Consider the following 72,089-nt stretch of genomic DNA (forward strand, 5'->3'; position numbering starts at 1 on the left):
TTAGCCCTTGTACACACGGTCGGACATTCCGACGGAAAATGTCCGATCGGACTGTGTTGTCGGATAATCCGACTGTGTGTGGGCTCCATCGGACTGTTTCCGTTGGAATATCCGACGGACAAAGTTTTAGAGCTGGGCTATAAAACTTTCCGACAACATGATCCGATCGGACTTCGTCCGATCATGTGTAGAGAATTCCGATCGGACAAAGTGCCACGCATGCTCAGATCAAATTCCTAGACCAAAGCTATTAGCTACTAGCCTGAACGTAGTCCCGTCCTAACTAAATAACGTCATCACATTACGTACAATCAGATTTTCCGGCAACTTTGTCCGACTGTGTGTATGCAACACAAGTTGCAGACAAAATCCGTCAGACAAAATCCGACGGATTTTGTTGTCGGAATGTCCGACCGTGTGTACAAGGGCTTACATCTTATTTATTATTATTATAATACAGTACTTATTTATTGCCAACAATTTGCACGGTGCTTTTTTAAAATTAAGCGCGACAGCACAGTTCCAACCCAATCCAATCCAGGAGGGTTCATAGGGCCCTGCTTGTGAGAGCTTACAATCTAAATGGAAAGTCAAGTGATACAAAAGGTAATGACTCGGGGGGCATAAGTTGATGGATAAAATAAATACCCAGTTGTTAGGTAGAGGTGAGGTAGGCTTTCATTAAAGGGACAAGTTTTCTGGGCTCACCTGAAGGTGGACATGATAGATAGAAGATAGTCAGATGGATTGAGGTAGGGTGTTCCAGTGGAATGAAGATGTTCGGGAAAAATCCCAGAGGATGGGAGAAGGCGACAAGGGAGCTAAAGAGCAAGAGGTTTTGGGAGAGCATGGAGAACAGTTATTTTGAGATGAGGCTGGTAATGTAACTTAGGGCAGAGTTTTGGATTTCAAAAGCAAATTGGAATGTCCCCTCTGCCCAGCCACAGCATGTGATACCCAAGATCCCTGAACTAGTTGCAGATCAACGTCTGATGGATATGCCAACCTCTGACCTTACTGGCCAATATTTTAGTGTTTCCCAATAAAGAACATTCATAGAATGTTTGTCACTTTCACAGTAACCCATTCTAATCTCTGCAGTAGGAAGCCATAAGCTTTCTCAATGCTTCACTGCAGCTGTAACACTACAAGGCCACAAAGAATGTGCCTTAGTTACAGCATTTATTCAACCTCTGCCCCAGACAGTATAATTGCTATTAGGTGCAGATTGGCAATCATTTCCTGGAATGTAGAGACATGAGGACAATGCAGAAATGATGACCTACTCTGGAATGCTACGAGTGTTTAAATGGCAGCTGTGACCATTCTCCCAGCCAGAAGTGGTGGATGCCACTCTCAAGCTTTTAACTCAGCTACTACTGTATGATAAGTAGTCATTATACATTAGTAGATGATTATGCACTACTTGTTATGAGCTCGATGTGAGTTAGGACTATCTGCGATTAATATAAATCCTACATAGTTTGTATTTGTAATGGCCACATTTGTTCTCTCAGGTGGAAGACATATTTTTGTAATTGTTGGATGCCCCTGATATAATTAAATCGTTCTCTTTTGTGCTGCTTGAAAACTAAAAAAACTTTATTAAACCATGTGAAATATAAAGAGCTCAGCTATTTTCTAGATTAGAAAAATATTATTCTGTTTTTTACTTGACTAATGTATTCCAGATATCCTTCCTTCCAACCTTTTAAAACACCTCCCCCTTCTACGACCTTTTCCCCTTATTTTTCCATTATATTAACCTTTACATTAAATAGATAGGCAACACAGGAGTTTGGAGTGTAACTGGCCAAAAGCAGCCTTTTATTAACCAATATCTTAAAACCAATATAAAATTAACCTCATTAACATATGTACAATCTTTTCCACAACTATTTTTCTCCCAGTCTTTGACGGCACCCGAATTTCACCTTTTCCACTGGTACACTGCGGGACCAACTTTACCATAACAGGCCTCCGGCCATTTATCAGCCTGAAGACAACCCCCTTTCCCCCACTGAAACCATTCCCGTATTCCTGCCTACCCTTCTGCTGGGATACACCAAAAAGGGGGGCACATGCCACCTATGAGCCCCCCCCCCCACCATTCCATCACATCCATTTTCTTGCCACCATCAAAGACCAAAGACCCCTCTGCTATCACTGCTAAGACGACCCGATCTCCCGAAACCTGAATAGAGAAGAACACAACACAGCACAGAAAAACAACACTGACCCCCTAATAATGGGAGGGTGGGCGGGAAACTTTCCTTTCTCCCCACGTTCTCCTGCTCTCTGCTTCCTGCCCGAAGCCCCGCCTCCTTTTTATACTGCTCCTCCCACCATCCCAGAAACCGCCCTTGTCTGTCTCTCAAACCTTAACCCCTTCCCACTCACTGTCCCCATTCGTCAAGCCTAGCCCTCCATTAGTCCCTGCTCTCCTTATTCCGGGCCTCTCTAACATTAAGTTTTTGATAAACATAAACAATATTCAGTAGCTGTAGAAGAACAATTACAGTGCCTTAAAAAAGTATTCATACCCCTTGAAATTTTCCACATTTTGTCATGTTACAACCAAAAACATAAATGTACAGTGGTGTGAAAAAGTGTTTGCCCCTTCTTCATTTCCTGTTCCTTTGCATGTTTGTCACACTTAAGTGTTTCGGAACATCCAACCAATTTAAACAATAGTCAAGGACAACACAAGTAAACACAAAATGCAATTTGTAAATGAAGGTGTTTATTATTAAAGGTGAAAAAAAATCCAAACCATCATGGCCCTGTGTGAAAAAGTGATTGCCCCCCTTGTTAAAACATACTATAACTGTGGTTGTCCACACCTGAGTTCAATTTCTCTAGCCACACCCAGGCCTGATTATTGCCACACCTGTTCACAATCAAGGCATCACTTAAATAGGAGCTGCTTGACACAGTAAGGTCCACCAGAAGATCCTTAAAAGCTACACATCATGCCGAGACCCAAAGAAATTCAGGAACAATTGAGAAAGAAAGTAATTGAGATCTATCAGTCTGGAAAGGGTTATAAAGCCATTTCCAAAGCTTTGGGAATCCAGCGAACCACAGTGAGAGCCATTATCCACAAATGGCGAAGACATGGAACAGTGGTGAACCTTCCCAGGAGTGGCCGGCCGCCCAAAATTACCCCAAGAGCGCAGTGACGACTCATCCAAGAGGTCACAAAAGACCCCACAACAACTTCCAAGGAACTGCAGGCCTCACTTGCCTCAGTGGTGTAGTGGTTAGCACTCTCACCTAGCAGTAAGAAGGGTCGCTGGTTCAAATCCCAACCACGACACTACCTGCCTGGAGTTTGCATGTTCTCCCTGTGCCTGCGTGGGTTTCCTCCGGGTACTCCGGTTTCCTCCCACGCTCCAAAGACATGCAGGTAGGTTAATTGGCTTCTGTCCAAAATTGACCCTAGTATATGAATGGGGACCTTGGATCCTGGGCTCTTTGAGGGTAGGGATTGATGTGAGTGTGCAATGTACTGGGATAGGGACAATTGTAGACACTCGGGTTGAACTGGATGGACTGGTGTCTTTATTCAACCTTACTAACTATGTAACTATGTAACTATGTAAGTTAAGGTCAGTGTTCATGCCTCCACCATCAGGAAAAGACTGGGCAAAAATGGCCTGCATGGCAGAGTTCCAAGGAGAAAACCACTGCTGAGCAAAAAGAACATCAAAGTTCGTCTCAATTTCTCCACAACACATCTTGATGATCCCCAAGACTTTTGGGACAACATTCTGTGGACCGATGAGACAAAAGTGGAACTCTTTGGAAGGTGTGTGTCCAAGTATATCTGGCATAGAAGGAACACTGCATTTCATAAAAAGAACATTATACCAACAGTAAAATATGGTGGTGGTAGTGTGATGGTCTGGGGCTGTTTTGCTGCTTCAGGACCTGGAAGACTTGCCGTGATAAAAGGAACTATGAATTCTGCTGTCTACCAAGAGATCCTGAAGGAGAATGTCCGACCATCTGTTCGTGTACTCAAGCTGAAACGAACTTGGGTTCTGCAGCAGAACAATGATCCTAAACACACCAGCAAGTCCACCACCGAATGGCTGAAGAAAAACAAAATGAAGACTTTGGAGTGGCCTAGCCAAAGTCCTGACCTGAATCCTATTGAGATGTTGTGGTATGACCTTAAAAAGGCTGTTCATGCTCGAAAACCCTCTAATGTAACTGAATTAGGACAATTCTGCAAAGATGAGTGGGCCAAAATTCCTCCAGGACGCTGTAAAAGCCTCATTGCACGTTATCGCAAACGCTTGGTTGCAGTTGTTGCTGCTAAGGGTGGCCCAACCAGTTATTAGGTTTAGGGGGCAATCGCTTTTTCACACAGGGCCATGATGGTTTGGATTTTTTTTCACCTTTAATAATTAACACCTTCATTTACAAATTGCATTTTGTGTTTACTTGTGTTGTCCTTGACTATTGTTTAAATTGGTTTGATGTTCCGAAACACTTAAGTGTGACAAACATGCAAAGGAACAGGAAATGAGGAAGGGGGCAAACACTTTTTCACACCACTGTATTTTATTGGGAATTTATGTGATAGACCAACACAAAGTGGCACATAATTGTGAAGCGGAAGGAAAATGATAAATGGTTTTCAACATTTTTTACCAATATGTGAAAAGTGCGGCATGCATTTGTATTCTTTGGTCTCTCTGACCAGAGAACCTTTTCCCTCATGTTTGCTGTGTCCCCCACATGGCTTCTCAAACTGCAAATGGGACTCCTTTTGGTTTTCTTTCAACAATGGCTTTCTTCTTGCCACTTATTCTCCCACCTGAGCTGTGGATCTCGGCAGCTCCTCCAGAGTTACCATGGGCCTCCTGGCTGCCATTTTCAGATGATGGATTGAGCAGAGCTCCGTGAGATGTTCAAAGCTTGGGAATTTATTTTATAACCTAACCCTGCTTTAAACTTCTCCACAACTTTATTCCTGACTTATCTGGTGTGTTAAATGGCCTTCATGATGCAGTTTGTTCACTAAGGTTCTCTAACAAACCTCTGAGGGCTTCACAGAATAGCTGTATTTATACTGGCCGTGCCACTAGGGGGCCCCATCAGGGTTGTCAGCCTCAGTAAAACCAGGGACAGTATGTAAAAATCTGTGTTTTTTTCTTTTTACATCTGTCTCTGAAATGTCCCTTACCGCCATCCTTTTGGTCTAAAAATCCCAAGATTATAGCTGCCCTGCCTCTCCAGTACCTTCTCAGCCAATAGAAACATGTCTGTGTATACATGTATGTGTATACTGTGTGATTGTGTACTGTGTGTGTGAGTGTATACTGTGTGGCCCCATAAACTCGGATTGCCTGGGGGCCCCATATTCTCCTATTGTCCGGGGGTCCCATGAGTTGTCAGTCCACCCCTGATACTGGGATTAAATTACACACAGGTAGACTCTATTTAATAATTAGGTGACTTCTGAAGGCAATTGGTTCCACTAGATTTCAGTTAGGGGGTATCAGAGTAAAGGGGGCCGAATACAAATGAACGCCACACTTTTCACATATTTATTTGTAAAAAATGTTGAAAACCTATTATCATTTTCCTTCCACTTCACAATTATGTGCCACTTTGTGTTGGTCGATCACATAAAGTCCCAATACAATACATTTAAGTTTTTGGTTGTAACATGACAAAATGTAGAAAATTTGAAGGGGTATGAATACTTTTCCAAGACACTGTAGGTCCCTTTGGCGCTATATATTCCATATACCTACTGTAGACTTGTATATCCCTATCCTTCCCCTAGTCAGATATACACTCACTGGCCACTTTATTAGGTACACCTTGTTAGTACCGGGTTGGACCCCCCTTTGCCTTCTGAACTGCCTTCATTCTTTGTGGCATAGATTTAACAAGGTGTTGGAAACATTCTTCAGAGATTCTGGTCCATATTGACATGATAACATCACCCAGTTGCTGCAGATTTGTCGGCTGCACATCCATGATGTGCCCTTTATAACACATCCCAAAGGTGCTCTAGTTGAAGACATGTGCTCATTGTTGTGAGAAGTTTGAGTAATCAGAGGTGACCTCCTTATTAAGACCCCTTTCACACGAGGGCGTTTTGCAGGCGCTATTGCGTTAGAAATAGCGCCTGCAATCCGCCCTAAAAAAGCGGCACCATTGTCTGTAGTGTGAAAGCCCGAGGGCTTTCACACTACAGCGGTGCGCTGGCAGGACGTCAGGGAGAAGTCCTGCCAGCAGCTTCTTTGGAGCGCTGTCTTTACCACTCCTCCACCGCTGCTCCCCATTGAAATCAATGGGGCAGTGCTGTAATACCGCCAGCAAAACGCTGCTATTGCGGCGTATTGCTGACGATTTTAACCCTTTCTCGGCTGCTAGCGGGGCTAAAAGCTCCCCGCTAGTGGCCGAAATGCACCGCAAATCCGGCGGTAAAAATAGCGCCGTTTTACCGCCGACGCTATGGGCGGTGTGGTGTTAAAGGGGTCTAAATGTTATAAATACTGTTGAAAAACTATTTTATTTTACATTTTCCAGCCCCTCTTGGACCCATGGACACCAAAGTCATGAACTCCCCCCTTGTTTCCTACAATTGTCAGGCATGCAATTTACTAATATGATCAACTTTTTGTTTCTATGTCTTACAAAAGGATTATTGACAGCAGTGAATATTCCTCAGGACTTTTATGTAAAAACAACAAAATGTTGTCCACTAGATGGAGCGCATGTTTAGAAATCTCTACGTCAGAAGTAAGGAACAGGGGCGTACCTAGAGCATTCGGCACCCGGGGCGACTCCTATATCTGGCACCCCCCCTCACTTTAAAATGTAAAAACACTGCACTGTGTCCCCTGCATACCTCTGCATCCCCCAATATCTCTTTGTCACTACTTTGTACCCCCTCTCCACAACTGGACTCCTTTACATTGCACAGCCCCCCGCAGCTCTGGATCCCTTTACATTACACACCTCTGGACCCCTTTACATTACAAAACCAGTGAACCTCTAGACCCCTTTACATTACACAACCCCCTGTACCTCTAGACCTCTTTACATTGCATAACCCCCTGAACCTCAGAGCCCCTTTACTTTACACAGCATCCTGCACCTCTAGACCCCTTTACATTACACAACACCCTGCACCTCAGGACACCTTTACATTACAAAACAGTCTGCACCTCTGGACCCCTTTACATTACACAACACCCTGCACCTCAGGACACCTTTACATTACAAAACAGTCTGCACCTCTGGACCCCTTTACATTACATAGCACCCTGCACCTCAGGACACCTTTACATTACAAAACCCTCTGCACCTTTGGACCCCTTTCAATTACACAGCACCCTGCACCTCTGGACCCATTTACATTACACAACCCCCTGAACCTCAGGGCCCCTTTACATTACATAGCACCCTGCACCTCAGGACACCTTTACATTACAAAACCCCCTGCACCTCTGGACCCCTTTACATTACACAACCCCCTGCACCTGTGGACCCCTTTACATTACACATCCCCCTGCACCTCTGGACCCCTTTACATTACACAGCACTGTGCACCTCAGGACACCTTTATATTACAAAACCCTATGCACCTTTGGACCCCTTTACAATACACAGCACTGTGCACCTCAGGACACCTTTACATTACAAAACCCTATGCACCTCTAGACCCCTTTACATTACACAACACCCTGCACCTCAGGACACCTTTACATTGCAAAACCCTCTGCACCTCCTGGACCCCTTTACATTACACAGCACCCTGCACCTCTGGACCCATTTACATTACACAACCCCCTGAACCTCAGGGCCCCTTTACATTGCACAGCACCCTGCACCTCTAGACCCCTTTACATTACACAGCACTGTGCACCTCAGGACACCTTTACATTACAAAACCCTCTGCACCTCCTGGACCCTTTTACATTACACAGCACCCTGCACCTCTGGAACCATTTACATTACACAACCCCCTGAACCTCAGGGCCCCTTTACATTACATAGCACTCTGCACCTCAGGACACCTTTACATTACAAAACCCTCTGCACCTCCTGGATCCCTTTACATTACACAGCACCCTGCACCTCAGGACCCCTTTACATTACACAACCCCCTGCACCTCAGGACCCCTTTACATTACACAACCCCCTGCACTTCAGGACCCCTTTACATTACACAACCCCCTGCACTTCAGGACCCCTTTACATTACACAGCACCCTGAAGCCTTTGGGTTCACACTGGTGTCTTGGAGTTTGTCGCAGTGTTGGGGTATATGCAATTTTTCTGCATATAATCCTCATTTTTAGCTGCAGTCCCACAGACGTCTATTAGCTTGGGTAATTTTACTGTGTTTTCTGAAAGATTCAGTATAGAGGACATTCTGTGCGCTTTCAGAAAATGGTGCAAAAATGTGTAACCTAATAGAAGTCTGTGGGACTGTAGTGAAAATTGAGGCAACTGAACCACAGCGCATCAGTGTGAACCCACCTGAGTCCTGGTTCACATATATGCGATGTGATGCGATGCAGGAACCGGCGAGATTCCAGTGCAGATTCCTGCATTGCATGTTGCTTGTTGGCTGTTCACACTGCCCTTTGCAAGCTGCTACGGGTGTCAATGTAAAATTAATGACATCCCCAGATCGGTTTGCAAATCGCAGTGAGAACTGTGAAATGGTGCAAGAATCGGATTGCATAGGTGTGAGCACCCATCCAATCCAATTCCAGTGTAGACCAAAAAAGGGTCCCTCACCATTTTGGTGCAAATGTGATTTCAGCCATACAGTTTGTGTGGCTGAATTTGCATCGCACAGACATTGCATGTGATTTGCACAGCAATTCGGTGCGAATCACATGCAATGTCTATGAACACAGTAGTGTAAACCCTGGTAAAGGAACATGATGGGGAGCATGATGGGAATATGATGGGGACATGATGGAAAGACTCTGGAGGACAACAGAGGAAAGAGGGGAGTGAATGAGATTTGGGAGAGAGAGGACGGAGTCTGGACACAGGGACAGTGCTGATAACTTACTTGGATGTTCTTCCTCACACTGTTTAAATGTCCCCTCCCCCACATTCCTTTCAGAGCAGCTCAGCACACAGGCTGCACAGAGCATGGATGGGATACGCAGGGGAGAGAGGGGGCAGAGCTAAGGCAGACTCTTCCATCTCTGTGGAGGGGAGGGGGGGATTGTACTCACTCACTGGACTGTTATAATTAAACAGAGAGTGAGAGCATTGTGACAATGGGTCAGTCTGCCTGAGGTCTCCCTGCTCAGCATGTCACATCGGCTGCACTACCAAGCCTGTCCCACTCTCACTGCTTCATACAGGGGAGCTGCCTGACACCCCCCTAATGTGTGGCACCTGGGGCGGACCGCACCCCCCCCTAATTAGTACACCACTGGTAAGGATCAATGCTGTTTTATCTAGTAGTAGAATTGTTCTTGTTACACACTCAAATACAGCACATACAAAGCAAAAATAGTATACACAAAACAAACATCTGGAGCAATCGAGAGAAAACAATTAAAAAATGACTTGTCACTGACCAGCAAAATATAACAGAACAGGTCTGAGCTCAGATCTTAGAAATATAGATATAAATGTCAGGGTGCTGGATGGCCATTTATTACACATACATGAAAAAGTATTCATACCCCTTGACATTTTCCATATTTTGTCATGCAACCAAAAATGTAAATGTATTTTATTGGAATTTTATGTGATAGACCAACACAAAGTGTTTTCAAAATCTTTTACAAATAAATATGTGAAAAGTGTGGCATGTATTTGTATTCAGCCCCCCTGAGTCAATACTTTGTAGAACCACCTTTTCGCTTCAATTACAGCTGCAAGTCTTTTTGGTTATGTTTGCTTCTTGCAAACTTCAAAAGGACTTCTTATGGCTTTCTTCCAACAATGGCTTTCTTCTTGCCACTCTTCCATAAAGGCCAGATTTGTGGAGTGCACAACTAATGCCCCGAACACACAATCAGATTTTCTGACAATAAATGTTGGATATGAGCTTCTTGGCTGAAAGTCCGACCGTGTGTATGCTCCATCAAACATTTGCTTTCAGACTTTCTGCCAACAAATGTTTGATAGCAGGTTCTCAAATTTTTCACCAACAAAACTTTGTTGTCAGAATTTCCATTCGTGTGTATACGTCTGGCACACAAAAGGTCACGCATGCTCAGAATCAAGCAGAAGGAGCCGCACTGGCTATTGAACTTCCTTCTTCTCAGCTCGTCGTACGTCTTGTATGTCACCACGTTCCCATGTTCATAATTGTTGGCCAACATTTGTGTGACCATGTGCATGCAAGGCAAGTTAGAGCCAATATCCTACAAACAAAAATCCACGGTTTTGTTGTCGGAAAGTCCGATCGTGTGTACGGGAATAAGAGTTGTCCTGTGAACAGATTCTCTCACCTGAGCTGTGGATCTCTGCAGCTCCTCCAGAGTTACCATGGGCCTCTTGGCTGCTTCTTTGATTAATGCCCCCCTTGCCTGGCCTGTCAGTTTAGGTGGACGGCCATGTCTTGGTAGGCTTGCAGTTGTGCCATATTCTTTCCATTTTTAGATGATGGATTGAACAGTCCTCCGTGAGACGTTCAAAGCTTGGAATATTTTTTTACAACCTAACCCTGCTTTAACCACTTTCAGACCGGACCATTTTGCTGGCTTAAGACCAGACCACTTTTTGCAATTCGGCACTGCGTCGCTTTAACTGACAATTGCGCGGTCGTGCGACGTGGCTCCCGAAGAAAATTGACGTTCTTTTTTTCCAACAAATTTCTTTTGGTGGTATTTGATCACCCCTGCGGTTTTTATTTTTTGCGCTATAAGCAAAAATAGAGCGACAATTTTGAAAAAAAAAACGCATAATTTTCTACTTTTTGTTAAAATAAATATCCCCCAAAAATATATAAAAAAACATTTTTTCCCTCAGTTTAGGCCGATATGTATTCTTCTACATATTTTTGGTAAAAAAAAAAAAAAATAAGTAAAAAAATCGCAATAAGCAATTATTGATTGGTTTGCGCAAAAGTTACACTGTTTACAAAATAGGGGATAGTTTTATGTCATTTTTATTAATATTTTTTTTTTTACTAGTAATGGCAGCGATCATCGATTTTTATTGTGACTGCGACATTGTGGTGGACACATCGGACATTTTTGACACATTTTTGGGACCATTGTCATTTATAAAGCAATTAATGCTATACAAATACATTGATTCCTGTGTAAATGACACTGGCAGTGAAGGAGTTAACCAGGGGGTGGCAATGTAGGGGTTAAGTGTTCCTAGGGGCGTGTTACTAACTGTGGGGGGCTGGGCTTTATGTTAGTGAACACTGATCTCTGCTCCAATCACATGGAGCAGAGATTAGCGTCACTCGTTGCTTGTCAGAACGGGGAGATGCTGTTTACAACGGCGGTGATCAAGTCCACGGGACCCGCGACCGGACTCACGGGGGTCCCGACCGGCACGGGAGCGGGCAATGGCAGGGCGGCATTTAAAAATGGACGTACCTGTACGCCAATATGCCCGCCCATGCCATTCTGCTGACGTACATCGGCGTGTGCTGGTCGGGAACTCGTTAAACTTCTCCACCACTTTATCCCTGACCTGATTGGTGTGTTCCTTGGCCTTCATTATGCTGTTTGTTCACTAAGATTCTCTAACAAACCTCTGACGGTGTCACAGAACAGCTGTATTTATACTGAGATTAAATTACACACAAGTGGGCTCTATTTACTAATTAGGTGACCTGTGAAGCCAATCGGTTCCGCTAGATATTAGTTAGGGGTATCAGAGTAAAGGGGGCGGAATACAAATGCACACCACACTTTTTACATATATACTTGTAAAAAAAAATTTAAAAACAATTTATAATTTTCCTTCCATTTCACAAATATGTGACACTTTTGCCGCGTACACACGAGCGGATTGTATGACGTACTTAGTCCGTTGAAACACATTTCAGCGGACAATCCGCTCGTGTGTGGGCTTCAGCTGACTTTTTCAGCGTGCAGTCCGGCGTACTAAGAATTTTGTTTTTTTTCGAAATTCTGTCCGTCGTACTCACATTTCGGCGGACAATCCGGCCGTGTGTATGCCAGTCCGCCGTACTTTTGAAATGAGCGGACTTTTCCCGCCCGGAGAAAAGTTCGCTCATTTCGAGCGGGTCTCCAGGTAGGCGGGGCCCGCGAAGGAGACGTCGCTGGCCCCGCCGCCTGGTATGGACTTAAAGGGGAACCCCAACGCCGAAAAAAATCGGCGTGGGGTCCCCCCCAAGTCCACAACAGACCCTTGTCCGAGCACGCTACCCGGCCGGCCAGGAAAGGGGGGCGAGCGAGCGCCCCCCCTCCTGAGCCGTACCAGGCCGCGTGCCCTCAACATGGGGGGGTGCTTTGGGGAAGGGGGGGGCCGCGCGGCCCTTGTCCCCATGTTGATGAGGACAAGGGCCTCTTCCCGACAACCCTGGCCGTTGGTTGTCGGGGTCTGCAGGCGGGGGGCTTATCGGAATCCGGGAGCCCCCTTTAATAAGGGGGCCCCCGGATACCGGCCCCCCACCCTATGTGAATGAGTATGGGGTACAATGTACCCCTACCCATTCACCTGTAAAAAAAAAATACAAAAAAAAACACAACACACGAGATAAAATACTTTATTGCACAGCTCCGGGGGTCTTCCGTCTTCGGGGGTCTTCTCGCCGGACTCCTCCGCTATCTTCTTGTAGCTCTTTTGCTAGCGGACCAATTTTCAGCTTTCATCGCTCTCGCACTTTCAGTGACAATTGCACGGTCATGCTACACTGTACCCAAATGAAATTTTTATCATTTTGTTCACACAAATAGATCTTTATTTTGGTGGTATTTATTCACGACTGTTTTTTATTTTTTGCTATATAAGCGCAAAAAAAAGCGGAAATTTGGAAAAAAAACAATATTTTCTTCTTTCTATTTTAAAAGAAATCCAATTAAATCAAATTTTTTCGTAAATTTAAGCCAAAATGTATTCTGCTACATGTTTGTGGTAAAAAAAATTCCGTTAAGTGTATAATAATTGGTTTGTGTGATCACGGACATATGTACGCAAATGATCATGTACAGATGTGTGCAGATAATCATTGGGACATATGATTTTAGTGGGACATATGTGGGGGACATGTGTTTTTATTATTTGGGCACATGTCTTTTTATTATTTGGGGACATGTGTGATTTGGGGACATGTGTGGGGACATGCGTTTATTACACTAGACTAGTGATCAGTGAGTAAAAAGTTGTAAAAAACAGCTCTTACTCACTGACCACCAGCCGGCTGCAGCGATCTGCTCTCCTCTCCTCAGCGACGACTTCCGTGTGAGGAGAGCCGATTGTCTAGCAACCGGCTGTTTGTTTACATCACATGACGGCTGTGATTAGACACGGCCGTCATGTGATCAGGAGGGCCAATCACAGAGCCCTCCTGCCAATCCGAGATGTGCCGTGTCCGGGTGACACGAGCGCATCGGGATCGCGCCGCTGCACGGGCGCGCGCGATCCCCCCTCCTTTTGATGGACGTTCCTGAATGTCCAGTCAGAAGGAGGCAGCTCCCACCCGGCCGTATATTACATTGGCCGGGTGGGAAGTGGTTAAAGTTTCCAAACTGACAGTAGCTTGTGAGGATCCCCTGACTCTCCTGAGTGTAGGCACTGCTGTGTCACACATTTCACAGAGCCTGCCTTCTGAGCTACAGAGGTGCTGAGGGGGGGGGGGGGTTTCAGGAGGTGGAGTCAGTACAGGAAATCACTGCTTACAGGTACCATAGGATATGTAGTCCTAAGGCCTTGTTCACATTACTCCTAGAAGGAACTTGTTTTCCCACACACTATTTTTTGTTTGGGTGATTCTCATGCGATTCCATGTGACGCACATAGGGCAGCCTATTTATTTGAATGGGGTGCCCTATGTGCATTTGTCACGGCACAGAAACTCAAGGACCAAATTATGGCCCTGAGTCAGACTGCATTTGCCTGAGATTCTTAATCACCCATGTGTGGATGGGGCCCTAGACATTCAAAGTAAACAGCAGAGGAGAAGCTGCAGAGCATCCAGGAAGTTGTGGAAAGAGGTGGCCAGCAAATAGGCAGAACTCACAACATAAACGGTATTGCTAATACTGTGCTGATGTTATAAAATGAAAAAATAATAAGATCTACTGGCAACAGGTACTAGAACTTTGTTACGAGGGAGACTTATGCCGCGTACACACGATCGGAAATCTCCTCGGAAAAAGCTCTGATGGTTTTCCCGATGGAATTCCGACAGAAGCCATTGGATGACAGCAAGGCAACTGATATTTTTCAAGAGAGGTCAGTAGTGGCAACCACTATATTCCACCCATCTCCCCCACAAAATATATATAGCCATACCCCCCTGGGGTTTGCTGAATGTAGTGGTTCATCTGTCACTCTGCCCAGTCAGACATTTGTCTCACAGACACTCAGAGGCACAGAAGAGTCCATAAGCTTTGTTTTTTTATTGGGGAGATTGAACCTGGATAGAAAATGGGAAATTATGGGATGCTCAGGAAATTCAATGCAACTTGCTTGGGACTTCTATATACACTCCAGTATATATACTCCAGTCTTCTCTCCGGCACAAACTCTTGCTTAAGACCTCTTATCCTTCACTCCTCCAGCACTTCACTTCTGCAGACTGTTACTCCACCAGCACCTCCCTTGCTGCAGATTGTTACTCCTTCAGACTAGCTAGCACTGCATGGTTAGGACTGACACTCCTTCAGTCAGGCCTCAGTGAGAAATAGTCCTGTGGTATAGAAATAGGTCAGGTGCTAGCTGTCCTCTATTTAGCTACCACTCCCAAATAGCTCTCTTCAGGCTCTGCCAACCAGCATGGCGGCAAAGACCTCTTTCCACTGCCCTTCCCACACTCCTCTCTTCTGGTTCTGCACCCATCTCAAACTGCAGTCTCCCAGTTCTCTCAGGCGTGCCTCCCCAGTCCTTCCTACTGTGCTCACTCACCAGCCCTCCCAGCTGCGACTGGTTGTTCTCCCTGGAGACTCTTAGAAGTGTTCCCTCTCACTGTCCTCTACTTGCTCTCTTATGTGCCGCTCTTCCAGGATCTCTTCACTCCTCCTGGATGCACCCAAGCCACGACCCAGGGTCACCCCCCCTCCCCCCAGACTGGGGAGCTCCCTGTGGGCCCTGACAGCTTCCACACTCTCTTACTCCAGTTCTTACACCCGACAACCACTCCCCAGCTGGGCTGACCCCAGGTATTTGAGGAGGCCTGCCCACTACCAATCCAAGTTGGGGATTGGTCAAGGCTCCTCAAAATACCCCAGACAGCCCCGCCTCTACTTTTCTTCTAGCATCTTCTAGAAAAGAAGAGGAAGGTGACATTGATGCCACCTGTGAGTCACCCAGCCCAGAATGAAAACAAACAGGGCTAGAATCCAGCTAGGCCTGCCTAAATTTCCATACTCTCCAGAAAAATCCTCACTCTAGTACCTACCTAACTAGAGGGTGCTACACTCACCCCCACCAAAATCCAGTCAGTCCCTTGACTGGGGGAATTTAGAAAAATAGCTCCTGGGCCCAGGAGTAAGGGAATCCCATGAAATAAATTGGAAAGGGAAAAAAGGGAACAAACTTGGATGGGACATATACAAATAAATGATGAATCCCAAAAAATAAATTATATATATATATACACACACACACACACACACATATATTGTCTTTTCTTGGCATTTACAGTATGTACATTGTATTCCTAACTATAAGTCCCTATAGCTTTAAACATTTACACACACATTAGGACCAGAGCATCTCCCCCTGAGGAGAAATCCTCTGTCTGCAGGATCCGTTGCTCTGACTGCATATAGGTAGACAGCCGCCCCATCCTGAAGAGTCCTGCAAAACACAAACATTTTATGCCTTGTACACACGATCGGACTTTCCGACAACAAAACCCTGGATTTTTGTTCAAAGGATGTTGGCTCCAACTTGTCTTGCATGCATACGGTCACACAAATGTTGGCCAACAATTACAAACGTGGTGACGTACAAGACGTATGTGATATCTCCATTATGAACGCTAGTTATATCTCTGGCTCATACTTTATTCCGAGCGTGCGTGGACTTTTGCCTGACAGAGTTGTGTACACGCAATCGGAAAGGCCGACAGTAAAAATAAAATTTGTTGGCGCAAAATTTGAGAACCTGCTAGCCAACATTTGTCCGCCATTTTGTCAGAGAACCTGCTAGCCAACATTTGTCCGACATTTTGTCAGAGAACCTGCTAGCCAACATTTGTCCGCCATTTTGTCAGAGAACCTGCTAGCCAACATTTGTCCGCCATTTTGTCAGAGAACCTGCTAGCCAACATTTGTCCGCCATTTTGTCAGAGAACCTGCTAGCCAACATTTGTCCGACATTTTGTCAGCTAGCCAACATAGCACCCTCAAAAATTGCACTGAGGTTTCGGCATTCGATTCATATTATTTCTTTTAAATAATATTGTACCTGCTGTGAATCCTGTCTGCTACTTGGCTGGGGAATCTTTTTTGAAGAGGAGGTGTATATATCCGCATAAGCCGCTGATGTTTAGTTAGTCCCGGCTGAGAGGGGGGTGGATTGATCCAGAATGTTGTGCAGTGGTGCTACCTTTTAAAAGCCCCCCTGTGTCATGTGGTGCCTCTGCATCTGGCACCAGAAAGAAGGAGAGAGGCAAGAGGCAAGGAGCTGAGGCAAGGAAGGTATGATGATGACTGCTGGCTGTTTCCTTGGTAGACCGTGGGGGAGGGAGCAGAGCTGCTGTAGACAGAGAGCTGACTGAGTCTGCAGTGCTCCTCATCTGACAGGGGAGGGGGTTCCCTGTTGTGGGGCTGTGGTCCAAGGAGCAGGAATTAGGATGGTTGATGGCTGTTCTTTTTATAAGGGAGCTGCTGCTGATTGCTGAGCCTGGGGAGGGAAACTCTATGGTCCTGGCATTTGATTTATGTCAGCAGCAGGCAGCCAGATCTACTGCAAGAGGAATCCTGTCCTGTGATCTTGGCTCTCTGATTTGCCTTGGGCACAGCAATCATTAGACTCCCCCCCCATCAGGAGTGCCTGATTTACAGTACCCAAACAGCCAGTGCTAGACTATGCTGAACAGCAGAAAATTATCTAAAATAAAGACACTCCATGCATTCACCACACCCCCTATACTCACAGCACACTCCATGCATTCCTCATACACCAGCTATACTCACAGCACACTCCATGCATCCACCACACCCCCTATACTCACAGCACACTCCATGCATCCACCACACCCCCTATACTCACAGCACACTCCATGCATTCCTCATACACCAGCTATACTCACAGCACACTCCATGCATCCACCACACCCCCTATACTCACAGCACACTCCATGCATCCACCACACCCCCTATACTCACAGCACACTCCATGCATTCCTCATACACCAGCTATACTCACAGCACACTCCATGCATTCACCACAACCCCTATACTCACAGCACACTCCATGCATCCACCACACCCCCTATACTCACAGCACACTCCATGCATTCATCATACACCAGCTATACTCACAGCACACTCCATGCATCCACCACACCCCCTATACTCACAGCACACTCGATGCATTCACCACAGCACACCCCTATACCCACAGCACACTCCATGCATTCACTACACTCCCTCCATTCACAGCACACTCCATGCATTCACCACAGCACACCCCCTATACTCACAGCAGCACACTCCATGCATTCCTCATACATCAGCTATACTCACAGCACACTCCATGCATTCACCACACCCCCTATACTCAGAACACACTCCATGCATTCACCACCCCCCTATACTTACAGCACACTCCATGCATTCATCACACCCCCTATACTCAGAACACACTCCATGCATTCACCACCCCCGTATACTTACAGCACACTCCATGCATTCACTACAGCACACCCCCTATACTCACAGCACACTCCATGCATTCCTCATGCACCCCCTATACTCACAGCACACTCCATGCATTCTTCATACACACCCCCTATACTCACAGCACACTCCATGCATTCTTCATACACACCCCCTATACTCACAGCAAATGCAGCCAACTGTGCTCCATCAATTGCAGGCGCTGTGCCTGCCCGCCTGCTATCTGCCTGGTACCTACCCCATCAGGGAAAATACAGGGGATTGATACCAATGTATGCCACCCCTCTTGTCCCAGTTCCTCTTCTTTCTGCTGCCCAGGTCCCCCTGTGTGCCCACCTGCTCCCCCCCCCCCCACCCCCATTGTTTTAGGATGACAAGTGGGGAAGAGGCCGGTTAATATGTCACAAATGCATATGTGTTGGAGCTTTGAGTTGCACACTCTAATACAATAGGCTGCGCACACCTATGGGCAGGGCTGAGAGTCATGGCACAAGGAGGGGATCCCGTGAGGACCAGGGTGAATGAAGGTGTTAAATGTACACTCTATTAGAAAGAGACCCCCCTCCGGGTCCCATTATACTCCTTTTCAGTCTATAATTGGACCTAAAGGGGGGAATCAGATTCTACAATGGACACTGAAAGGGCCTCTGTTAGAGAGACTCCCCTCCAGGTCCCAGTAGATTTGTTGTAGTCTCTGTCTGATGGGGCCTGGAGAGGACCCCTTCTAACAGACTGTCCAATGGACATTGTCAGAGAAAGACCTCCCTCCAGGTCCCATTAGACTCTGTTAAACAGTGTTTTTTTTTTTTTTTTTTAAAGGCAGAAGTTGTACTTTATGCAAAATGAAGGAGCGGTGCCAGGGGCGGGTCATGGGCATGGCCTGACAGGGGGCCCTTGCTTAAAGAGGAAGTAAACCCTGATGGGTTTACTTCCTCTTTTTTTCCCTGCAAAGGTAAAGCATAATGGACTACTATGCATCGCATAGTAGCTCATTATGTGTCACTTACCTGACACAGGAGCCAGCGAAGTCGCCGCTGATCCCTGTAGTCCGCCGCATCCATCTTGCTTGTGGCGTCTCGCAGCTCCGACCAATGACAGCGGCGAAGCCGCGATGACGTCACTCCCGCGCATGCGCACGGGAGTCGCGTCTCGCAGCTCCGCCTCTGCCATTCGGCGAAGCCGCGATGACGCCACTCCCGCGCATGCGCACGGGAGTCGACAAATTAGGCAAATCCATTCTTGGATTTGCCGCATTTAGTGCGCCTGCGCGCCGCTGTCTACGGCGCATGCGCCGTAGACAGCGGTGCTCATTTTCGGGCAAATATCTCCTAAACCATATAGGTTTAGGAGATATTGCTTGGACCTACTGGTAAGCCTTAATCTAGGCTTACCTGTAGGTCAAAGTGGTTTGAAGGGGTTTACTTCCTCTTTAATTTGGTCCACGGGCCCTGGATGTTGTCAGTCCACCCCGGGCCGTTGATCACAGCTCATAAACAGCGATTATCGGGGGAGAAGTGTTTGAGCTTGTTCTCCCGCCGATTATCTCCGCACACTGAGAATCCTCATTGACTGATACAGTAATGGGCAGTTTATGAAGCTGCGATCTGAGCGCTTCACTGGTGATCTGTGTCAGAATTCACACTCCCCGATTCACCAACTCAGAGGGGGAGAATCGGGGAGTGAAGAGAGAATCCCGGGGGATCCGAGGAGGAAAGAGGAAGATTATTAACCTCCTTATGCCTCATTCAGACCCCCAAAACTGTAACCACGTCCCCCTGTCATATTTATGTGTGTGTGTGTGTGTGTGTATATGTATGTATGTATATATATATATATATATATATGTATATGTGTTTGTGTATATATATATATATATATATATATATATATATATATATATATATATATATATATATATATATATATATATATATATATATATATATATATATATAGTGTATGTATATTGTAGGGGAACTCATTATTTTATTAAAGTGGTGTTCCAGCCGCATTTTTTTTTTCTTTTTAAGTCAGTAGCTACAAACACTTTGGCTGCTGACTTTTAGGCCTCATGCACACGGACGTTTTTACAGCCGCTTTTTTGAGCATTTTTTTCAGCTTAAAAACGCCTGTCCATGTTAGTCTATGGCTTCATGCCCACCTAGGCGTTTTTGAGCTGCAAATGGCATAGGCGTTTTTAAGCTGTAAAAAAAAAACCCAGGACCAGTGCGTTCCGTGGAGCGGAGCTAGAGCTGTAAAAACGCGAATCGCGGGAAAACGCGCATAAACGCGCAACATATTTTCTTTGTTTTCTGAGTGCTATAGCCAAGAGATGTGTTTCTTTAAAAACGCTACTTAACGCTAACGCTAAAAAACGCGCAAAAACGCCAATGTAAAACGCGGTAAAAATCGCGTTTTTAACGACGATTTTTCCAGGCGTCGGGGGTAGCTTTGCAGCCAGTTTTTTAAAACGTCCGTGTGCATGAGCACTTAATAAGGAAACTTACCTGTCCAGCAAGCCTGCGATGTCGGTCGCCCGAGGCCGATCCATCCAGCGGATCGGCTGCCGGCGCCTCCATCTTAACGAAGGGAACCCGGCAGCGGAGCCTTGCGGCTTCACTGCCCGTTTCCTACTGTTCATGCATGAGTCACGCGGGGCTTTGTGAATGGCCCCATTGTTTTCTGTGACACAAATATGTCCCAGACGGCAACAGGGCCGCTCGCCAAAGAGGAGGGAGAGCCGCGGAATAGGAAGACTGCCTAGCAACAGCAGTTTCAGGTAAGTTAAAAAAAATATATATATTTTTTTTTAAATATTAATGTCATTTTTTTATTTTAGGGTAGCCCTCCACTTTAACATTAAAGCGGGAGTCCACCGGGACTCCGCGTTTTTTTTTTTTTTTAAAAGCCAGCAGCTACAAATGCTGCAGCTGCTGACTTTTAAATAGTGACACTTACCTGTCCAGCGCGCCCGCGATGTCGGCACCCGAAGCCGATCGCTCGCTCGTGCCGCCGCCATCTTGGGTATGGGAATCAGGAAATGGAGCCTTTCGGCTTCATTTCCCGGTTCCCTACTGCGCATGCGCGAGCCGCGCGGCGCAATCCGGACGGTCCCCGCTGCCTCTGGGAGCTGTGTGTTTCCCAGCAGGCAGCGGGGCACTTGCTGAAGGGGGCGGGCGCTTGCGGAAAGGGGCGTAACGTACGCCCCTTTCCGCAGAGAGCTAGCCCGGAAGTGGGTGCAGTTACCTGGATTATCCAGGTAACTGCACCCCCCTCCCCCCTGAAAGGTGCCGATTGTGGCGCCGGAGGGGGGGGGATTCCGATGAGCGGAGGTCCATTTTAGGGTGGACCTCCGCTTTAACCACACCGTCTGTGTATTGAGCAGTGATAAATTATCACTGCCTAATAAACTGACATCTGTAAGTTTTGGTGAATTTCTGGTGCTGAAACCTGGTAAAGTCTCACAAGATTCCAGTATCAGGGCCGTTCTCCAGTATTGGAAGCATTTGTAGACCACTTCACTCCTCCAGGGGTAGACTGACAACTCATGGGGCCCCCAGGCAATAGGAGATTATGGGGCCCCCAGGCAATCCGAGATTATGGGACCACACAGTATACAATCACACAGTATACACATACATGTACACACAGTATACACAGACATGTTTCTATTGGCTGAGAAGGTACTGAAGAGGTGGGGCAGTTGGGATTTTTAGACCAAAAGGATGTCGGTAAGGGACATTTCAGAGACAGATATAAAAAAAACACTGATTTTTACATACTGTCCCTGGTTTTACTGAGGCTGGCAAACCTGATGGGCCCCCTAGTGGCTCGGGGCCCTCGGGCAGTGCCCGAGTGGCCCAATGGTCAGTCCGCCCCTGCACGCCTCCAAAGGTGAAGTGATCTACTCCACTTCATAAACATGCACACAAAAGAGAAATATCTCATCCATGAATGCCGGAGAATGAAGCAGTGAATATATTTCACTGCTTCATAAACAGATACCTGAGTTCAGATGTTTCCATTGATGGGTACCCGTTAGTGCCACAGCACGCAGAACATTTTATACAATTGTGTGCTTCAAACCTTTTGGCAACAGTTTGTGAAAGACCCTTTTCTGTTCCAGCATGACTACACTCCTCTGCAGAAAGTCTGGTCCATGAAGACACGATTTGAAGTTGGTGCGTGAACTCAAGTGGCCTGCACAGAGACCTGACCTCTACTGAACACATTTGTGATAACAGCGATTACCAGCCAGGTCTTCTTGTCCAACATCAATATCTGACTTCACAAATTCTCTTTTGGCTGAATGGGCACAAAAAGAGTGGAGGCTGTTCTTGTCTCAAAGGAAAGGGGCTAGGGGAATGACGTCTCCCTATGCACATACAGCAGTTTTGTTATGGAATGTCCAAAAAAGCTCATGGTTAGTCGCCCACAAACTTTATTCCATGGAGTGTACAAATACAGCATTTTGAATATTTAGCATTAATTAGTACACATCATTGGCCTAGTTGAATCTACTTAAACTACATTACAACCATTTTATGCAAGCAGTTGCAAAAGAAAAAGTATGTAAATGTCCCAAACACACTAGATTTATGTTGAAAAATCACAGGTCAAAAAGACTCATGTTTTAGTTTTAAAGTGCAGTTTTGGTAGAGCAGTAATGCACCCTTAGTAGAGCTGCACGATTAATCATTAAAAGACTGCAATCTCGATTCGACCCCCCACACAATCTCAATCCAGCATTTTCATGATTCATGCTCACAGCTGTCAAAATGAAAAAAGCAGCCAGCAATGTTTAACAACATTGCTCAGTACTGAAAGAGACAGATAAAAAGAAACAGTGGGGTTGATTTACTAAAGGCAAATCCACTTTGCACTGGAAGTGTACTTGGAAGTGCAGTGGCTGTAGATCTTAGGGGAAGATCTGAAATGAGGGGAAGCTCTGCTGATTTTATCATCCAATCATGTGCAAGCTAAAATGCTGTTTTTTATTTTTATGCTGTTTTTTATTCTCCTTGCATGTCCCTCACGGATCTACAGCGACTGCATTCCAAGTGCATTTGCAGTGCAAAGTGGATTTTCCTTTAGTAAATAACCCCCAGAGTACTCTTTGCACCAATCAAATTTAAAGAAATGTAATGAAAAATAATGTAATGTTCAACCACATGTTATCCTGAAGGACGTCATATGACGCCCAGTCAGGATAACGAAACCACTGCCTGGCCATCATTCTGCTATAGGCCAGGCGGTGGTTTCGTTATCCTGACTGGGCGTCATATGACGTCCTTCAGGATAACATGTCGCCGCGTGCGCCCGTGGGGGCACACATCGCGGCGATCGGTGGAGCAGTGTGTCAGTCTGACACACAACTACACTGATCTCGGTAAAGAGCCTCCGGCTCATCCAACCATGCACAAGCAAAAATGCATTTTTTTATTTTCCTTGCATGTCCCCCTCAATTCTACAATGACTGCACTTCTAAGTGCACTTGTAGTACAAAGTGGATTTGCCTTTAGTAAATAAACCCCATGGGATCTATGCTTATTCATTTACAACTTTGGTATGCAAATTTAGTCAGTTTAAAGCAACCTTGTCAAGTAAAATAAACTTTTTTTGCTTGCTTTGTTCAATAAATATTTTTACACCTTTAACATTTATTTACACATTTCATATTAACCACTACAATACCGGGCACTTTCACCCCCTTCCTTTCCAGCCCAATTTCCAGCGTTCTCGCACTTTCAATGACAATTGCGCGGTCATGCTACACTGTACCCAAATTAAATTTTCATCATTTTGTTTGCACAAATAGAGCTTTATTTTGGTGGTATTTATTCACGACTCCGTTTTTTATTTTTTGGATATAAGCGCAAAAAGAGCAGAAATTTGGGAAAAAACTATATTTTCTTCTTTCTATTTTAAAAGAAATCCAATAAAATCAAATTTTGTCATAAATTTAAGCCAAAATGGATTCTGTTACATGTTTTTGGTAAAAAAAAATTCCGTTAAGTGTATAATAATTGGTTTGTGTGATCACGGACATATGTACGCAAATGATCATGTACATATGTGTGCAGATAATCATTGGGACATGTGATTTTAGTGGGACATATGTGGGGGACATGTCTTTTTATTATTTGGGGACATGTGTGTTTTGGGGACATGTGTGGGTACATGTGTGTTTTATACTAGACTGGTGATCAGTGAGTAAAAAGCTGTAAAAACAGCTCATACTCACTGATCACCAGCCGGCTGCAGCGATCTGCTCTCCTCTCCTCAGCGACGACTTCCGTATGAGGAGAGGAGAGCCGATTGCCTAGCAACCAGCTGTTTGTTTACATCACATGATGGCTGTGATTGGACACGGCCGTCATGTGATCAGGAGGGTCAATCACAGAGCCCTCCTGCCGATCCGAAATGCGACGTGTCCGGGTGACACGAGCACTTCGGGATCGCGCCGCTGCGCGAGCACGCACGCGCGTGCGATCCCCCTCCTTCTGAAGGATGTTCCTGAACGTCCAGTCAGACGGAGGAGGCTCCCACCCGGCCGTATATATACATTGGCCGGGTGGGAAGTAGTTAAAAAAGCGCAAAAAAAAAAAATTTTTTTTATTTTATTTCATTTGTAAAATAACGTTTCAATGCTTTGTACTATTGCTGACAGCTGAAGTGTAAACAAAAAAGTTGCGTTAGGTATCTGCACTTCGTTTCGGCGAGTACTTTAAAAAAAAAAAAAAAAAGGCGAATATAACTTAATGGTCATTATTTTTAGTTCTTTAACCACTTCAATACCAGGCACTTAGACACCTTCCTGCCCAGACCAATTTTCAGCTTTCAGTGATGTCGCACTTTGAATGACAATTGCACGGTCATGCTACACTGTACCCAAACAGAATTTTTATCATTTTGTTCCCACAAATGGAGCTTTATTTTAGTGGTATTTTTTCACCTCTGTGATTTTTATTTTTTGCCCAACAAATAAAAAAAAGACTGATTTAAAAAAAAAAAAGTTTTTCTTTGTTTGTGTTACATTTTTTTTGTAAATAAGTATGTTTTCTTCTTCAGCGACGGGCACCAATGAGGTGGCACCAATGAGATGGTACTGATGAAGTGGCACTGACGGCCACTGATTGGCACTGATAGGTGGCACTGGTATGTGACACTACTGGGCACTTATGGGTGGCACTGATGGGTACTTATGGGTGGCACGGATAGGTGGCATGGATGGGCACTGATGACACTGATGGGTGGCATTGCTGGGTGATGGGTGGCACTGATGACACTGATTGGTACATGATGGTGCCAGTCAGTGCCCATTTGGCACTGACTGGTGCCAGTCGGTGCCCATTTGTGGGCACTGACTGGCACAGATTGGGCATCATTTGCACATGTGGATGGCCAGGAGGTACATACCTGGCCATCCACATGTTGCCCACTTCCCTGGTGGTCCTAGTGGAGTCCCTGGTGGTCCAGTGTGGGCATCTGAGGGGGGGGGGCCTCTGCTAATAAACAATCAGCGTTAGGCTCTCCTCTACTCGCGTCTGTCAAAAGCGAGTGAGGAAAAGCTGATTACCGGCTTTTCCTGTTGACATCGTGATCAGCCGTGATTGGACATGGCTTATCACGTGGTAAAGAGCCTCCGCCGGAGGCTCTTTACCGAGATCAGTGTAGTGGTGTGTCAGACTGACACACTGTTCCAACGATCGCCGCGATGCGCGCCCCCCACGGGCGCACGCGGCGACATGTTATCCTGAAGGACATATGATGCCCAGTCAGGATAACGAAACCACCGCCTGGCCATCATTCTGCTATAGGCCAGGCGGAACATGGTCAAACATTACATTATTTTTCATTACATTTCTTTAAATTTGATTGGCGCAAAGAGTACTCTGGGGGTTATTTACTAAAGGAAAATCCACTTTTCACTGCAAATGCACTTGGAATGCAGTCGCTGTAGATCCATGAGGGACATGCAAGGAAAATAAAAAACAGCATTTTAGCTTGTACATGATTGGATGATAAAATCAGCAGAGCTTCCACTCATTTCCGAGCTTCCCCTCAGATTTAGAGTGACTACACTTCCAAGTGCACTTGCAGTGCAAAGTGGATTTGCCTTTCGTAAATAACCCCCTCTGTCTTATTTGATAACCTAATGTTCAGAATTTGTAAATCTTTAAAATAAAAAAATAAAGTTTTTCAGAATCATGATCTTTATTCTAAGCAAAAAAAATTGTGAATTCTCATTTTCGTGCAGCTCTAATCCTTAGAGGACATTATGTTAATACTCTAAAATAAAGAACATCTAAACTGATGCGTTCAGTAATCTCAGAGCAAACTGCCAACACTGAATAGCTTGCACTGGCTTTTCACTACATAGTTACATAGGGGGTTATTTACTAAAGGTAAATCCACATCCTTGCCGCTCTTACAGTAAAGAAACCTCTACGTAGTTTAAGGTTAAACCATTTTTCTTCTAATTTTAATGAGTGGCCACGAGTCTTGTTAAACTTGCTTCTGCAAAAAAGTTTTATCCCTATTGTGGGGTCACCAGTATGGTATTTGTATATTGAAATCATATCCCCTCTCAAGCGTCTCTTCTCCAGAGAGAATAAGTTCAGTGCTCACAACCTTTCCTCATAACTAATATCCTCCAGATCCTTTATTAGCTTTGTTGCCCTTCTTTGTACTCACTCCATTTCCAGTACATCCTTCCTGAGGACTGGTGCCCAGAACTGGACAGCACACCCTAGGTGCAACCGGACCAGAGTCTTGTAGAGCAGGAGAATTATTATTTTATCTCTGGAGTTGATCCCCTTTTTAATGCCAATATTCTGTTTGCTTTGTTAGCAGCAGCTTGGCATTGCATGCCATTGCTGAGCCTATCATCTACTAGGACCCCCAGGTCCTTTTCCATCCTAGATTCCCCCAGAGGTTCTCCCTCCAGTGTATAAATTGCATTCATATTTTTGCCACCCAAATGCATTATTTTACATTTTTCTACATTGAACCTCATTTGTCATGTAGTTGCCCACCCCATTCATTTGTTCAGATCTTTTTGCAAGGTTTCCACATCCTGCGAAGTTATTCCCCTGCTTAGCTTAGTATCGTCCACAAATACAGAGATTGAACTGTTTACCCCATCCTCCAGGTCATTTATGTATAAATTAAATAGGATTGGGCCCAGCACAGAACCCTGAGGGACCCCACTACCCACCTCTGACCATTCCGAGTACTCCCCATTTATCACCACCCTCTGAACTCGCCCTTTTTCAATGTTTCCATGTACTCATCCTGTGCCAACGGACATTATTTTGTACAGTAAACATTTATGGGGAACTGTGTCAAATGCTTTTGCAAAATACAGATACACCACGTCTACAGGCCTTCCTTTATCTAGATGGCAACTCACCTCCTCATAGAAGGTTAATAGATTTTGGTTTAGCAAGAACGATTCTTCATGAATCCATGCTGATTACTGCTAATGATACCATTCTCATTACTAAAATCTTGTATATAGTCCCTCCAAGAGTTTACATACTATTGATGTTAGGCTAACTGGTCTGTAATTCCCAGGGATGTATTTTGGGCCCTTTTTAAAAATTGGTGCTACATTGGCTTTTCTCCAATTAGCTGGTGCCATTCCAGTCAGCAGACTGTCAGTAAAAAATAGGAACATGGGTCTGGCAATTACTTGACTGATTTCCCCAAGTACCCTTGGGTGCAAGCCATCTGGTCCCGGTGATTTATTAATGTTAAGTTTCCCAAGTCTAAATTTTAATTCTGTCAACCATAGAGGTGTTTCCTGTGATGTGTCATGAGGATAAACACTACAGTTTTGGTTACTGAAGCCCCCCCCCCCCCCAATTCCCTTGTGAAGACTGAGGAGAAGAATAAATTCAATACCTTCGCCATCTCCCCATCCTTTGTAACCAGATGTCCTTCCTCATTCTTTATGGGGCCAAGATAGTCTGTCCTCCCTTTTTTACTGTTTACAATCTTAACCACTCAAGGACCGAGCCTGTTTTTCAGACTCAGTGTTTACAAGTTAAAAACAAGTTTTTTTGCTAGAAAATTAGAACCCCCAAACATAATTTTTTTTTCCCTAACACTCTAGAGAATAAAATGGCGGTCATTGCAATACTTTTTGTCAAACCGTATTTGTGCAGCGGTCTTACAAGCACAATTTTTTGGAAAAAATTCACTTTTTTTAATTAAAAAATAAAATGGAAAAGTTAAAAAAATTCTAAAGGTTGCATGTTTTGAGTTACAGAAGAGGTCTAGGGCTATAATTATTACTCTCACTCAATTGATCGCGGGAATACCTCACGTTTGGTTTGAACACCGTTTTCATATGCGGGCACTACTCCCGTATGCGTTCGCTTCTGCACATGAGCTGGTTGGGACGGGGCGCTTTAAAATCATTTTTTTATATTTATTTTACTTTATTTTTATTTAAAAACAGTTTTTTTATTTTTTCTTTTTTTAATTGGGTCACTTTTATTCCTATTACAAGGAATGTAAACATTCCTTGTAATAGAAAAAAGCATGACAGGTCCTCTTAAATATGAGATCTGGGATCAAAAAATTTCTCAGATCTCATATTTGGAACTAAATGCAATAAAAATAAATACATTTTCATTCGAAAAAAATTACAACAACAAAAAATTACCCTTTAAGACGTTTGGGCGGAAGTGACGTTTTGACGTTGCTTCCGCCCTGCTAGTGTATGGAGATGGGGCCATCTTCCCCTCACTTGTATCCATACCACGGAAGGAGAAGGACCCGATTGCCTCCGCCGCTACCGATGGCTCTGGTGAGTGGCAGGAGGGGAGTGCCCCCTCTCCCGCCGCCAACTGTGATCTTGCGGAGAATCCGCTGCAGAGACTACCATTATTGCTAACAGAACCGCCCACTGAAAAGATGGATACCTCGGTTGTGGCAGCAACTGCTGCCGTTACTGAGATATCCATCTTTAAAACGCCGACGTATATATACATAGTGGGTGGTCGTTAAGTGGTTAAAGAATTTCTTGGGAATTTTTTTTGCTCTCCTCCCCTATATGTCTTTCATATTTTATCTTAGCCGTCCTTATTGCACCCTTACATTTCTTATTGCATTCTTTATAAACTCTGAATGCTGATGACGATCACTCAACCTTTTTTTTTTTTTTTGAAGGCCTTCTCCTCTGCTTTTAATGCATTTTTACATTGGAGTTAAGCAATCCAGGACTTTTGTTCGCTCTTTTAAATGTATTATGCAATGGGATGCAGTGGCTAATGCCCTTATTTAACATGCTCTTAAAGCAAACCCATCTCTCCTCCATGTTCTTTGTTCCTGAGATTTTATCCTAATTTATGCCTTCTAGCAAGGCTTGTACTTTAGGGAAGTTGGCTCTTTTGAAATTCAGTGTCTTTGTATTCCCCTTATGTTTCCTATTTGTGTATACTGAAGCCAATTGATCTGTGATCCCCGTTACCTAAATTGCCCGTATTTACACATCTGTGATCAGGTCTGTATTGTTGGTAATCAGTAGATCCAGTAACGCTTTATTTCTAGTTGGTGCGTCTACCATCTGACCTATAAAATTGCCCTGCAAGACATTTAGGAACTAGCGAGCCTTAGACTGGGAGTAGAGAACCACGCATTCATCTATGTCTGGATAATTATAATCCCCCATTATGATAACACTTACCATCCTTGCTGCTAATCCAAATTGTGATAGGAGATCCGTCTCCCCTCCTCCCTCAGGTTAGGGGGCCTATAGCATACTCCCAGTATTATTTTACCCTTAGCTTCATCCCTTTGGAGCTCTACTCATGATTCCACCTCCTCTCTAGTTCCCTTAATGCCATCGCTCACATTCACTTGTACATTATTCTTGATATATAGGCATACCCCCCCCCCCCTTTTTTTACCCTCTCTTATCCTTGCGATAAAGGGTATACCCTTGAATGTTTGCCAGCCAATCATGAGAGCTGTTGAACCAGGTCTCCGAAATTCCCACAAAATCCAAATCCTCCTTGTACAACAGTATCTCTAGTTCACCCATCTTATACATACTATTGGTTCTCAGAATGTTCCCATTGTGCTGAGGATTGGTTATTGCCTTCATCTGTGCATCAAGACCTCATCAACCAAAAGGGTAAAGTGGGGCAAAAAAAAAATAAAAGCACCCTTCCCACCATCCACCAAATACTTATCTTGGCCCTGGAGCAGGTTGCCCCACAGCCTTAGTGGTCACTACCTCACACCCTGTCCTCTCGTCATAGCAAATGAATTAGATACTGTACTTTGCTAAGAACATGATGAAGCGAGGTAGCAGAACGGACCCTATACACAAATATATTTACAAAATACAGTACATTTGAGAAAAACCCAAAACATCCAATTAAAGAGAGACAGAGGCAAAAGTCAAATGATGCACAACCTTTAATAAAAAAAAAAAGTTATATACATCTATAAAGCATACCACAGAAATCCTACACATGAGGAACTGATAACCGAAAACCGAATCAAAATATATATATTTATTTTTGTAAATCCAGCATAGTGCAATATTTTTATTACCTTTTTCAACTTGGCTGACTTTGGTTCACAAACTTGCTACAAGTGTTGGCAACATAAAAATCAGAACTCCATATAGAGCACTTGGCTCTATATTTCTGAATCGGGGAAAAAAAAAAAATCCTTAGAAAAATGTAGAATCATAAACATGCCAGCAAAAAATAGTGGGGTTACACAGTCCTCTTCAAATAAAGTACAAATCCTAATACTTGGCCAATTTATATCTGTATCTACATGGAGAGACAGACTATTGCAATACCAAATGTCTCCATTGGGTGGTAGTGAGAGGTTGTTTAAACAAACATGTGACACCATCAGAACAGTTGCCTTTGCTGACCTCTTTTTCTGCTTCAAATCTGCAATTGTGTTTGGAACTTACTGGAAAAAGGAAAAAAAAAAAAAAAAAAGTTCCCGTTGGAACTCACTGGTCAGGGCTGATGTGCATAGGTAAAAATATTCTACAAAAATCAAGCTTTAAAGTGTTTCAAAAGTGTCAGGAAACAAGACTGAACTTACACACACACACTATAAAATGTAAGGATTTGTAGAGTCACAGGTAATGCTTTACTTTTATGACCTTGCATTGTAAAATTTTATTTATATTAAAATGTTATAATTACGTAATAAATAGCATAAGGCATTGGTTTTAAGACTCTAACGTGGTTTATTTCAAGATGTGTGCTTGTTGGTACTAAGTGAATGACTTAATACGAATTATATATAACTGCGTTTTTTTTTTTTTTGCAAAAGCAACAAGACCTCAAAAAAATAAAAAAAATAAAATGTTGGCAAGTTGAGTCAATAATTTTGCATCACTGTTGCAGCAAGAATGGAAACCAAAAGCAAGATTTCCTTGCATAAGTAAAATAGGTAAAGGCAACTTCACAAATAAAATAAAAATACATATACAAACAATAAATGGAGTACTTTACACTGAACTTTAACATTTACATATAGACAAAAAAAAAAAAAAAAGTATTACAGGTAATAAAGTTATTGCCAACATGTAGAACTAAGCCTGTCAGTCAAATAAGCTGCTTGAGGTGGGATCCTAAGGAAATTTGAAAAGCACATTGGATCATGACACCCTGTGTGATAACAAAGGGCTCCCTCGGGACTGTGGAGTACTACAATTACAAGGGCCTTTGGCAGCATCATCATCTTCTGGTGAAGTCTGGTATTGCAGTTTGACCATAAAAAAAATCTGACAGAGAATTGCTATTTTACTGGTTGGACTCCAGTATGCCAAGTTCTGTAAATAACAGCAAGAGGAGGGTCCCACTGTTCACGTTGGGCCTGTGGAAATCAGGCCCAACTTACAAGTGACATCAAATGGCATTTCCATTTTTCTTAGTCCTTTTTATTTTTTTAATTGCAAGCACATATGAAATGTAAGGCAATCTTATGTGTTGGAAAAAAAAGCACCATTTATTTATTTTACAGGTCATGTAGTGCACTAGATGGAAAGAAATATCAATGGCAAAAGTACCAACAATCCTATATATCAGTTACAGGTGGACACTAGTGTATTTGGTCAGTCTATATGTGAATTCCCATCTTAACACACCCATTTTTACAATTTCAAGTAGTCTTATGATTGTTTTTTTTTTTTTGTTATGATACAAAAAATGAAGTGGTAAGGTTTAGCTGCTGTCATTTCCTGCAGGAAGAATCACTATCTATGGTGTAGGGCAGGGGTCTCAAACTGGCGGCCCTCCAGCTGTTGCAAAACTACAAGTCCCATCATACCTCTGCCTGTGGGAGTCATGCTTGTAACTGTTAGCCTTGTAATGCCTCTTGGAATTTGTAGTTTCGCAACAGCTGGAGGGCCACCAGTTTGAGACCCCTGGTGTAGGGTAATGCACAGGAATGATATTGCTTCTGGAGTCCCAGAGAGCTGTAAGAGGCAAGTGGGTGAATGAACACTTCAACATCTACCTGAGATATCAGTTGTGGATAGAGCAATTGTCCAAATCAGTGCACACCTGCTTGCAATTAAAAATTCTACTTTCACAGGGTAATTGACAGATTTATAATATATATAAAAAAAAATAAAAAAAAATGAACCTGTCCACCAGAAACAGCAATTTTCTGACACATGGTTTTCACGCCATCATTTCCTTAGCATATAGGGACATGGGCTAATGCTAAAATGAGTTTCTGACAGCCTGCAGGGTTACATATACAGGCTAGGCTTACAAATGTGTTGCCCCTCCCACCCCCTTTGAATAGGAGACTGGTACATTTCAAATAGAAATACTTCCATATGCAGAAAATAATGCTAATTTATGATGGCCCTGAAATATCAAGTATGTAGCTTCACAGGGTGAAATAGAACATAAGAAATCTTTATGTTTTATCTTTGGTCTGAAAGCCCCTGAATTTTTAGGTTACCTCACTATGGCAATCACAACTGTAATCAGATGCTTTGTGATTTGATATTTCTGGGCCACCACATACCATGGGGGCGAAAAAATTAACAAAGGCCAGTCAAACATGGAATGAATTTCTTTCCTGAGACCACAGGTTGCAGGAAAGACATTCGCTTGACTATTGTTAGTGACTATAACAGCCACTAGCAACAATTGCATGTAAAATCCAGCAGACTGCTTGTACCAAAAGTTGATCAACCAACTTGGGTACATTCAGCCTGTCCATACATGGTTTTAATCTCAAACCATCTATGGTCAGCTAAAGGCATAAAGTCAGCACTATTAAACTGAGAAGATGGAACGGATTCTGCTCCTAAGTAAACAAAGGGGACACAAGCATACTTGTTAACGAAGAGCAATCTGCTCCAATTTCTATACTGGAGCAGAAGCCACTTGCATTGGCTCCCTTTGCCTGCCCCTAGTGCTCAGCTGAAAGTGAGGAAGGCTGTTATCTCTGTATTTGTCAGGGTTAACATTCAGGCATATAGGCAGGAAATAAGCTCTCCTTGTCTAGAGAGGCAAGCGAGTTGACAGTAGATACTTCACATTCTGTAAAACAGGTCCAATATGGTGAAGAACTGCTAGAGCGGTCTTAATAGAAAAATGCAGCAATCCCTTTGTTAATTAGGTGGGGAACCGGCACCAGTTTCCGTTTCACTCAAGAACTGGTGCAGACCTGAAACAGGTTTATCGACTTTGTCAAAGTGCCACATGCACCAATATAATTAACGCTTTATTAATTCCCCCAACATAAACTAGGATTTTCATTAAGCTCATCTCATTTAAAAAAAAAAAGGGACACAAACATTGATTTTTATTACATAGAAGAAATGATTGGTTGTAACCTGGAACCCAATGTATTGTGTTGTTACAGAAGGTTTCTCATAAGTTTGTTTTGAGACATGTATGGAAAGCTATACAAAAGCAAATGTAGTATTGTTACTGTCCCTTAAATAAGGAGATGCAATAAAAGAAGACATGCTACAGATTCCCTTGAAGTTATTTTAAACACATTGCACTTAGAATTGTTAAAAGGTTTTCTAATAATTGTACTGAAATTGAACTGCATGTAATTAAATAAATTGCAATGAAAACTTGTGCTCACAAATACTATAGAATATCCAAAACAAAAAATGTTTAATGAAGTGGCAAATGCACTTTTCTCTTTACAAGGCAATCACAGACTGCAAATATTAATAAGGCTGTGAGACAAAAAGACAGGGGGGGGGGGTGTCTCCTCTTATCCCTGTAATAATTTTTTCTGCCAGAAAAATGGTGTGCATAAATGGCATGGAGAGGTATTGGGGCCTTTGATACACACCAACAGTTCTATTTGAATTTCTTCTGTGAGCTGCAATGCTCTTCTGGGAGGAAAGCAAAACAAAGAACGAGGGTTACAATATCAAACTGTAGCCAGTGTTCATTTTAGCGTTCATGGATACGGAACTATTCAGCTCCAAAAACCGATTTGGCTCTGGGCCTCAGAAGTCAATCAGAAGGCATTTTTAGATAGCAGTATCAGGAGGGTAAGCCTATGCAGCATGCAACAACCAAACAGATCACTACCTCCTGCTTATCCATCTAGAGCAGCGTTTCTCAAGTCCAGTCCTCAAGGCGCCCAAACAGGTCATGTTTTCAAGATTTCCCTCATGAAACGGCTGTGGTAATTACCAAGACAATGAAACTGATCAAATCACCCGAGCAAAATAATGGGGAGCCTGAAAAAAAAAAAATGACCCATTGGGGGCGCTGCGAGGACTGGAGTTGAGAAACACTGATCTAGAAAAGACTAATAAAAGCTTAAAAAGGCAAAATACCAGTGTATCCTGGAGAAAATGCTGTCCCAGTCTCACTTAAAGGAGAAGTCCAGCCTGAGCTCCTGGGTCATAGGAGTAATATTAGTTTTGCACTCCCATGACCCGTTTTCAGCGGGGAGAGGTCTGAAGTCCGCTCTCCGCTGACGTCACTGCCATCACTCAAGGTGGTGCTCATCCCCTCTTCCAAGTTTGGATCTGCTAGCTGCTTTGATTGGTGGCAGTCTAAGCGAGCCACTGAGACAGCCCCTCCCCAGCTCAGCGCTCCAGTGAGCGTGGAGAAGCAGAGAGGAGAGATGCTGACTGACAGCAGCTTTTCGCTAGGGGATCTGTGAGAACCGAGCCATCGGCAATGTTTAGTGGCTCGGTTCTCAGTACAGAGACAGCGGGGGACAGCTGCAGCATCGGTCTGATGCTCCATCCACCGAGGTAAGTATGAATCAAAAGAAAAAAATATAATAATAAAAAACACCACACACCAAACTTCTCTTAAGAACTGTTCAGACGGGCAAATTCCTTGTTATCTAACCTAAGCCTTCAGACAGGTCAGCACTCAGAGGAGCATTTTCTCCACGAATAATATTCCAGCCTTTCACTCTCAACGCCTCCATCCCAAAATAAATTTTCAGAGAAGGAAAGAAAGGATCTGAGTGGCTGCTACAGTCACAGACTGTCTTTATACCTCCAGATACTTTGCTAAAAGGCCTTAGGTAGAAGGCATGTTGTCCTTTGTAAATCCACCGCAGCTACAGAGCCAAAAGGTTGCATGACTGGCTTAAAAAATGAGTATAATCAGATTATTATCTGAATCATTTGCCACAGGGCAAAGACAGATACTTCTTTTTCTGGATAGTTGGTCATTGGCTCATTTTCAAATGTGAACAAAATGCTTTTCCAATTCTTGGCTATGTTGAGGTCGGCCCAAAGCTTGGCTGGCATTAGATGCATCTCTGACTTTTCGCCCACAGCCTTATTTACCATTTAGATAAATAATAAACTCCTACTTAGTTACACTTCATCTTCTTCTCCCATTTAAGCACCTTGCACTTGTGAGGCTTTCATGGGACATGGTTGTTGCAAAGCTTTGTAATAGGCATGTCCTATTTCATCCCCTTAGAATGAAATCATAATACTGGTAACGCTGTACTTGAAGCTGGCAAACAGCTTATTACACCATGCAAAAGAACACTTTGAAATTCTACTTCTAAAGTGACAGATTAACAAAACCTGCATCAATCATGGAAGAACAGATGCATTGCTGAATACGTTTTTTTTCCCTCATTTTGGCTCCACCAACAAAGTCCTGGTCTGGTGTACGAATCCATGGAGCAATAATAAAAGTCCTGCATACCATAAAATGTAGTAATCAAATGATGAAGAAAATATGCTTCACATTTTTAACGTGTTTGCACGTGGAAAGTTCGCAGGTTGTTACTCAGTAACATAGTGCAAGCTTTTCCAACACCAGCATGATTCTTCTACAATATGGCCTTTTCTTGGATGCATCTAATCGGCATGTGCTTTTTCTGTGGGACCCTGCAATGAAAGAACAATTTGGTTAATGGTCTGGTTTTTAGTTAAAGGAAATTTGCACCAAGTGATACAACTGTTGCCCCCTTTCTGAACTTGCTGTCTTTTAGTTATTTAAATCAATGACCTGGAAAAAAGTGGACAGGAAATGGAAGTTTGAACTCCTCATTTTCCAGCACAGGACCTTTCCTGAAAGTAAACATTTCTAGGTGCGGCACACAGTTTTAAAATGATAAAAAGTGTGTTACAAAATGCCTGGATCGCATTGCTACAGGTAAGAAGAACAATTTTCTTCAAGCCGAGCTATAGGCAAATAACTAAAATTTACACACGGAAAAATTGTTTCACATGTCAATGAATTTAAAATCTCTGCTTGAGATCCAGACATCCCTGCCAGAAAGTGTAGCCAGATCCTGAACCTCCCCACAGACCACACTGCAGTTAGGTTAACAGCTTGGCCCAAGACCCCACCAAACCTGAGATCAATATCGATTTAAGTACATATAGTAGCGATAGGGGGAAAGATTAAAATAAAATATGCTTTTTTTTTTTTTTTTTAAATGAAGGACACAAAAAAAAAAAATGGATTGTCTATTTAATTGAAGGCATACTTGCTCGATGACTATTTTTCTGATCTGCATACCTGCTTAGGGATAGCCAGGAAGCAGCTCACCTCTCACATGCGTAATAATAATCAAGAATGAGCTCAGGCGTGTTTGCAGCTCCACGTGGAGAGCCCACCAGGAATTCGGCACTGCGCTAATCCCAGGCGGTGTGACATTTCCTGATCTCTGCAGCCGCAAATTGGGAAAATGTCTCACAGCCTGTGATTAGCGCAGCACCATGCCGACTTCCTGGTGGGCTCTTCCCATGCGTCTGCGAACATGCCTGAGCTCATCCTTAATCATAAATAAATAACCACTAAAGCTTTGGGACAGCGGAATTACATTGTACAGGTAAGTAATGCAGCAAGACATCTGTCCTTTTCAGCAGATCAATGACATGCATTCTCAGAGATTCTTAGATGCTCCCTGCTAAATAAGTCTTAAGCCTTAAATTCAAATGGGGGGGGGGGGGGGGTGTGTGTGTGAAAAAGGAAATAGATCACTGTACCAACACAAGCAATGTTGGTGCGGTGATCTTCCCCGTTGTGACAGGTGGTATGCCAGAACACACTGATCAGAACGAACACAAGCGTTAGCAGAGGGTACCAAAAAAAGTTAAAAAATGGCCATAGATTTGGCACCTGGGCTGGAAGGGAACTCTATTTGTTAAAATAAAAGAAAGACGTATTGGATTGTAAAATCCAGGATCAGTGTTGCAGCTGTGCCTTGTTGGATCTACACCAAGAAATAAGCAGTCAAAGACCACTGATCGCTCAGTTCTTGGGTCCCCTCTGAGCAGTGATGACTGCCAGGCACTACTCTTTGCTCTGCCCCTACAGTACTCACTGGAGTGCCGGACTGTGCACGGGGTAGGAGCAGCTGGGCTCAAGCTCTCAGCGGTGTACTGAGAGGCTGAGCCAGCTGCTGGTCAGGTGTCTGGATTTGGATCCCTGCAGAGCCTGGACCGGCTCTGATGTCAGCCGACAGCAAACTTTAGCTCATTATTGGCTGAATCTGGGTCACAGGACTGCAGAACTAAGTGCACTCATTTGATTTACAGGAGATGTATGGCCAAAAGAGCTTTGGCCATACTTCAACACAACTTGCAAGAGATGAACCTAAAAAACAAAAACACACAATTTTTATATACCATTGCTAGTTGTCGTCCTATATTTCCAACAGTCACACCTCCAGAAAAGAATATGCAAGGCAGCCAGGAACGGATGTACAGAAAGTCTGGGGAGGTATACCTGAAACATACAAGGAAAAATATTTAAAGTAAGTAAATCAAATTGCATAGAATTCAACAATACATGGGCCTGGGCTGTCAAAGCAGAAATATTCTACTGCTACCATATTTGCACAATCAAAAATAAACACAGGATAATAAACATCATTCGTGAAAGAAGAAAATATCCCAATAAGGTCCTTGCACATTTTCTATGTACAAAAGTGCTTACTTACTCCTAGACCCCAGACATGGCCTACATGTAAACCTTATACCCAACAAAAATATACACCCTATATTTTTCACAACTGTAGGTCAACATATTCTAGAGAGGACAACGTGCTTTGAATTTAGAGATGTGAAAGGTGCAGTTGTCGCCCTTGTAGTTTGGGTTGGTAAAAATTAAGGGCTGATTTCAGAGGTTGGGATAAGTGTCAGGATGAAAGTAGATTAGATTAAAGGGGTTGTAAAGGTACGCGTTCTCACCTTAATGCATAGGATGCATTAAAAAGGTGAAAAAAAACAAACAAACCCCCCTCCCTGTTTTACTTAGCTAAGCCCCGAATTTCCATCTGCGTGCCCCCCCCCCATCCCTCTCCATGGGTTCCCATCTCTTGATTGGATAGACAACAGCGCATCCATTGGCTCCCGCTGCTGTCAATCAAATCCAACGACACGGGCGCCGGGGCCGAGTTCTGCATTCGGCCTCTATGGATGCCGAATGCTGGACTCGGGAGCGCGACTGAAAAGGTAACCCCCTCGGGAGAGCGCTTCTCCAAGGGGGTTATGTGGGGATGTTCTAGTGTGGTGAGGAGCCGCAAAAGCCTCCTCGGGACTCCATAAATGGATGTTCGGACCCACTCTGTGCAAAACAAGCTGTATGAGTATGACGTGTTTGTTATTTGAAAAAACAAAAAACAAACAAACAATAAAAAAAAAAAAAAAAAAAAAAAAAAAAAAAAAAACAATCCTTTAGTATAAGGGTGCTTTTATGTTAGGGATACTCAGATTTTTTTTTTTTTTTTCCCCCAGAACACCATTGCAAAACTACAGAGTGCCAAAAACCAACACAAAAAAAAAATGATATAAATGTTGCAACATGGAGGATACTTACTGGTACACTCCGTTGTACACAAGAAACTGTGTTATGAGTGTTGCAAGAAAGGCTATTGTGATTCCTAGTCCAAGACCACTACGTGAGCGGTCAAAGGTCCACCAAAGGCCCAGAGACAAGGCTGCTAGTGTTAGTGACAGCTGAACATTATTTGCAAAATCCAGTTTCTGGAGGAGTATAATGTTAAGGAGAAGACTCACTATCATATTATCATCCAATTGTTCTAGACAGACAGACACAGAAGACAGACATATTCGGTTTTGTAAAAAAAAATCACATAAAAAAAATAAAAAAAAATAGATGACACAGAAACATCAAGCATCTACTGTCTAACCTGCCTGAAAAGAACAGGAAGAAGTTGCCCTTTTTCCCCTAGCAGCAGCTCAGCAATTTTTGTCTTTTTTACACCCTTTTGTGACTTTATTTTCTATACCAGTTATCTCCAAACTACGGACCTCCAGCTGTTGCAAAATTACATGTCCCATGAGGCATTGTAAAACTGACATTCACAGACATAACTAGGCATGATGGGAATAGTAGTTCCTGGACAACTGGAGGGCCATAGTTTGGAGACCCCTGTTCTATACGAACAGAAATCTAATTCCTGGTTAATTCTGCAAATGAAATGTGCTGAAGTTGGAAGTCTACTGAGGTACTGAATGATTGAGAACAAATGATGTATAAATATACACATTCTTGTACTAACTGAGCATGCTCGCTTATGCACTAACAGGTTCCTCCTGCTTTAAAGTGGATGTAAACCCTCACATATACCCAGTGAAGTGAACAGCCTCAGATGATACAAAGATGAAACAAAAATTTCCCTAAATATGTTCTACATATATATCTGCTGTCTTCAGCTTTCTACACTCTTTAGAAAATTTTCTTCCCGTTTCAGCAGAGGGAGGAGAGTCTGGGCATACACTGTGAGCTGATTGGAGGAAAGGCACCCCCCCCCCCAATAGGCAGAAGAACAAAGAAACTTGCAGAGCTGTGCTGTGAACAGACCAGCTCTCTGCTCATCTCTCTCCAAATTCCATCCCCGACACAGTTTCTAGCTGCTTTTATCTCCTGTGTCAGAGAGCTTGTCAGATGTTATCATGCTGATAGAGGAACAGAGCAGCAGAAAGACACGGGACTTCAGGCTTTGGAGAGAGATAAGTAAACACTACAGATATATGCACCCGGGTCAGATTTCATGAATGGGGTTTACATCCACTAAGGGGAACAGCAGCATCCATGTAGGAAAACTGGGCTATTCTTCCACTGAGAGCCTGCAGATTGTATGGCACTCATAGAAAATCAGATCTGTCACTGGGCCACAACACTGAAAATTAGTGGAACACTTGTATTTAGTTGCTATGAAGTCAAAATTTTAGAAGAGCTGGATGCGATCCTAGGCACAGAATATAACCAACTAATATTTAAAAAGTTAACACAAGAACTTGTTTATACAGGGAATATGATTGAGGATCAGGGATTTTTTTCCCCTATTGGAGCAAATTGACCATGCTTTCTAAGAGTTTTTAAGCCTTCCTCTGGATCAACTGTGGGTGTTTGGCTCTATATATGGAGGTTTTCAATTTATCCATTTCCTCCCTTTTTGTTGAACAAAAATGACTTTTTTCAACTAAAATATGAAACAATAAAACCTGATAAGCAGCCTAATCTCTGCATTCATGTTGTTACTTCAGTGTATAAAATGTAGACATTCCAACCAGCTCTTACCAACATTTAATCAACGTTTAAAGGCTTTTCTTTTTATGCAGGTTAAAAGGATACTGCACTAGCATGATTAATGCCGACGAAAACTGCTATACATCTCATGACGCTGGCCCATTCTCTCTTGAACTTGTGTGGTTCTCCAAGATGGCTGTCGATGCAAGGATAGAGAAGGCCAACAACAGCTGGAAAAGAAAACAAACCTTAAATATATGTTCCAGAACTTTCTAATTATTACTTCCATTAGAAGTATTAAAAACACACAATTAAGAAAAAGTTAAATGGAAGCCAACAGTCTTTAGAGTTAAAAACGTGCTTTATGATGTACATATGTTTCAGAAAATAAAAGCTGAATTACCGAAATATACTTATTTCTACAAGTCTTTTGCATCTCATTGCTGCCGATCTCTGGCAGCTTTTTCTCTATATGCATTTACTCCAGCCGTAGCTACAGGTCATTGTTCAGTGGGAACTTGCTGATAGTGACAACAGAGAAGCATGTCCAAGCATGCGACAGGGTGACAAAGTGGGAGCACAAATTTAAAACAGCGTTGTCACCCTATAGAACAGCAAGTAGCCGAACAAGGACCTTCATGCCATTTGAAAAGATTAAAAATTACATTAACATGGTACGGTAAATCATGAGATTTTAGTGACTTAGTTTACTTCATTATAAAATGGATAGCTATTAAAGCTTTTAGAAGTGCCTGCACACAACTAGCTGGTTTAATTGATTCTTGCATACCTAAAATGCCAAAAAGTTTGGAACCAGCAAATCTCCAGCACTTCCTTGTTGTGAAGGAGCATGTCCCTTTCTACCTCCTTCCCTACAGATGCCCATGCTTTATATCCAGTGGGAGAGGTACTGGCAGCAAAATTGCAAGTTTTCAAAAAAAAAAAAAAAACCCCACATCCTTTCAAAGAAACCATATCATCTTTATGTGATCCCCTTGCCTCTATTACTAATATTTTAGATGGAAAGGGACTAAAAATCTACATCAGAATGACCTCCATCTATACAATGCTAGAGGTTTGCCTGCTATGCGGACTCATTGGCATGACTGACAGGTATTCTCAGAAGGAGCAGAGAGGTTCAAAGTTTTTTTTGGGATGATGGGTTACCTTTAATGAGGCTAGTAAAAACAAATCTGAACACAACTGAAGGTGGACTGTTATGTTATTTGAACTGCATGCCATCTGCTTTTCTCAGCCTTACATTTTGGTTTAAGTTAATTTAATTATCTCTGTTGTCAATGTGGAATATCGATATGAAAATAGTTTTCAGAACAAGACTCAGTTTTATATACTCTATATAATTTAAACACATTAAACATTAAGCAAGCAAATAGAAAAGAAAAAAATAAAATAAAAAAAAAAGAAGTTCTCAGACATCTAATTTTTCACTTTCGATGTCTCTAGGGATATTTATGGCAGGTCTGGCAGGCAAATAATTCTCCTCCTATGATTACTTCCTTATTTTCGCTTTCCCAGTAGTGGTATGTTAAACGCGAGGGCCAATGAAGTCTGAGGTATGCAGCTCACCAGTTCAGGGGTTGGCCAATCACAAGGCTCAGAGCTTACAACATTTCCTGTGCTATTTAGAGTATGCCAAGCAGACATCTGCAGTCAGGAGGAGCAGTGATTCTAATCCTCATATCGAGTTTCAGCCTGATAACTGCCCTATGGTGCAAGCTGATTAAAGATTAAAAAAAGGTAGGAGGATGTTTAACGAATCACTCTTGATTTAGCAATTGATATGCATTACACATTATATAAGGAATAACATTTTACAGTAATCAAATCTGACAAGTCATCACTTGAGACAATAAAACAAGCTGCAATTGCAAGAAATGAAACCGGGTTCCTTGACACCATGTCTGTGGAGCTGTGCTGATCCACACAGGCTTAAAGAAAGGGCACAAAGAAAACAATTCCTCTGTCCACACCATACTAGTGCGGCATGTCTGTATTCTTACACAGCGCAACACATTTCATCACATTTTGCTGCAATGCGCTATGTTGCATAAAGTTATATGAAGTGTCTTTTTTGTGACAATTCAATAAAGTATTGCACCATATACAACATTCACCAAACATACAGATACTTTAGTATGCAGGCTGGTGTGAATGAGCAATACTATACTAGTAGAGATACAGATTCTCTATAGAGTTCCTGCTCACTCTACTACACAATCTGAATCAATTATAAAAGGGGCTAATAAAAGGAAGTGGTCACGAGACAAAATTCCTGTGTGAGAAGCCTCAGAAAGAAGTCAGACAGCCTCAGACTCCTGAAGCAACAACGTGCTGCTTCATGGCAGTGATATCCCTTCCTGGGAAAAAAAAAAATACACTTGGCTGTTCTACTACATGAATTCTGGACGTCAGATTCCATCTGAGGACTCTCATGCAGGTGATTCACAACAGATTGCCATTACTAAAAAGCATTTATAAGAGGCTACACTGTACAATGTGACAAGATCAGGTTACCAACAATGCAGGCAAGTAGTCCCTGAGATGAGCAATGCAAATCTTACAGAGACCACTTGCATCCAATACACACATACACACACACACACACACACACAATTTCAGAGAAAACTATGTATTATGTTTCCACTTGGCACTTATTAGTGCAGACGCACGTGAATGGAACTCAGTGTTATTCAAAGAGGTCAATGAGCCCATGGACAGCCGCATAGCGGACTCTAGGACCAATCAGGGATTATCTTTTGGCATGGCATTATACAGCATTGCTGATGCGCAAAGGGCAATGACACTCCAAAACTGCAATAAAAAACAGGGGCAGCACAATGGCTTGTATCAGCCTTGCAGCACTGGGGTTCCTGGTTAAAATCCATTCAGAACACTATCTGCATGTTCTCTTTGTGCTTGCATGGGTTTTCTCCCACACTACAAAGACACTTTGGAAAGTTAGTTCGCTTTTTGTCCTTAAACTGGCCCTAGTATGTGTGTGCATGTACTGAATGTATGCAGGTGAGATGGACGCTTTCAATTGTAAGCTCCTTGAGGGCTGATGTGGATGTACAGTATGTTAAGTGGCTGTGTAAATTTTTGAGCATAAATACCTGTAAATAACATTAATAACAACCTGTTGAGAATATATAAAAACACACTATGGGCTAAATGAGAGAAAATCTAGCATATGGCTAACATTAGACAAGCCACCAAGAGTCAGACAAGAGACCCTGTCATGGTTCTTGCCCTGCAGTAACAGCTCACCTCTGGTACTTTTACATTTCCAATTTGATCAGGTCAACTCACAGAAAGATCTTCTAATAAGTTGGAAATAAGAGAAAAGACTCCCTTTACACTAGTATTAAGAAGTCAGAAACAGTACAACCATTGCAAGAGATTCTCAAAATCCAGAGCATGTGGTGTTACTATTGGACTGTATATGACCTTCTTAAACTCTAAAAGGAAAACTGCTTTAAAATCTCCCCTTCCCCCCCCCCTCCTCTCACCCTTTTGTAGTTAAAAAAAATATATTTATGTTTTTTTTTTTTTTAGAGAGCGGGTAACTGGTTTTTGCAGGCACCCACCCCCACTTCCACTGTGACTGTCTACTGCAGTCCGCAACCTTCTGAGGAGCGTCACACATCCCAGAAGGTTGCAGGTCCTTTCACAAGCACACCTTGTGCTTGCCCAGTAGAGAAGCCACAAGGAGTCACAGCCGGCTTCCCTTCCCTAAACACAGCAGGGACCCGAAGACTAGCAAAGAACTGGCCCTGTCAAGGACAGAAGTCAGAGGACAGAAGTCAGAGGACAGAAGTCAGAGGACAGAAGTCAGAGGACAGAAGTCAGCAGCCACAGTATTTGTGGCTGCTGACCTAATTATTATTTTTTTTATTAAGACTGAAGACTTGTTCACACTTGACTAAGGCTGGGTTCACACTGCTGCGGGGGGAGATCCGGATGTGATTCGCACCGCAAATCACATCCGATCTCCGTAGCGCTGCGAGTTCAGCCATACAGATAGTATGGCTGAACTCGCAGCGGTCCCGCAGCAAACTCGCACGGGACCCTTTTTTTCGTCCGCAACAGAATCGGATCGCATGGGCGTTCACACCATGCGATCCGATTCTTGTGCGAGTCGGCAGATCGCACTGCGATATGCGATCGGATCTGGGGGTGTCATTAACATATCATTGACACTCCCAGCCGTTCGCATAGGGCAGTGTGAACTGCCGGCGGGAGTCGTGCGATGCGGGAAAACGCCGCGGATTCGCGGCGTTCCCGCATCGCAGCGGTGTGAACCCGGCCTAAATGTTATGCTTAAAAAACGCTCCTATAGTGTTAGCATGTTAGACTTGTCATCAAGGCTTGTAAAATGGAAGTCTAAAAATGATCTCCAAATGCCCTATGGGCAGTTGTGAAATGTTTGAGGAGCATGTAAGGAGTGCTAAATCCATGCCACAAATGCCTATTCCATTACAGCAAATTATTCTTAAGGCCGGGTTCACACCGCTGCGATGCGGGAACGCCGCGAATCCGCGGCGTTTTCCCGCATCGCACGACTCCCGCCGGCAGTTCACACTGCCCTATGCGAACGGCTGGGAGTGTCAATGATATGTTAATGACACCCCCAGATCCGATCGCATATCGCAGTGCGATCTGCCGACTCGCACAAGAATCGGATCGCATGGTGTGAACGCCCATGCGATCCGATTCTGTTGCGGACGAAAAAAAGGGTCCCGTGCGAGTTTGCTGCGGGACCGCTGCGAGTTCAGCCATACTATCTGTATGGCTGAACTCGCAGCGCTACGGAGATCGGATGTGATTTGCGGTGCGAATCACATCCGGATCTCCCCCCGCAGCAGTGTGAACCCAGCCTAAAGCCCTGCAATTGCCTGCCAGAACATTTGCGAGGCGTTACCATAGACTTGAATGGGAGGAGTTGAAACGCTTCAAAGGCCTCCTGATGTGACATGAGGCTTCAATTTTGAAGCCATGCAACGCTACTTCTTTGTGTTTTGATACAATAGACAGCACACAGTGCTGTTCATGCCATCTTGTGCATAGGCGTTTGAGGGGCATTTTTAACGCCTCTCAAATGCCTGCTTTTATTGCCAGTGTGAACTTAGCTTTAAAAGTGGAAGTTAACCCTCCTATCGTCTTTAGCCAAGGAAGTAGATATCTTGGCCTCTGTTTAATCTTTAACTGCCATGATGCTGGACATGTGATCAGTTATGACACCAGCCATCGGATGATTTGACAGTTTGGTTGAGGACACGAGTAAATGTGACAGCTATATTCGTAGCACGTGCCAGGAATGTAACTGCTTTCTGAAAGTGTTAAAATCAATGGGTTTTCTTCTGCTTTAACTCAGAAAAGTGACAGCTACCATTTAGCTTCTATGGGCAGGACCTTTGCTTTCATTTACGTGCAGGTTTCTCTAACTCCTGTAGAACCTAGTAGCAAGAGCTCTACCACTGAACACAAACAATTTTATCTACAAATTGTATCATCAGTAATACACTACAGCCTGTCCAGCTGTGGCTTTGTATAATACATACCAGCTGCAGTGCCACAGCAAGGAGGCACCCACCATGCGGAGGAAAATATTGTCGCGATGACCTCTTCAGGAAATAGCGTCACATGCCTTTGAACCTGGAGAAGATTAAGCACCAAGGCAAGAAAAACGCCAACAGTAAAGAGGACTACACTTCTCCGGATCAGGCTGCGGCCTTTGCTGCTGGCTAAGGTGCTGTAGGCCAAAGTAACGAGGGAGTTTAGGGAGGACATGGCTTCTCCAATTCTGCGGGCAAGCCAAATGCTTATCTTTGGGTCGTTCTTGTCTCTCCCTCTGGCGCAAGAGCAACTCCAGCAGTGCTCCTCGAGTCTTGGCATTTGTTTAAGAGGTAGCTGTGGGAAAGAAGAAGAAAAAAAAATGAATATATATATATATATATATATATAAACAAATGGTCTAGATCACCTAAAGTAAAGTTAAAGTGGAACTTTTACCAGCGATTTCCCTTAACATCCATGGTGACTAAAACAGTCATCTGCTTATCTTAATTTAAAGTGGTTGTTAAGATCAGACATGAAATATGAACAAAGCATATCCCTCTATAGTGTGTACTTGTCTCAATTAGGAGTACCAAGTGTCATTTCTGTCTGCCGCTTCATTCCTTTGCCATCAGCAAGAGTCACTTCTGACAAGCTGTCCAGACACCAAGAGAAAAATAGTGACAGGAGAGGGACATCAAGCTGATTGACAGCCTCAGCTCTGTTCCCCTGTAGAGTGTGTGTGTGTGTGTGTGGGGATGTCAGTTCCCTTCAATCAGCTCTGAGCCCCACTTTGAGTTCTGCATAGTGTAATTTCAGCTCTCCACCTCCTTTTTCTGGCAGTCAGACAAGCTTTATAAATTCTGCATTTTAGAAATGTAAAGGTGAGGTGGTTGCAGATCAGAACTTAAGTCGGAGGATTGGTTTCATCTCTGTATCACCTGAGGCCAGTCACTTCACTTGGGTGTATGTAAGGGTTTTAAACCACTTCACCCTCTTCCTATCCCCTCCCATTGGCCCATCAACTAGGTCTTAAAATGATTGTAAAGGCTTTTTTTTTTTAAATAACAAACATGTTATACTTACCTCCTCTGTGCAGTTGGTTTTGAACAGAGCAGCCTGGACCCCCCCCTCTTCTTGGGTCCCTCTTTGCAGCTCCAAGCCCCTCTCTCCTTTAAGTGCCCCTTAGCCATCAGATTTCTACAGGGGTCACCCAAGCCGAGTCAGAGCTCCGTATATCCATTCAGACACCGAGCCCCGACCCCTCTCTCCCCTGATTGGCTGAGACAGAGCGACTGCACCAATGGCTCCCGCGGCTGTCAAAGTCAGTCAGCCAGCCAATCAGGAGGAGTGTACTGGATGGCTGAGGGAATTGTGGACATCGCTAGAGAGAAGGGGCGTAGGTAGGCAATTGGGGAATGTTGTGGGGGCTGCTACTCACAGAAGGTTTTTTATCTTAATGCATAGAATTGCCTTTACAACTCCTTTAATGCAAGGAGGCAGGGAGTAGTTCCAGATCATGTTATTGGTCACATGATCAGGAGGGTGTCCCACTAGCTCCAGATCACAAACAGAACCCAGGACAGAAACCGTAGCCTCCATGAACACCTATGTGCAGAATGTGGACGCTAAAGCCCACATGGCTGGCCACAAAGATAAGAAAAGTAGGGCTTACAATATGCCTTCTTCTTCTGAAATGGCTAATTTTCTACTCTCCCTTATCACCAGGTCCCCCAATCGCTGGCCCCAATTTCTGTTGTAAGGGTGGCTCCTTGGCTTGCAGGGTCCTACGAAGAATATTACAGCTGCCACCTGTGCTGGACACACGCAGGCAGCCCAGAGGACTAGAAACCAGGACATATATAGGCAATGGTTGCAGGGATGATGGGACAGGTAGTCACGTGACTGTTCTTTTTAGATAATACGCTCTAATGAGCCGGGCCCTCTGATGCCTCTCGATTTGAACTGTATTATAACTGTACTGTCTGCCTCTACTTTGTAAAGCATTGTGCAAATGGCTGGTGCTACACAAATCCTTTAATATAGTCCTGAGGGGGGTAATCAGGAGACTTACATTCAGAGTGTGTGCTCCCCAACTGGAAGTTCAGGAAAGCAGCACAGAGGAAGCTGGGTGAGTAAAATTACACGTGTGAGTTCTCTGGCCATGTTATAAACAATAATTAACTATTCAGTAATTAATAGATGAAGAGGACTGTACTTGTAATAAACAAATCTGAGACTTTAGTATTACTTTAATAGGTCTCTGCCATTTTTATTTGTTTGATACCTGGACAGGACAAGCGCTGTGTGTGCAAGAAACCACCTTCAATGTCATAACTTATTATGAGGACCCCAAACTTTTACAAACTAACATGATTAGTGCAGACCTCTATGTTTATAGGTCCATTCATGAATATAAATCGTTACATCGGTTAGTCAAGGTTAATGACGATCTGACTAAACGCTTATAAAAAGGTAGCAAACCTGGATAACGTGTCATATCCACATCTCCATCTGTCTACTCACGAATGACCAAACTCCCCCTCCCCCATTTCCTGGCGTCATAGTTTGTGAAGTCATTCAGAGATATGAATCTCCGGAGTGACTGGATAATCAATAGTTTCCATTAATGGGATCTCCGCACTGTGACACCAAACTCCATTCATTGCGATTTATCAATGGAGGACTAAAGAGGCCGTGTGCCGACTGTTATCCCCAGACACAGGGCTGAAATCATGACTTTATAGACTCACCGTGACCATACAATAATCCCCCCGCAGAATGTATGTATTGTGTCTCTATGATATGGAACAAAGAAGTCCTGTAGTCTGCTGTACACTGTGTCCTGGGCTCTGTGTCATTCCTTACCCAACCCCCTCCAAAACCTTAACTCTGTCCTGCTGGGAGTATAGGGGTTCCATGGAAGTGTTCTGCCTCCTCTGTCACATTTTATCCACGCAAAGTACAGTGTAGATTATCCGCTTATTACATGCTGAAGGAAGAGATCACCTATCACTGCCAATCAGGGAAACCCCCATAATATCAGGTGGAACACCTATCTGGTCTATGACTGTAGCTGGCCGACAGCTGCAGACCTCAATGGCTGCAGATTACTGACCGATCAAGACTCATATAGCTGGTTCTGAATGAAGCTGTGCCATCACCCGCCATAAGCCACTTAGTGCCAGCTTTACTTTCAGCCATATCAACCACCATGGGAGCGACTTCTTATCAGAGCAGTGATGTGTGGCAGCCAATCAGAGCTCAGCTAGCGTCAGTTTGGGGTAAGTAGGCCATGGACCATAGAATGGCCCCCCACTGTCAGGCAATTGTCACTCACATCATGTCCAGCTGCTCTGGTGATATCAGGGAATACGAAGATGTGTAGTAGTTCCCCCCCCCCCCCCCCCCCCCCGGCTGTAGAGGCTGAGGGCTAATAAAAGGTGATCATCATCAGCTTCTACAGATCATGGCAGTGTATGGAATACAACAGTATGGTGGTAAAACAACCCCCTACCCCAGGCTTTAGCACAAGCCCAGCTGTACGATACTAGTCCAATACTGTGCCATACAATCACCCCCCCCCTCAATGATACTGACTAACCATATGGCAGCACAGAACCCATTCCACCAATGCCATCATCCCAATCTGGCAGTACAATGCCCCCCACCTTGTCATTATTCCAACACAACACTAACATGACCTCTCTAACTACAATACCAGTACAGTTACAGGACAGCACAACCCCCCCTCCCCCCCAAATCCCTGCTACATGGATCACCCACCAAAAATATGGCAGCACAGAGTCCATTACAACAACGATATGACCTCAACCCAGTAACATGCCCATGCCAATGTGGCAGCAACCCCCGCCCCCTTCAAATACATTGATATAAAAGCACAACATTCCCCCCCCCCCTCAAATCTTTGCAAAATGGGTCACCCCCCACACATATGGCAGCGCAGTGCCCATTCCAACAACGATATGACTTCAACCCAGTAACATGCCAATGTGGCAGCAACCCCCCCCCCCCTCAAATACATTTATATAAAAGAACAACACCCCCTCCCTCAAATCTCTGCTATATGGATCACTCCCCCCCCCCCCCCCAAACATATGGCAGCACAGAGCCCATTCCAACAATGATATGACTTCAACCCAGCAACATGCAATGTGGCAGCAACCCCCCCCCCCCTCAAATACATCTATATAACAGCACAACCCCCCCCCCCCCCCATGGCAGCATCCTGACACAGCAGAATGGCAATGCCCCCCCCCCCCCCCCAGAATCTATAGTAACAGTAAGCCCCCTTTCCAGACATATGGCAGCACAGTGCCATCATCACAGACAGTGCACCCCACTATAGATAGCAATGGGGCAGTATATCACTACGTAGACATATGGCAGCAGCACATTGCCCATTCCAGCAGTGCCACCATCCCAACCAGCACCATGGCACCCCCCATGTACAGCAGTACAATGCCCCCCATATGACATTCCAACACAATAGTAACACACCCCCTACTATGATACCGGTACAGTACACCCCCCACCAGACATATGACAGCACAGTGCCCACCCCATGTACTGCACCCCACCATAGATAACAGTACAATTACCCCCCATACATCTAGGGTATACTACCCCTCCAGACATATGGCAGCACACAGACCCCACCAATACACTTCTATGGCAGTACAATCTCACCGGTCAGAGTGGGCACAGGTCGGTAGGTGTCCGGTCAGTGAGTGTCTCCTGTCAGCTCCTCTATAAATATGAGTCTCTCAGGGTGAAACGCGGCTCCTCCCGCCCCCAGGTAGGTCTGGTCTGTTCTGTCCTCCTCTGTCCTCCTATGCCCCGTTCCCTCCCTCCATCTCCTCCTCCTCCTCCTCCTGACTGAATCAGACGGAGGAGGGGGAGCTGCACCGGCCCCGACCCAAAACAACATGCGTGTCTGGTGAGGCGCCAGCAGCCAATCAGCAGCGGGCTGCCCATATGACGTAGCGGACACACCACACACCTTCCTTCTCTGGGAAGAAAAAAAAAATCAAAACAAGAGGCGGCAGCGCGCGCGATGTGTCGGGGGCGCGCAGAGTGAGGAACAGCTGGAGGATGAGGGATTTCCCGCCATATCCTGGGAGCCTTTCCCTTCAGGGCAGTGACCCCGGACACGAGATCTCTCCTGGTGTCCAGTCACCAGTGAGGGCTGTGCGGTTCAGGATTGGGCACCCAGAGAAGAATTGGGCAGCCACGCTGTGCCAGAGCTGGGCATACAGTGGAAGGGGCTTAAAACTCCAGACAACACTATATAGGGAGAGAGAGAGAGATGTGGCCCATCATACGGGGTACAGTGGTTAAGTATGTCATATACAGCACAGGGTGCAGTGGTCATAAATATTTCATGTACAGGGTACAGTGGTCAGGTATGTCATATACAGCACAGGGTGCAGTGGTCAGAAATATTTCATGTACAGGGTGCAGTGGTCAGAAATATTTCATGTACAGGGTGCAGTGGTCAGGAATATTTCATGTACAGGGTGCAGTGGTTAGGAATACATCATATACAGCCCAGTGCACAGGGTGCAGTGGTCAGGAATATTTCATATACAGAGCAGTGGTCAGGCGTATGTCATATACAGCCCAGGGTGCAGTGGTCAGTAGTATGTCGTATACAGCCCATCATACATGGTGTAGTGGTCAGGCGTATGTCACATACAGCCCAAGGCGCAGTGATTAGGCGTATTTCATATACAACCCATGGTGGAGTGGTTAGGCGTGTGTCATTATACAGCCCAGGGTGCAGTGGTCAAGACTTTTTCACATACAGGAGCATGTCATATAAAACCCAGCACAGTGAGTGCAGTGGTCAGGAGCATATAATATACAGCCCAGTGTATAGGATGCAGTGGTCAGGAGTATTTCATATACAACGCAGTGGTCAGGAGTGTATCATATACAGCCATAAACAGAAGCGTGTCATGCATATCAATCCAGTGTACAGGGTGTAGTGGTCAGGATTATGTCACAGACAGCCAGGGTGTAGTGGACAGAAGTATGTCATATTCAGCCCAGGGTGCAGTGGTCAGGAGTATGTTATATACAGCTCACGGTGCTGTGGTCAGGAGTATGTCTTATACAGCCCTAAACAGAAGCGTGTCATGCATACACTCTGGTTTACAGAGGGCAGTGGTCATGAGTATGTCACATACAGCCCAGGGTGCAGTGGTCAGGAGTATGCCTTTTACAGCCCCAAACAGAAGTGTGCCATGCATACACACCGTTGTACAGAGGGCAGCGGTCAGGAGTATGCCACATACAGCCCAGGGTGCAGTAGTCAGAAGTATGTCACATACAGCCCAGGGTGCAGTGGTCAGGAGTATGTTATATACAGCCCAGGGTGCAGTGGTCAGGAGTATGTTATATACAGCCCAGGGTGCAGTGGTCAGGAATATGTTATATACAGCCCAGGGTGCAGTGGTCAGGAGCATGACATACACACTTTGAGGCAAAGAGAGCAGGGGGCGAGAGCATGTTATATAGAGCACAGAGTGCAGTGGCTTGGAACATGTTATTTAAGGCCCAGCACATAGATTACAGTGGTCAGGAGTAGAGATGGGAACCTGGATAAAAATGAAACAAGTGGGCAAAAAACTTTTTTTTGTGTTTTTTTTTTTTTTCAAGCATTTTTTTTTCCCCAGGGAAATTGAAAATAAAAAACCCCAAGTGTGCAGTATGTTCTTTTACAATGATAAGTAGTATATGAAGCATTCAAACTATATAACATGAAGACCTTAATGACAAATTTCTGAGATTTTATGTAAAGTAATAAATGATTACAAGCTCTCTGAGCTGAACACAAACAAATCCTGGGAAATAATTCCAAGTAACGCTGTACATCTCAATGCAGTTCTCAAACAAGAGAACTGGGCATTCCTGCCACTAGGGGGCACTGCACGGCAAAGGCTCCAGTTTAGTTTGCTGGTGGGCTCCATCTTGTACCTCCTACAATTGGGTGATTGTTGGGATACATTAGATGAAGATTTCTGTCCTCTCATGCCTTTAGTGACAGATAAGAGGGGAAATTTGCCTGACAAATTAGTTTAGCTTTATAATCTTTAAATGATTCTCATTAACCACTTAATTATCATCCTAAAAATCTGACATGCTGGTTGTACCCTAGTTAATTGATGGATCAACTTGGGTACAACCAGCCTGCCTATACATGGTTTGAATCTCGGCGAGTGGCGGCAGAACACCAGCAGCACAAGCACTTGACTTTCCCCACACCGAACATGGACTGTGGATGTGCCCGAGTACACATCACAAAATGTGAGTACACTGAGGGAAATAAGTATTTGATCCCCTGCTGATTTAGTACGTTTGCCCACTGACAAGAAAATTATCAGTCTATAATTTTAAAGGTAGGTTTATATTAACAATGAGAAACAGGATAACAACAAAAATATCCAGAAAAAACACATTTAAAAAAAGTTATAAATGGATTTGCATTAAATAAGTATTTGATCCCCTATCAATCAGCGAGATTTCTGGCTCTCAGGTGTCTTCTATACAGGTAACAAGCTGAGATTAGGAACACTTTTAAAGGGAGTGCTCCTAATCTCAGTTTGTTACCTGTATAAAAGACACCTGTCCACAGAAGCAATCAATCAGATTACATTTTCTCCACCATGGCCAAGACCAAGAACTGTCCAAGGATGTCAGGGAAGGTTGGAATGGGCTATAAGACCATCGCCAAGCAGCTTGGTGAGAGGGTGAAAACAGTTGGTTTGATTATTCGCAAATGAAAGAAACACAAAATAACTGTCAATCTCCCTCGGTCTGGGGCTCTATGCAAGGTCTCACCTTGTGTAGTTTCAATGATCATGAGAATGGTGAGTAGGGATGAGCCGAACACCCCCCGGTTCGGTTCGCACCAGAACTTGCGAACGACCCCCGCGTTCGGTACGAACGTTAGAACCCCATTGAAGTCTATGGGACTCGAACGTTCGAATTGGAAAGTGCTAATTTTAACGGCTAATATGCAAGATAGTGTGCTAAAAAGGGTTTGGCGATCTGCCTCCTGCCTCAGGGGACATGGGTCACTGCAAAAAAAAGTTTTAAAAACTACCGTTTTGGCGGGAGCACTGATTTTAATGACGATTAAAGTGAAAAAAAAAGTGAAATATTCCTTTAAATATGGTGCCTGGGGGGTGTCTATAGTATGCCTGTGAAGTGCCACGTGTTTCCCGTGTTTAGAACAGTCCCTGCACAAAATGACATTAAACGGAAATAACACCATTTAAAACTGCTTGCGGTTTTAATGTTATATCTGGTTCCTGCAATATGGTTGAAAATCATTCAGAAAAATGGCATGGGTAGCCCTCCCTGCCCATTACCAGCCTATTTGGGTCTTGTACGCATATTAAGGGGAACCCCGTACCCATATTAAAAAAAAGGAAATGCGTGTGGCCCCCAGGCCCTATATACTCAGAACAGCAGTATACAGGCGGTGCAAACAAGACAGGGACTGTGTAGGTTTGTTGTGTTAAGTTGAATCTGTTTGTCATTTTCAACCGGTACATTTTTAAAGTGTAGCTCCAGTCAAAAAAAATATCTTTAAGCTTTTTGGAAAACATAGGGAAGGGTTATCACCCCTGTATAATTTGTTTTGTCGTCCATCTTTTTTCATCTCACTTGCTGTTGTCTCCTTCCGTTTGCAAGTAGGAGATGTTTGTAAGTTGGATGGTTGCAAGTAGGGGCCTGCCCTATATGCTCTGCAGAAATGGCGGAACAAGGTGTTGGTTTTGCCACAACATTGTAAGCCCTCAAAGTGACTCTTGGTGGCCGCTGGAGCGCCCTGCTGTGAACGATTATATCAAGAATTGTAATTACATGCCATTGTTGAACAGTGGTAGAAAAATTGACCTTTGGTGGTTGTGGTGCTTGTGCCACAACACTATAAGTCCTCACAGTTACTCTGGGTGGGCACAGGAAGGGGCCCTCCTGTGAAATATTATATCAAGAATTGTAATTACATGTCCCTGTTAAACAGGGGCAGAAAAATTGGGCCTTAGGCACTGGTGCCATCACACTGCAACCTCTGCCATACACTCTAGTTTTATTGCAGGAATTAGCCCTGCTGCAAAGCATTGCATCAAAAATTGTACTTAAACGCCCCTGTTAAACAGGGGCAGAAAAATTGGGCCTTAGGCACTGGTGCCATCACACTGCAACCTCTGCCATACACTCTAGTTTTATTGCAGGAATTAGCCCTGCTGCAAAGCATTGCATCAAAAATTGTACTTAAACGCCCCTGTTAAACAGGGGCAGAAAAATTGGGCCTTAGGCACTGGTGCCATCACACTGCAACCTCTGCCATACACTCTAGTTTTATTGCAGGAATTAGCCCTGCTGCAAAGCATTGCATCAAAAATTGTACTTAAACGCCCCTGTTAAACAGGGGCAGAAAAATTGGGCCTTAGGCACTGGTGCCATCACACTGCAACCTCTGCCATACACTCTAGTTTTATTGCAGGAATTAGCCCTGCTGCAAAGCATTGCATCAAAAATTGTACTTAAACGCCCCTGCTAAACAGGGGCAGAAAAATTGGGCCTTAGGCACTGGTGCCATCACACTGCAACCTCTGCCATATACTCTAGTTTTATTGCAGGAATTAGCCCTGCTGCAAAGCATTGCATCAAAAATTGTACTTAAACGCCCCTGTTAAACAGGGGCAGAAAAATTGGGCCTTAGGCACTGGTGCCATCACACTGCAACCTCTGCCATACACTCTAGTTTTATTGCAGGAATTAGCCCTGCTGCAAAGCATTGCATCAAAAATTTTACTTAAACGCCCCTGTTAAACAGGGGCAGAAAAATTGGGCCTTAGGCACTGGTGCCATCACACTGCAACCTCTGCCATATACTCTAGTTTTATTGCAGGAATTAGCCCTGCTGCAAAGCATTGCATCAAAAATTGTACTTAAACGCCCCTGTTAAACAGGGGCAGAAAAATTGGGCCTTAGGCACTGGTGCCATCACACTGCAACCTCTGCCATACACTCTAGTTTTATTGCAGGAATTAGCCCTGCTGCAAAGCATTGCATCAAAAATTTTACTTAAACGCCCCTGTTAAACAGGGGCAGAAAAATTGGGCCTTAGGCACTGGTGCCATCACACTGCAACCTCTGCCATATACTCTAGTTTTATTGCAGGAATTAGCCCTGCTGCAAAGCATTGCATCAAAAATTTTACTTAAACGCCCCTGTTAAACAGGGGCAGAAAAATTGGGCCTTAGGCACTGGTGCCATCACACTGCAACCTCTGCCATACACTCTAGTTTTTTTGCAGGAATTAGCCCTGCTGCAAAGCATTGCATCAAAAATTGTACTTAAACGCCCCTGTTAAACAGGGGCAGAAAAATTGGGCTGTTGGCATCACCCAGAACCAAAAATGTTCTTCCAACATATCAGCGGAGGAGGAAGAGGATAGACAATCAACATAACAGGACAGTCACTCAGCATCAGCATAGGCAGTCTTGAAGGGATGTGGTATTTCAAAAAAAATTATTCGGTTACATCAGCTTCAGGTGCTTGGTAGCTGTGGGTGATCCAAGACTGATTCATCTTGATGAAGGTCAGTCGATCAACTGATTCGGTGGACAGGCGCACCCTGTGATCGGTAACAAAGCCACCAGCAGCACTGAAGGTGCGTTCCGAAAGAACGCTGGATGCAGGACAGGCCAGTAGCTCAATTGCATACTGTGACAGCTCTGGCCAGTGATCCATCCTCAAGACCCAGTAAGCCAGAGGATTTTCAGTGGGAAAGGTGTCCAAGTCTGACCTTGCCCCTAGGTATTCCTGCACCATGTAAATTAGACGCTGGCGATGGGTGCTGGAACCAATCATACCTTGGGGCTGCGGACTAAAAAATTGTCTGAAAGCATCAGTCAGACGGCCACCTTCTCCACCGCTCCTTCTGACTGATGCCTCAGCAACACGTTGTCCAGGACCAGGAGTTTGTGACCTCCCAGTCTCTGGGAACGCGTTGCACAGAGCTTTCTGCAAGGCCTCCCGGAGATGTCTCATCCTCTGCTCCCTCTGCGATGGCAAGATAAGGTCGGCAACCTTACCCTTGTACCGTGGATCAAGGAGAGTGGCCAGCCAGTAATGGTCCCTCTCCTTGATCCGAAGAATACGAGGATCCTTCCGCAGGCTTTGCAGGATCAGGGAGGCCATGCAGCGTAGGTTAGCTGAGGCATTCGGTCCGGAGTCCTCTGGGTCACTAAGGACAACATGATCCGCAGCTACCTCCTCCCAGCCACGTACAAGTCCACGTGTTTCTTGGGACTGTAAATCATCCCTATAAGACTGCTGCTGCTGATGCTGAGTGCCAGCCTCCACCTCCATGCTGACACAATCATCCTCCTCCTCCTCTTCCTCCTCCTCACCCTCTTCCTGTGTGATGGGTGGCACAGCAGGAACACTGTCTGGATAAAGGGGGCCTTGAGAGGCAAGGAAGTCCTCCTCTTCCTGCCTCTGTTCTGCCTCAAGTGCCCTGTCCATTATTCCACGCAGCGTATGCTCCAAGAGGTGGACAAGAGGTATAGTGTCACTGATGCATGCACTGTCACTGCTCACCATCCTTGTGGCCTCCTCAAACGGTGACAGGACAGTGCATGCATCCCTGATCATGCCCCACTGGCGTGGTGAGAAAAAACCAAGCTCTCCTGACCCTGTCCTGGTGCCGTAGTCGCACAGGTACTCATTGATGGCCCTCTGCTGCGTGTGCAGCCGCTGCAGCATGGCCAATGTTGAGTTCCATCTGGTGGGCATGTCACATATAAGGCGGTTCTTGGGCAGGTTCAACTCCTTTTGGAGCTCAGCCAGCCGAGCACAGGCATTAAATGATCGGCGGAAATGCACACAGACTCTCCTGGCCTGTTTCAGGACATCCTGTAAGCCGGGGTACCTGCCCAAGAACCGCTGCACCACCAGGTTAAGGACGTGAGCTACACAGGGCACATGGGTCAGTTGTCCCTGTCGGAGGGCGGAGAGGAGGTTGGTGCCATTGTCGCAAACCACCATTCCTGGCTTAAGCTGGCGTGGCGTCAACCACCTCTCGGCCTGCCCCTGCAGAGCTGACTCCTGTCCCCCAAACAAACCAGCGCAAGCACGGCATGGCATCGTTTTGCCTGCGTACTTGCGTAGCCCCTGCAACGCCTACGGAGCACCGCTGGTTCTGAGGACAGAGCACTGGAAGAGGCCATGGAGGAAGAAGAAGAGGAGGGGGTGGAGGAGAGAGGTGTGTCACAACCAATAGTAGCATTTTGGAGGCGTGGTGGCGGAACAACCTCCAATACTACTGCACCTTGTCCTGCATCCTTCCCAGCAGCCAGAAGAGTGACCCAATGGGCCGTGAAAGACAGGTAACGTCCCTGTCCATGCCTGCTGGACCATGAGTCAGCGGTAATATGCACCTTACCGCTGACCGCCTTGTCCAGCGAGGCAAGGACATTGCCTTCCACATGCCGGTAGAGAGCCGGAATTGCCTTCCGTGAGAAAAAGTGGCGTTTGGGGACCTGCCACTGAGGAACCGCACATTGTACAAACTCACGGAAGGGGGCCGAGTCTACCAACTTAAAAGGCAGCAGTTGAAGTGCTAGCAATTTAGCCAAGCTAGCATTCAACCGCTGGGCATGTGGATGGCTGGGAGTAAATTTCTTCCGCCGGTCCAGCAGCTGGGGCAGGGACATTTGTCTGCTATAATCGGACGTGGATGTACCACTAGCAGAGTTCCCGGAAGCACTTGGCTGTGACACACCTAATTCTACACCTTCATTCCTCTCAGAGCAGGTTTCAGAGAGGACTGAAGGTCTAGTGGGGTTGGAGATGCCAGCTGATGAGGAGCAAGGAGAGGTCCGCTTTGTTCTTTGGTGTGGGTCTTTGAGGTATGCTTGCCAACGAGCTGCATGGCAGGTCAACATATGTCTGGTCAAGCATGTGGTGCCCAAGCGGCTGATGTTTTGGCCACGTGAGATACGCTTGAGACATATGTTGCAAATAGCAGCGGTGCGATCTGATGCACTCGTCTCAAAAAAGGCCCACACCAAAGAACTTTTAGAATAACGCGCAGAGGAAGCGCTCTGCGCAGGCGGAGCTCTGCGGTGTGATTCAGTCGGTGTGCTGCCCCTAAGCTGGCCCCCGGAGGGCATCCTGCCTCGTTGGACATGTGCCTCCTCCTCCTCCTCCTCCTCCTCCTCCCTCCTTCCAGGCACCCACGTGGAGTCAGTGCCCTCATCATCCCCTCCCTCTTCATCGCTGTAGCAAACCTGGCAGTATGCTGCAGCTTGTGGAACATGACTGCCAGATTGCTGTCCTTCTTGAGCATCCCCTCTCTCTGTGCTCACGCTACTGCCTTCCTCTAGCTGAGTGTCATCATCAGAGCCCACCAAACACTGGGCATCCTCCTGGAGCATGTACCCAACACTGTGCTCAAAGAGTTCAGGAGACTCCTCAGGAGGACGTGGTGGGTCTAGGGAAGGAGTCACTGATGATGACATTGAGAGGAGGGACGACGATGTGTTGGCAGCTGCTTTTCTACTACCCTGAGACTGGGTGAGAGAGGATGAGGAAGATGAAGAGGGCTTGGTCATCCACTCTACCAAGTCGTTGGCATGTTGCGGTTCAACATGTCCAGCTGCAGAAAAGAAGGACAAGCATGTCCCATGGCCACGTGCTGATGACAATGCACCGCGTCCCCGACCAGCACTGTTGTCTCTAGACACAGAGCCTGCTTGCCCTCTTTTATCGGCTCGCGCCTGTCTGCCTCTCCTTGCTGGCCTTCCAGACATGGTAATGGCCTGAAGGGAGTTGGGTAAAACAGTAGTTGGGTAGTTTATATTGTGCTGGAGGCACACAACACCCACTAACTCCTGCAGATGCCTTTTTTATAGAACAGCAGAGTTAAAGGGGTATATACAGATGTATACTGTGCTGTGCTGGAAGCACACACAACTTCCAATAACTCCAGCAGATGTCAATCGGGCCCAAATAGAGAACAGCTATGTAGGTGGATAATAGCGGTATGTACTGGGTACAGAGCAGGCACACAGCACGCACTATCTCCTGAGTGACACTACTGACTGCAAGCTCTATTGTTAAAGATGGACCACTAGCTATATAGGTGAGGTGAATATCACGGTGTATACTGCGGTCAGGGCACGCAGACAATAACAAGAAAACAGCAGAGTTAAAGGGGTATATACAGATGTATACTGTGCTGTGCTGGAAGCACACACAACTTCCAATAACTCCAGCAGATGTCAATCGGGCCCAAATAGAGAACAGCTATGTAGGTGGATAATAGCGGTATGTACTGGGTACAGAGCAGGCAAACAGCACGCACTATCTCCTGAGTGACACTACTGACTGCAAGCTCTATTGTTAAAGATGGACCACTAGCTATATAGGTGAGGTGAATATCACGGTGTATACTGCGGTCAGGGCACGCAGACAATAACCAGAAAACAGCAGAGTTAAAGGGGTATATACAGATGTATACTGTGCTGTGCTGGAAGCACACACAACTTCCAATAACTCCAGCAGATGCCAATCGGGCCCAAATAGAGAACAGCTATGTAGGTGGATAATAGCGGTATGTACTGGGTACAGAGCACGCACACAGCACGCACTATCTCCTGAGTGACACTGCTGACTGCAAGCTCTATTGTTAAAGATGGACCACTAGCTATATAGGTGAGGTGAATATCACGGTGTATACTGCGGTCAGGGCACGCAGACAATAACAAGAAAACAGCAGAGTTAAAGGGGTATATACAGATGTATACTGTGCTGTGCTGGAGGCACACACAACTTCCAATAACTCCAGCAAATGACAATCGGGCTCAAATAGAGAACAGCTATGTAGGTGTATATAGTGGTATGTACTGGGTACAGAGCACGCAGACAGCACGCACTAACACTACTGACTGCAAGCTCTATTATTAAAGCTAGATCACTAGCTATATAGGTGAGGTGAATATAGTGGTGTATACTGCGGTCAGGGCACAGACAGTAACCACTACACAAGAGCAAAATAGTAAATCAGCCAAAAACGATTGGTGTGTAACTGTGTTGAAGGTACACAGAACACCCACTGCTTCAGATGCTAACAAACACTACACGAGGCCGCCTGAAAGGCAGCTTTATATAGTGTGGGGCGTGCACTACACAGTCTGAGCTATGATTGGCCACAGGCAAGATGCCTGTGGCCAACCATTGCTCTTCCCGCTACTGGCGCTGCGATTGGCCAAGCATGCGGGGTCACAGTGCATGCTTGGCCAATCGTGAGACAGCAATGCATTGCGCCATCGCAGTGCATTGTGGGCCACACGAATTTTTCCGCGAACGGCCCAAACGTTCGGAATTCGGCGAACGCACGAACGACCGATGTTCGAGTCGAACATGCGTTCGACTCGAACACGAAGCTCATCCCTAATGGTGAGGAATCAGCCCAGAACTACACGGGAGAATCTTGGGAGCTGGAACCATAGTCACCAAGAAAACAATTGGTAACACACTACGCCGCAAGGGATTGAAATCTTGCAGCACCCGCAAGGTGCCCCTGTTCAAGAAAGCACATGTACATGTTAGCATATGAAGTTTGCTAATAAACACCTGAATGATTCAGAGGAGAACTGGGTGAAAGAAGAGAACTTTGTGGCCAGATAAGGCCAAAATCAAGCTCTTTGGCATCAGCTAAACTCAGAATTTGGAGCAGGAGGAGTGTTGCCTATGACACCATCCCCACTGTCAAACACGGAGTTGGAAACATTATGCTTTTGGGGGTGTTTTTATGCTAAGGGGACATGACAACTTCACTGCATAAAAGGGACGATGGACGGGGCCATGTATCGTGACCGTCAAATCTTGGGTTAGAAACTCTTTCCCTAAGCCAGGGCATTGAAAATAAGTAGTGGATGAGTATTCCAGCATGACAATGACCCACAACACACAGCCAAATCAACAAAGGAGTGGGTCAATAAGAAGCACATTAAGGTCCTGGAGTGGCCTAGCCAGTCTCCAGACCTTAATCCCATAGAAAATATGTGGAGGGAGCTGAAGGTTTGATTTACCAAACGTCAGCCTCGAAACCTTAATGACTTGGAGAGGATCTGCAAAGAGGAGTGGGACAAAATCCCTCCTGATATGTGACGAGAAACGTCTGACCTCTGTGATTGCCAACAAGGGTTTTGCCACCAAGTACTAAGTCAGAGGCTGCGGACATGGTCAGAAGCTACAGAAATGGTCAGAGGCTGCAGACATGATCAGAGGCTGCGGGCATGGTCAGAGGCTGTGGACATGGTCAGCCAGGCACGACGGGCGGCTTCCCCTTCTCTCCCCTTCCCTTCTTATTTTTTTTTTTTAATGGTGGCGATCAGCGATTTTTAGCGTAACTGCGACATTATGGCGGACACATCGGACATTTTTGACACATTTTTGGAACCATTGTCATTTATACAGCAATCAGTGCTATACAAATGCACTGATTCCTGTGTAAATGACACTGGCAGTGAAGGGGTTAACCGCTAGGTGGCAGTGTAGGGGTTAAGTGTGTCCTAGGGGGCGTGTTGCTAACTGTGGGGGCGTGGCTGTGTTTTACACATCACTGATCTCTGCTTCAATCATAGGGAGCAGAGATCAGTGACACTGTTGCTAGGCAGAATGGGGAGATGCTTGTTTACTTTAGCATCTCCCCATTCTTCCTCTTCGTGAGGCGATTGCGGGTAGCCCCGCGGCGATCGGGCCCTCGACCCGACTCACAGAGTTTCCCACGAGTGCGCGCCGCCGGCGGTGCACTTGTGCGCCCCGCCGACTCTTAAGAGGCAACGCACAGGTACATGATTCTGTCTGTACGTGTCCTTCTGCCGACGTATATCAGCATGAGGCGGTCGGGAAGCAGATAACATGATAACATTGGTATCAATTTGTTTCACAAGGTTAAAATTCTACGATTCACCAAAATTAATATATGTACATGTTACAGGGTAATACCTGCATGATCTATGGCCTTGCTAATCCCCATTGTGGTCGGTAAGGGTTTATACAGAATAACATTAAAATCTGATAAACACATGATAAATGTAACATGGCATCTAATAGCGCTACGTGTTTCGTGGCTTTAAGCCTCCCTTCAGGAGCAAGCACATGTGTCTGAAATGAAAAATGGATTGCCTAATTCATCTAATATGTTTCAACATAAGGGTGTGAGATGAAAATTCCCCCCCGATGGTAACTTACAAAAGTCTGTGCATTAAAGGTATAGTGCTGTAGATCGTGAGCCATTTGGGGACATCATGACCGGGAGTTTATATTGTTTCACATGCTACAAAATACATCTGGGGAACCGCTTCTGCAAATATATACATCCTGGCATCCTAGATATTGTTCTACAGCAGAAGGAAGAGTTTAACAAATATCACTGAGGTTATATTAGGTCAACTGTGAGGTGAATAACATGCAATCTGGGTGTGCCTGCTCAGGTGATGTGGAATTGGCTGAGGAAAGCTGTAATAGAAAACTTCAGAGCAACAAACGCTTCAGGGGTAAACGCTTATCTTAGATTGTGCATGTTTTCTGTTAAATGTTATTATGTTTAGAGCTGCCCAAACATTAGATGGTCTGATCCCTTGAACCAGCTATCAATTTTTTTGATGTTGGGTTGACGTTCTTGAAATCACTTGCTCACCTTACGTGATGGAATCATAGTATAAAAGTGCAGAGTTGCATTTTTGTATTCTTTAGATATTTCTCCAATATCACTATCACTACAGTGAAATTGAAAGGTGGAACTAGAGGCTTATATAGAGGGGAAGCCTAGTAGTTAGTCTTCAAGCTCCAAAGCAAGCAGAGCAGGGACTATTGAAGTAGAGTGCAAGGTTTAATGTACAGTACCCCCTGGGACAGCAGCTACACCAAATGTGAATTGATTCTTATCTGAAGTACATAGCACTTTGTTGACCTCAGGTGGGCTCCCACATGGATGCTAAACCATGCCAACAGCCTAACAGTCACAGGGCCTGATGTGAAATTCAAACTGGAGATGCATTCAAAAACCTACTACTGCTCAAGTTAGTGTTTGAAGTTGCAAATTAATGGTGGCCACTACCCTAAAATGAAGTAAAAGTCCTTAAACCAGTGGTTCTAGATGCACAGTGGGCCCAGCTCTGGGTACGGTCCAGAAGAAAGCTCTTGGGTCTCATCCTCGGACGTACATGTCCCTGTCCTCCTCCGTGATTTCCATAGACGTTTTCCCCTCAAGCCTGGTGGTCCTCCGAGGGGGAGGGGTCATTGAGGAAGGGGTACTGTCAGGGTTGGGCTCAGCCCTTCCTTCTTTAAGCTGGCCGCTCAGTTGTCAGCTAATTTCCAGCTCCTATCTCTCCACAGTCACTCAGCTGTTGATTATATCCTGCTTGTCAGTCCTGCCTATTTAAGCCGTCCAGTCCTGAGGATCTCTGCCTTCACCTTGGTCAACATCACATTACAGAAACTATCTCCTGCGATCCTGTTCAAGACTTGCTTTGCTGACATCCCTTCTTGCTCCAGATCCTGCTTGCTGTTCCACTACACTGATCCCTGACTTCTGGCTTGGCTTACTATCCGTTACTGAACTTTGGTTATGTTTCGACTACGTTTGTTCTATTTACTTTTATTATTAAACAAGTGTGATTTAACTGTACTTCTGTCTCTGTATGATTCCATGGTTTCTGACACCTTTGAATGTCAGCCAGCTCAGTACTGGCATTGTAAGACCGGCGGAAATGATCACAGACTTTTCTGGCCTGCCTCAGGAGATCTTGTAAGCCTGGGTACCTGGTCAAGAATCGCTGCACCACCAAATTCAGGATGTGTGCCAAACATGAAACTTGGGTCAAGTGTCCCTGTTGGAGGGCAGAGAGAAGGTTGGTGCTATTGTTGCATACAACAATTCCTGGCTGAAGCTGGCATGGTGTCAACCACCTCCGAGCCTGCCCCTGCAGAGCTGACAGAATCTCTGCCCCAGTGTGGCTCCTGTACCCTAGGCAGACCAACTCAAGCACTGCATGGCATCTTTTAGCCTGTTTGCGTAGCCCCTTGAACGCTTACAGAGCACTGCTGGTTCAGAGGACAAATCTGCAGAAGAGGCCATAGAGGAAGAAGAAGAGGAGAGGGTGGAGGAGAGAGCTGTGGCAGAATGACCACTAGCTTTTTTGGGGGCGTGGTGGCGGAACAAGCTCCAACAACACTGAACCCTGTCCTGCATCCTTCCCAGCTGCCAGCAGAGTTACCCAGTGCACAGTGAAGGAAAGGTAACGTCCCTGCTCATGCCTGCTGGACCATGAGTCAGCGGTAATATGAACCTTACTGCTGAATCTTACTGTTTACGGGACCAAAACATTGCCTTCCATATGCCGGTAGAGAGCCGGAATGGCCTTCCATGAAAAGAAATGGCATCTTGGAACCTGCCACTGAGGTACAGCACATTGAACAAATTCACAAAAGGGGGCAGAATCCACCAGCTTAAAAAGCAGCAGTTGCAGTGCTAGCAATTTGACCAAGCTAGCATTTAGATACCGAGCATGTGGATGGCTGGGACTGAATTTCTTTTTACGGTTCAGCAACTGGGGTAGGGAAATTTGCCTACTAAAATCAGATGTTGGTATACTGCTAGCAGATTGGCTGCAAGTACTTGGGACACCTATTGCTATACCTTTATTCCTCTCAGTGCAGGTTTTTGAGAGGACTGGAGGTATAGTAGGGTTGGAGATCCCAGATGAGGAGCAAAGAGAAGTCCGCCTTTTTCTATGATGTGGGTCTTTCAAGTGCTGTTACAAACAGACTGCATGGCAGGTCATCATACAGTGGTGTGAAAAAGTGTTTGCCCCCTTCCTCATTTTCTGTTCCTTTGCATGTTTGTCACACTTAAGTGTTTCGGAACATCAAACCAATTTAAACAATAGTCAAGGACAACACAAGTAAACACAAAATGCAATTTGTAAATGAAGGTGTTTGTTATTAAAGGTGAAAAAAAAAATCCAAACCATCATGGCCCTGTGTGAAAAAGTGATTGTCCCCCTTGTTAAAACATACTATAACTGTGGTTGTCCACACCTGAGTTCAATTTCTCTAGCCACACCCAGGCCTGATTATTGCCACACCTGTTCACAATCAAGGCATCACTTAAATAGGAGCTGCTTGACACAGTAAGGTCCACCAGAAGATCCTTAAAAGCTACACATCATGCCGAGACCCAAAGAAATTCAGGAACAATTGAGAAAGAAAGTAATTGAGATCTATCAGTCTGGAAAGGGTTATAAAGCCATTTCCAAAGCTTTGGGAATCCAGCGAACCACAGTGAGAGCCATTATCCACAAATGGCGAAGACATGGAACAGTGGTGAACCTTCCCAGGAGTGGCCGGCCGCCCAAAATTACCCCAAGAGTGCAGCGACGACTCATCCAAGAGGTCACAAAAGACCCCACAACAACGTCCAAGGAACTGCAGGCCTCACTTGCTTCAGTTAAGGTCAGCGTTCATGCCTCCACCATCAGGAAAAGACTGGGCAAAAATGGCCTGCATGGCAGAGTTCCAAGGAGAAAACCACTGCTGAGCAAAAAGAACATCAAAGCTCGTCTCAATTTCTCCACAACACATCTTGATGATCCCCAAGACTTTTGGGACAACATTCTGTGGACCGATGAGACAAAAGTGGAACTCTTTGGAAGGTGTGTGTCCAAGTATATCTGGCGTAGAAGGAACACTGCATTTCATAAAAAGAACATTATACCAACAGTAAAATATGGTGGTGGTAGTGTGATGGTCTGGGGCTGTTTTGCTGCTTCAGGACCTGGAAGACTTGCCGTGATAAAAGGAACTATGAATTCTTCTGTCTACCAACAGATCCTGAAGGAGAATGTCCGACCATCTGTTCGTGTACTCAAGCTGAAACGAACTTGGGTTCTGCAGCAGGACAATGATCCTAAACACACCAGCAAGTCCACCACCGAATGGCTGAAGAAAAACAAAATGAAGACTTTGGAGTGGCCTAGCCAAAGACCTGACCTGAATCCTATTGAGATGTTGTGGTATGACCTTAAAAAGGCCGTTCATGCTCGAAAACCCTCTAATGTAACTGAATTAGGACAATTCTGCAAAGATGAGTGGGCCAAAATTCCTCCAGGACGCTGTAAAAGCCTCATTGCACGTTATCGCAAACGCTTGGTTGCAGTTGTTGCTGCTAAGGGTGGCCCAACCAGTTATTAGGTTTAGGGGGCAATCACTTTTTCACACAGGGCCATCATGGTTTGGATTTTTTTTCACCTTTAATAATAAACACCTTCATTTACAAATTCCATTTTGTGTTTACTTGTGTTGTCCTTGACTATTGTTTAAATTGGTTTGATGTTCCGAAACACTTAAGTGTGACAAACATGCAAAGGAACAGGAAATGAGGAAGGGGGCAAACACTTTTTCACACCACTGTATGTCTGGTCAAGCATGTGGTGCCCAAGCGACTGCTGTCCTGGCTACGCTTGATCCGCTTCAGACAGGTTGCAAACAACAACAGTGCGATCTGCTGCACACGCCTATTCCAAAATGAGGATTGGACCCCATATCTTTGGATTTGTGGTGGAAGTAAGGCATGAAGTTACTATTTGAGTTAGGCTGAACTGTGTATGCTAATACTTACATCCAATCCTAGTGCAGCGCAACACACCTATCCGTAAAGTAAAGTGCAAAATATCTCATATCAATTAATCTCACATATATACATGAACTGTGTTAATAAATCCACTTGAAAAAAAAAATTAATCAGTGCCACGTGTCCATATAGTTTAAACATTCTACCTTTGTGCATATGAAACAATAACAAAAAATACTGTTAAGTGCCTGTACAATCCTCCACCAGTGCTCACTGGCCACTCACCTCATGTTATGACCCCTGTTTTACCAGTGAGACATAGCAAGCTGTTCCCTTGAAGCTATATGGTCAAATCTGCATAGCGTGTTACATTTCTGTTTTCCTTTAACTGCTTGCGGACCACCCACTACCCATTTACTGTGGCAGGGCGGCCCCGCTGCATGAAACAATGTACCTATATGTTGCTTCTTCTTCTGGGTCTGGGGAGCACAGGCGTGCTGCCGGACCGCAAAATGGTTTGCTGGAGAGGCAGAACGGCGGCCTATGTAAATAAGGCAGATCATCGTTCTGTCAGAAAGGAAGAGAGAGATGTTGTGTTCCTGCTAATCAGGAACACATCTCTCTCTTCCTCCAGCCAGTCCACCCCCCGCACAGTTAGAAATCACTCCCTAGGAGCACACTTAACCCTATGCTCACCCCTGGTGTTCACCTATTCCCTGCCAGTGTCATTTATATAGTGACAGTGCATTTTTTTTAGCACTGATCACTGTATTAGTGTCACTGGTGCCCAAAAAGTGTCACTAAAGCCCCATACACACTATCAGATTTTCTGCTGATTTTTTCCTTCAGAGTTACCAAAACCATATAATATGAGGTCAAACCTTAGGAGTTTCAATTTGTATGAAATCAGTCAGGCCCTTGCCCTACATGGTTTTGGTAAATCTGAAGACAAAAATCAGCAGAAAATCTGATAGTGTGTATAGGGTTTTAGTGTCCATTTTGTCCACCACAATGTCTCAATCCTGCTAAAAATCGTTGATCACCGCCATTACTAGTAAAAAAATCTATCCCATAGTCTGTAGACACGATAACTTTTGTGCGGCGTATAACAGGTGCCGGCGTATAACACGCACCCCAAGTTTAGGAGGGAATTTAAAAGAAAAAAACTTTTAGGAGGGAAGTTTAAGATAAAAAACTTACATTTAAATGCCCATCAATGCAGCCTTGTCAGTGTCATTTGCAGCCTTGCATTGCAGGCTTGTCAGTTATTTGGAGCCTTGCATTGCAGCCTTGTTGGTCGTTTGCAGCCTTGCATTGCAGCCTTGTCGGTCGTTTGCAGCCTTGCATTGCAGCCTTGTCGGTCATTTGCAGCCTTGCATTGCAGCCCTGTCAGTCGTTTGCAGCCTTCCATTGCAGCCTTGTCAGTTATTTGCAGGCTTGTCAGTGTCTTTGCTGTTTTAAAATGGCGCCGCCGAGATACAGAGCGGATGTCCTGTGTATCTCGGTGGTGCTCGGTAGTTCTCGGCGGCTTTCGGGTATTTTCGTCCGCACTCAGCTGTTCTCGGCTATTTTCGGCCTTTCTCGCCTATTTTCGGCCGTTCTCACCTATTTTCGGCCTCACTCGGCCGTTCTCGGTGGCTTTTGGAAAGATAAAAAAAAACAAGTGTGGCTGAAAATAGCCGAGAACGGCCGAAAATACCCAAAAGCCGCCGAGAGTAGCAGAGAAGGTAGGAACGGCGGGGGATCGGCTTATAACACGCACCCACGATTTTCTCCTGAATTTAAGGGGAAAAAGTGCGTGTTATACGCTGATAAATATGGTATTTTGAATTTAATTTGCTGGGTGATTGGCCAGTGTAGGGATTGGAGGAGAGGGTTGGCAGGCACTGAGCAGTTGGCAAGGAGGATAAGTCTGGCAGCAGTATTCATAGTTACATAGTTACATAGTTAGTCAGGTTGAAAAAAGTCCATCCAGTTAAACCACAAAAAAAAAAAAAATATATATATAATAAATATCATACCAGCCCATATACCCAATTCTATACCCACAGTTGATCCAGAGGAAGGCAAAAAACCCCAGCAGAGCATGATCCAATTTGCTAAAGTAGGTGAAAAAATTCCTTCCTGATCCCCCGAGAGGCAATCGGATTTTCCCCGGATCAACCTTACCTATAAATGTTAGTACCCAGTTATATTATGTACACTTAGGAAATAATCCAGGCCTTCCTTAAAGCAATCCATTAAGCTGGCCATAACCACCTCTGCAGGGAGTCTATTCCACATTTTCACAGCTCTTACTGTGAAGAAACCTTTCCGTATTTGGAGATGAAATCTCTTTTCCTCTAGACGTAAAGAGTGCCCCCTTGTCCTCTTTGTTGACTGTAAAGTGAATAACTCGACACCAAGTTCCCTATATGGACCCCTTATATATTTTTACATGTTGATCATATCCCCCCTTAATCTCCTCTTATCAAGAGTGAACAAATTCAGTTCCTCTAATCTTTCCTCATAGCTGAGTTCCTCCATGCCTCTTATCAGTTTGGTTGCCCTTCTCTGTACTTTCTCCAGTTCACCGATATCCTTTTTGAGAACTGGTGCCCAAAACGGAACTGCATATTCCAGATGAGGTCTTACTAATGATTTAAACAGGGGCAAAATTATATCTCTCTCTCTGGAGTACATAGCTCTCTACGGGAAAGGACTTTGCTCGCTTTGGAAACCGCAGTTTGGCATTGCATGCTATTATTGAGCTTATGATCTACCAAAACCCCCAGATCCTTCTCCACTATGGATTCCCCCAGTTGTACTCCCCCTAGCATGTATGATGCATACATATTCTTAGCCCCCAAGTGCATAACTTTACATTTCTCAACATTAAACCTCATCTGCCACATAGTCACCCAATTAGACAGAGCATTGAGGTCGGCTTGTAAATTGGAGACATCCTGTAAGAACGTTATTCCACTGCATAGCTTGGTGTCATCTGCAAACACGGAAATGTTACTTTTGATCCCAGACCCAATATCATTTATAAAGATATTAAAAAGTAAGGGTCCCAACACTGAACCTTGGGGTACACCACTGATAACCTTAGACCATTCAGAGTAAGAATCATTAACCACTACTCTCTGAATTCTGTCTTTTAGCCAGTTTTCTATCCATTTACAAACTGATATTTCCAAACCTGTAGACTTTACCTTACACATGAGCCGTAGGTGCGAAACTGTATCGAACGCTTTTGCAAAATCCAAATATATCACGTCCACCGCCACCCCTCTGTCCAAGGTTTTACTTACCACCTCATAAAAAGAAATCAGGTTTGTCTGACAACTTCTGTCTTTCATGAATCCATGCTGTCTGTTGCTCAAAATATTTTTTTCCTGCAAGAACTCGTCTATGTGGTCTTTTATTAATCCCTCCAGTATCTTCCCAACTATAGAAGTTAAACTAACGGGTCTATAATTACTTGGTAAAGACTTGGTTCCCTTTTTAAATATAGGCACCACATTGGCCCTGCGCCAATCCAGTGGTACTATTCCTGTCATTAATGAGTCCCTAAAAATTCGATACAATGGCTTTGAAATTACAGAGCTCAATTCTTTTAGGATCCGTGGGTGGATGCCATCAGGTCCAGGTGCTTTATCCACCTTTATTCTGTCCAAATATTTCTGGACCATATCACTTTTGAGCCATTGTGGATTTGGGGCTGCGTCAGTACCACCCCCATTATGGACATGAGCTCCCCCATGCTCCTTTGTATACACAGAGCTGAAGAAAGTATTTAATAAGTTAGCCTTCTCTTTGTCCCCAGTCACCCACTCCAGATTATTTTGCAAAGGGCCTACATGCT

General features: G+C 44.7%; 1 protein-coding gene across 1 annotated transcript; it reads right to left on the reverse strand.

Moving 5' to 3' along the window:
- Positions 1 to 30,424: 30,424 nt before the first annotated feature.
- INSIG1 (insulin induced gene 1) lies at positions 30,425 to 51,424 on the reverse strand. The gene is made up of 7 exons (XM_077491161.1): positions 51,265 to 51,424; positions 46,560 to 46,908; positions 41,083 to 41,207; positions 39,301 to 39,467; positions 38,109 to 38,208; positions 32,422 to 36,359; positions 30,425 to 32,256 (listed from the first exon to the last, which is right to left on the reverse strand). The coding sequence occupies exons 2-6, from the start codon at positions 46,891 to 46,893 to the stop codon at positions 36,330 to 36,332; spliced, it is 756 nt and encodes a 251-aa protein (XP_077347287.1). The 5' UTR covers positions 46,894 to 46,908; positions 51,265 to 51,424; the 3' UTR covers positions 30,425 to 32,256; positions 32,422 to 36,329.
- Between the last annotated feature and the right edge of the window lie 20,665 nt (positions 51,425 to 72,089).

This window comes from Lithobates pipiens, unplaced genomic scaffold (assembly GCF_037356315.1).
Source record: "Lithobates pipiens isolate NorthernLeopardFrog02 unplaced genomic scaffold, aLitPip1_a1.2 Scaffold_19, whole genome shotgun sequence".
Lineage (NCBI taxonomy): Eukaryota > Metazoa > Chordata > Amphibia > Anura > Ranidae > Lithobates > Lithobates pipiens.

Excerpts from the sequence above, each read along its gene's own strand:
- INSIG1 (XM_077491161.1), bottom strand. The coding sequence starts at position 46,893 with ATGCCAAGACTCGAGGAGCACTGCTGGAGTTGCTCTTGCGCCAGAGGG. Across the intron at positions 41,208-46,559 it reads TTGCTGTGGCACTGCAGCTG|CTGTTGTTGGCCTTCTCTAT; the intron begins GTATGTATTATA and ends TTTCTTTTCCAG. Across the intron at positions 36,360-38,108 it reads TAGGACGACAACTAGCAATG|GGTCCCACAGAAAAAGCACA; the intron begins GTATATAAAAAT and ends CTTTCATTGCAG.